General features: G+C 42.9%; 2 protein-coding genes across 3 annotated transcripts in view; both read left to right on the top strand.

Moving 5' to 3' along the window:
- Positions 1-2,138: 2,138 nt before the first annotated feature.
- DDX47 (DEAD-box helicase 47) lies at positions 2,139-17,156 on the top strand. Its single transcript, XM_046662421.1, has 12 exons — positions 2,139-2,484; positions 3,130-3,223; positions 9,243-9,431; positions 9,682-9,753; positions 9,980-10,098; positions 11,155-11,226; positions 11,355-11,471; positions 12,017-12,163; positions 12,720-12,857; positions 14,440-14,510; positions 15,069-15,198; positions 16,590-17,156. Exons 1-12 carry the CDS (start codon positions 2,398-2,400, stop codon positions 16,719-16,721), a joined length of 1,368 nt encoding a protein of 455 aa, XP_046518377.1. The 5' UTR covers positions 2,139-2,397; the 3' UTR covers positions 16,722-17,156.
- Positions 17,157-62,132: 44,976 nt separating this feature from the next.
- GPRC5A (G protein-coupled receptor class C group 5 member A) overlaps positions 62,133-62,806 on the top strand; it is a 17,969-nt gene continuing 17,295 nt past the window's right edge. Inside the window, exon 1 of one of the 2 annotated variants that reach the window (XM_046640757.1) lies at positions 62,133-62,590. The gene's annotated coding sequence lies outside the window, so the exon portion shown is untranslated. The remainder of the gene's footprint in view (positions 62,591-62,806) is intronic. The other variant, XM_046640748.1, reaches the window with a different exon arrangement.

Here is a 62,806-nt window from a genome sequence, read left to right as displayed (position 1 = left end):
CTTTCACCTTCTCTCAGCACTTTTCATTTCCCATTCCACTCTCCAACCTGAAATCAGAGAATGAGTCCGAAGGAAGCAAAATAAATACTTTAGCTGCGTCTCTCTTTGTTTTTACAGAAAAATCTGTGCGGCAGAGGAATTCTGAGCGTGACGGTGCAGGAGAGAGCTGCCGGGGATCGCGTAACACGACGTTCTCTTCAGTAAAAGCGTGGATCTGGGCTTCAAGAGGCTCGGGTTCTAGTTTTGTCCGTTGTTACCTTGTTGTGTGACATGCCTCTTGACTCTCTGGGACTCAAGTCTCTCATTTGTCAAACAAGGAGCACAAATTCCCCAGCAGGTCACAAAGCACAGTCAGGACGAGGGAGAGCCAGTGGTATCTGGGTACCTTTTCTTTGGGATTAGTCAACTTCCCCTTATGTCAAAGCATATTATCACTTTGGACATCATCTAAAGTGGCCTCATTCCCAGACCTGGGAAAATGGAGAGGACAGCCATGAGGGAGAACCAAACAGAGACCAGAGGGCTTTGGACTGCGCTGGCACAAGCATGTACCTGTGACTGCCTGATGGAGGTCACCAATTTCAGAGTGATCTGCTATTTTATACAGCACGTGTCTTCTCTCCTTTCCTTTTAACTTGGAGTAAACTGATGTAAAAAGACCAAAGGCCCCAGCCTATCCTGCTGGGGTGTCACCTCAAAGATGGAATCAACCTCACTCCCGAAAGAAACAACCAGTGCAGTCCTTCCTGGTCTGCCACTGCACCCAATGCCAATGCTTTGCTGAATTGTAATTCATCCAGGCAGGATTATTGGGCATCCATTTTTGTGTCTGGCTGTGTGCTTAGGGCTGGGGGTATGCCTCGTAGATGGTCTCTCTTTTCCATTCTTTCTTCTCTACAGTCTATTTCCATATAGAATTAGAGTGATAGTTTAAATATGTAGATCAAGTTACTTACCTGCTCAAAATCCTCCAGCGGCTTTTTAAAATAGTAGGATAACATCCAAACCCCATCACCTTCTAGTATCGGGTGCTGCAGGGCTGACCTGAGCCTGCTTCTCTGGCCTCACTCTGCCCTTTTTTGTTGTTGCGGACACCACTGTGATTCCTAAATCAGGGCCTTTTTTGGAGTGGTGGTGGGAGGGTCCTCAGGCACGTTGAGCTGAATTGACAATTCTCAGGTCAAGGCACATTATCATCACAAGTGCCCTCCCTTGCTTTGTATATGTATTATCTTTTATCCCCAGTTCCCCAATTTCCCATTTTATCCCAATTCTTCTCCCTCCAGAGGCAACCATTCTAAAATAGCTAAAGTGTGTCTTTCTGTTTGTATGTGTCCCAGCAGAAAGTGATATTTGTGGGCATATATTCTAAATGTACATGACATATTTTATATTTTTCTCACTAAGCACTAGGTTTTTGAGACCTAGCCATATTGTTATGGCATATTTGTTCACACTATGTACACATTTTAATTATGCACTGTCTCAGTGATGGGCACTGGATTGTGTCCAACTCCCCATCTCCAGAATAACGCTGCAGGGAACTCCCTGGCACCATCTGAGAACCTGCGTGCTGGGCCACAGGCTTGTGCTTGCTGGGTAAAGGGCATGAGACAGACTTCATTTGCCTCAGTAGTGGCAGACTGCTTTCCAGAACAGCTTCACTGGCTACACTCCTTCAGGGCCTTTGTACTTGCTGTTCCCTCTGTCTGAAATAATTGTCACCTGGGCTCTTGAAGTGACTTTCTTCTGTTTATCAGTGAGGTCTCAGCTCAAATATCACTGCCTCCGAGAGGCCTTCCTCACTCTCTCTGTTATCCCCACAAGCCACTCAGCGCAGCTTACTCTCCAACATTTTTATTTCCATTCATGACATCATAGCACTTTTCACAATTTGCAATTATCTGTGATCACTTGTTTATTATCTTCTATCTTCTCCACGGGGGCAGGGGACGCTGTCCTCTTCACTAGGCATCCAGCATAGCTCTAGCATATGGTAGGCTCTCAACAAATATTATTGAATAAATGAATGAAATAATAATTATAATAAATAAATAGTACTGTGATATCACCATGTTCAAATCTCTATGGTCAGAAGAGCAAGGAACATAACACATGTGAGAAGTGGGGGAAGCTTTTTAAAAGGGACCTAAGGGGAGATGGGAGGTCCTGCATCTCAGTTTCTTCCGCACTCAGCTCAATTCCACAAGTCCGTACGTTTAACATCCATCCCTAATTTTCCTCTCTGGCTTCCATGAAGCCCCACCTGCCTGGCCGGCTGGTGCAAACCCCGGCAAGCCCGCAGTGGGGCGCCAGAACACGCTGCCAGGGAGAACTAAAACTACATTTCCCAGCATCCCGCGCGCCGCCGACCCACTTCCGGAGCCCGCTGGCGACATGGCGGCGTCCGAGGAACACGATTCCCCGACTGAAGTGCCTCAGCCGGCGGTGGAGGAGGAGGAAACTAAAACATTTAAAGACTTGGTGAGAGTGATGACGCTGGCTTGTAGTTGTACTCCCAGCGCCAGGCGCAGGCAGCGTCTGGTGACCTTAGATCCCGGCCGGTGGTGTGCAGAGCAGCGGGGCCTGGCTTCGACTTCCCCGGCATTTCTGAAGCTCGGTCCAGACGCGCTCCCTCGGCCTCTGAGTTTGGGTCGTCGAGGGGCGCTGGTCCCTGAGAGCCCCATTTGCCCTTTTCTCCAGCGTGGTGTGGCAACGTTTGTATCTGTCTGGGAGGTTGGGCATGTGGCGAATCGGCTTTTTTCAATATCTTGGGCGTTGTCTTCCAATGAACCAGGTCTGGGTTCTGACCCAGGCGCTCCCTCGAGGCACGTTCTCTCTCTGTGCCTCACTTTCCACATCTGTAAATTGGGACAATAATAAGTGCCTCAGAGAATTGTGAGGATTAAATGAAATACGTGTAAAGAACTTGGCTTTGTCCCTGGTGAGTAAAGTGTTCCTTAGGTCTCGAGCCTCATGGTCCTCGTGGGTAAAGAGTAGACAGGATAGACTGAATCAAAATGTAAGGGATGCACGTGTCGCCAGCCAGGTGGCTCTGACAGTCACTTAATTAGGAGGGAGGCGAGTGTCTGTGGTTGTTTGCTAAAGGGTGTTTCTCTGAATTCTAAGGGTGTGACAGATGTGTTGTGTGAAGCTTGTGACCAGTTGGGATGGACAAAGCCCACCAAGATCCAGATCGAAGCTATTCCTTTGGCCTTACAAGGTAGGTTGAAATTCAGTACGTGACCTGCTACAGATTGACTATGAAGTTACATTCACTTAAATACTTCCCACTTTTGAGAGCTGTTGCTTGCATCTTTCAAGTGAAATAAAAATATGATCACTAAGGAAACAAAGTTTGTGGCTTTTTGGCTTTTGAAAAAGTATTTCTCCGCTTTTACTGAGCTTCCTTTCTCTCTAAGGGGATTCGTTGTCTGCAGCAGATGCTGACTTTAAGGAAGCGCTTGATTAAAGTGTGCTAACAAGAAACTTGTTAGAAATTATGAATCAGTAAGTGCAGATTTATGGAAGAGTGCCTGGAACGTGTGTCAGTGCCCAGAGGAGTTGAGACCTCTCACTGTGAGACGTGTTCATCAGATGTGCAGAAGAGTGGGTATAGTGTTGGCTGATGACTAATGGGTCTGAAACCAGCAGGATGAACTTTAATAGGAGCAGAGGTAAAGTCCTGCTCTTAGAGTCCCAAAGCCCAACTTTACCGGATTAGGGTGGGTGGTAAAAGAGACCCAGAAGTGTTAGTTAATTGAAATTCGTTAAGATCCTCAGAGAAAGTGGATGTAATCTTAGCTACATTACTCTAAGAGGAGAGTGCCCTTTGAGAATCAAGTAAAAATAGAAAGATTTTCTCCCCACGGCTGGCTGGTGGTGTAGTGGTTAAGTTCGCGTGCTCTGCTTCAGCGGCCTGGGGTTTGCAGGTTCGGATCTCGGCATAGACCTACATACCACTCATCAAACCATGCTGAGGCAGTGTCCCACATACAAAGTAGAGGAAGATTGGCACAAATGTTAGCTCAGTGACAATTTTCCTCAAGCAAAAAGAGGAAGACGGGCAACAGATGTTAGCTCAGGGCCAATCTTCCTCACCTCCCCCCCCCCAAAAAAAGAGAGAGAGAATCCCAAGATTTTCTCCCTAGAAAAAAATGTGTAAACATATCTATACATAAAATTTATCCTGTGCCATGAAGTCCTCTCCCACAAGTCCCAGGTTAGGAACTCCTGAACTAGCTCTAGAGAGAGAGTAGTGCTTTGTACTGGTTAGAACATTCCTAGAATACTGTGCTTAGGTCTAGGGGCCACAGTTTTCAGGGACCAACTGAGAGGCAGTGAGTGTGCTATAGTGTCAAGAGTAGTCACAAATATTGAAAGGAACTGAGTGCAGTTGTTCTGGAGAAGGATAGAGTTAGGGGGTAGGATGTAATAATTGGCTTTAACGAATGAAGAGCTGTCACGTGGAAAAGGAATTGGACTTATTCTGTGAAATGCCATTTGCTCCTTCAATAAATAGTTCCTGAGTATTTGATATGGGTGTAAAGCACTGGGAGTTAAGATTCTGCCCTTGCCCAAAGTTTAGAGTCTAGTAAGGAGATAATTATAAATTTATTACAAGGCGAACAGGGACGTAAGAAAATTACAGAGTGCTCTGAGGGAGCAGAACAGATTGCTTAATTTTATTTCTTGGCTGGGGAGATTGGAAATACATTTGAGCTGAACCTTTAAGGCTGAATAGGATTTCAACGTTCAGATCTGACAGGAGGCAAGGACTTTCTGGGCATGAGGAACAGCATGAAAAAAGCCAAGGAGGCTGGGAAAAGTGGGCATGTGTGGAGACCTGGAAGTACTCAACAGAGAGTGGTACAAAAGATTAGTAAGGTTATTGGGGCCAGATTATGCAGGACTTGAATGCCAGGCAAAGGAATTTGGTCTTTTTCCACAGGCAGTGGCGTGCCTTTGGGGATTATTTTTTAGCAGGAGAATGAAATCCTGAGGGTTGTCTCCTTGGAAGATTAATCTCATAGCTGTGTAAGATAGTTTAGAGACAAGAGACTGGAGGCTGGAGACCAATTAGGAGGTCATTGCAATAATTTTGGCAATAAGTAATGGGTAGGGTAGCGGTAGTGAGAATGAAAAAGAGAGAATGATAGAAAAAGAATCGTAACTTTACAACCAGTTTGTTCAGTGGAAGGCAAGGGGTGGGGAGAGCTAAGATTATTGCAGTTTCTAGTCTATGTGTTTAGGACATATTATTCGTGTACCACTGATGTAAGAAGGGAACACAGGAGGAAAAATAATTTCAGGAAAGATGAGTTCAGTTGGAAGTAATTGATTTCCGGTATCAAAGAGAGAGAGTTGACTACTGTTCAGTTGGAATATAGGGGTTAGAGCTGGATTCAGAGGCCAGAACCGGATAGAGACTTGAAATCCAAAGGAGTTTAGCTGAAACTGTGAAATGGGGCGAGGTTGCCAGATGAGGTCAGGAATGAGAGAGGAGAAATGGAGGCTCAGGAGGGGATTGAAAATCGTGAGATACAGTTTCACACAAGTGAGGTAGGGGAGAGTGTTTGAAGGAGGGGATGGTAAACGCTATCAGCTTGTTTAGAGAAGCTCCCGGGATGAGGACCGTCTAAGGCTCTTAGTGCGGAGGAAGTCTCAGCAGTCCGCAGTACCAGAGGTGCTTCCAAAGAGTGCAAAGAAGGGTGGGTGCCTTCTGGCTTTTTCTTGCTTACCTTCCGCACAGGTGGCAAGAAGGAATCAAAATGAGGTGGCAGTCATAATTCTAAAACTATTCATAATGTTTTCGGTCAAAGGTTTGCATTTAATGCAGAGGAAAGAGCAGTCGATGAACAAAGCCACTGAGTGACGTGATTGACTTAATCACCATGGGAAATGTCTCTGTTCTTCTTCTTGAGCTTGTCTCACTCTAATGAGCAATTGACAAAGGCTTCATTGGATCTAAAGCTTCTGGTCCTAAGCAAATGATTTAAATATTCTAACAAAATTTTTCTTTCCCCTTCTATTAAATTAACTTAGATTTTAGTTCGAGTACTAATGATGGTGTCAGTTTGTAAAAAATTCCTGAGCCCTGGGTACATCCATTATTCTTAAACCTTATAACCATCCTGAAAGGTAGGAATGATGATTTTCTTGGTGAGATTGAGGCTCAGAGAGTTAAGTACCATGGCTAGAGTCACATAACTAATTATTTCTGGAGCTAGTATTTGAGTATAAAATCTTCCAGCTGAAAAGCCTGTTTTCTCGGCCCTATATCACAGAGTGTTACTGTGGAGAGATCAGAATCTTTTGATGGTTTTTAAGGATGCTTTCCTTCTCTGTTTCATGTATTGAGTTTATTTCTGTTTCAGAGATCACTCAGAATCCTCTAGGAATTTCACAGTTTTTTGAATGGCTGCCATATAACAAAGCACTTATGTTAGGTGCTGGCAGTGTGGCAGGTGAATGTGAATTTATTCTGCTCTCGTGGAGTTTTATGTGTTCTAGTGTATTCTACACAGTTACTACCACTGAAAAGGCTCAGGGGTTGTGAGAGGAAGAAAGGAGATGATAGAGAAAAATCCATCAGTTTCACAAACTGAGTTTTGCTCTGAGGGGATCATAAAAAAACTGAAAGCAATGCAACCCTCCGTTGCTGGCACTGGGTGTTGGTCACAGCCACCTGGATTGAGTGACTTAAGCTCCTTTACGTCCCTAAATCTTTCCTATATACTCCTTTCTTCCAAAACTTTAAGATTTCCTATGACAAAAAAAGAGGACAGGTCCCAGTGGTTTTTTTCTGTTCTTGAAGCCATGTCGTGGTACACAGGCAGGGAGGGCAGAATCCCCAGAGAGTTGAGGAATAAAGCTTTGGAAGTCCTTGGCCCAGAAGCAGGTGGATGCTGTTGGAATTCCTTGTCATCTACCCTATAACCCAACAAGGGGGACATTAAAGTTAGTAGATCACTGAGAAATTTTATCTCCAGATTGTCATTTGTTTCTGTAATGTTTTACAAAATTAGTCCATTGTGTGGTCTGACTTATAATTCACGTCTATGTATATACTTTTGTATGGAAGACACTGAAATTAGTAGGTAGAAGGTTAAAGGGTAAAATTCAGTAGAATATAATGTTGTTTGATCTGGCATGGCAGATCCTAGTTTGAGTGATTAACATCTAAGTGATTGATATTGAAAAGCTCATTCTAGGGCCAGCCTGGTGGCGTAGTGGTTAAGTTTGCGTGCTCTACTTTGGTGGCCCAGGGTTCACGGGTTCGGATCCTGGGCGTGGACCTATGCACCACTCATCAACCATGCTGTGGTGGTGTCCCACATACAAAATAGAGGAAGTTTGGCATAGATGTTAACTCAGTGACAATCTTCCTCAAGCAAAAAGAGGAAGATTCGCAACAAATGTTAGAACGCTCAGGGCCAATCTTCCTCACCAAAAAAAAAAAAAAAACAGAGAGAGAGAGAGAGAAAGAAAAGTCTATTCTACTTGATATCGACTGTTCTGCTTTCTTGAAGCTCTCTTCCTTCTTAATTTCAAGTCAGTATTGTCTTCTCCTGATTTTCCAGCTGTCCTTTCTCAGTTTCTTCTGGCTCCTTTCCCTTTCCCTTGCAGTGTTAATTCTATCTTCATCCTGTTTTTTCTCACTCTGAAACACTACTAAGATTTCTCATCCAATCCTGAAGTTTTAACACTATCTGCATGAATGAGTCTCAGCCAGTGCTCATCTGATTCACCTGTGGAACTTTTGAAACAATGGAGATTTCTGGGCTCCAGCCTAGACCGGCTGAAGCAGAAGTTCTAGGTGTGGGCCCTAGGCATGTAGATGGAAAACCTTACTAGATTACTCTGCGTGTCTGCCCCTGGGCAGCACCACTAGTGGGATGCTCATGCCTCTCCTGTCTGTATTTGTAGCCCACACTTTTCTGCTATACTCCAAACAAGTGTGTCCAACTGGAATTTAGATATTTCTCTGAGCTTACTGTGGGACCTTGAGGTTCCCCGTGTCCAAACCAGAGTCATTATTTTCCTGACCAGAACTAATTTTTCTGTAGCCCCTATCTCAATTTATGGCCTTTGAGTTTCCCAGGGTGGAAACCTGTGTGTCAACCACATTTTCTTTCTTTACTTTCTAAACCTCCCTCGTTCCTATCCTCACTGCCTTGCCTTAGTTCGGGCCACCATCATAACTCCTCTGGTATCCTGATTGAGCTCTCATTTTCTTACATGTTCCTTCTTCTGGTCGTTTAGGTCATTTTAGATCGTGAGGAAGAGAGTCATGTTCAGGTTACCTGCGGGAAAAGGGGTTTGTTGTAGGCTTAGTCTCTAGGTGAGGAAACCTCAGCGGTTATACAATCAAGGAACAATGTAAGCATCAACTGTGGGATCCTTCCTCAACAGGAAGCATTCCCACTGGCTGCTGTTCTGGTGCACAGCTGCCTTGTGGGCTGCAGCCAGCCTGGAGACGGTGGTCTTGGCTTGGGCGTTAATTTCCACATCTTGTTAGTTATGGCTTGGTTGGTAATAGCAAACCGTGGGGCCTATTGTTAAGGAATTACTTAGGGCGTTCTCCCCTCAGGAGGAGCAGTGTAAAGGGCAGTACTGCTAAGCTCTTCGGCTCTTCTTTGTGCCATCAGGCCCAGCGTTTATCTTCCTAAAGAGTGACATTGGTCATGATCTTCCCTTCTTAAAATCCTTCAGTTCCTGTCTCTTATAGGAAGACATCAAAATCCTTAGCACGGCTTACGAGTCTCCTTTCTAGTCTCCTCCTTCTCCCTTTGCTCCTTAAGGCGTCCGTTCCTGCCACACTGTACTTCTCACTCTCCCTGCTTATACTGTGTTTTTTCCCGCCTCATCCTCTTTCTTCATACAGGAATATCCTTCCTTTCTTTCTTTCTTACTTCCAGATTGAATTTACCCCTCACCTGTTAACCCTTCCTGACTCCTCTGGGCAGTGAGTTCCTCCTTCCTTTGTGTTCTCACTGTATTTTGTAGGGGCCTGTGTTAAAGCCCTTCTCACATTATAATGTATTTGTGTATCTCACCCCTGGATTTTGAGCTTGTCTAGGACAGAGACCTTGTCTTCTGTCTTCTCAACCTTCCTCTCCCCCCAGTTCTTCAAAGATTTATTCATTATCTACTTTGTGCCCAACATTGTGTCATTGCAGAAAATGTGGAAATAATCAGAGAGCATTTCTGTGCTGTGAGATGTTTTCTTTCTCTTCTAGGTCGTGATATCATCGGGCTGGCAGAAACTGGCTCTGGAAAAACAGGGGCCTTCGCTTTGCCCATTCTGAATGCACTGCTGGAGACGCCCCAGCGATTGTTCGCCTTAGTTCTCACCCCGACTCGGGAGTTGGCCTTTCAGATCTCGGAGCAATTTGAAGCCCTGGGGTCTTCTATTGGAGTGCAGAGTGGTAAGTGTCTGAGAGGAGAGGAATCTTAGAGTTTCTTCACAGGTTGAGAATGCCTGTGAAAGGAGAATGGAAGGAAATAGTGAGTAAGTTCACTGACCTAAAGAGCTGATTTGGTATTTTAGCTTTGAGGAAATTGTAATTGTAAGGGAAGAAAAATTTAAGTAGAAATCTAGCATTGGCTTTAAAAGATGTTCAGTGAACTATGGAAAAAATTAAGGATCTCCTTTCTATATTCTTTTTATGTCTGTAGCCGTGATTGTAGGTGGAATTGATTCAATGTCCCAATCTCTGGCCCTGGCAAAGAAACCACATATAGTAATAGGTGAGTAACTGACAAAGCTAGAAGACACTGACGATGATGAATTGGAGAATGTCTACTGATGTTGGGTGTAACTTATTTGTGTGGAAAGACTTGGAAGAACGGATTTTTGTAACCCTGTTAATTTTTTAATTTCTGAAATTCTGGCTTGAGGGGCGGAGAGTTGGTGACTTTCCTTCTTGCTGTCCCTGGTGTTGAACATTGCCTTCTCCTCAACCTTTCTTGGTAGCGACTCCTGGTCGACTGATTGACCACTTGGAAAATACAAAAGGTTTCAACTTAAGAGCTCTCAAATACTTGGTCATGGATGAAGCAGACCGAATATTGAATATGGATTTTGAGACAGAGGTGAGCTCTCGATTTCTTTCCTCCTCTTAGAGCATATCAAGTGTCCTGTTTCAAAATTTGGTTCATTGCACAGCTGCTTTATATGGAGCACTGTATCATTATCAGTTAATTTAAGCATCTCTGCTGCCTTTTTGGTGCTCTTCACGTTGTCAGTGCCTCAGCATCCTCTGTAAAATATAGTCTGACTCTGATTTCAGAGATGACAAATATCAAAACCAGATTTTCTTTTCTGTTCCCTTTGATTTAGACCTCTTCCATACACCTTGAAATATCTGTATTTTCATTGATGACCCATTCGTCATAGCTTATTTAGTTGATTAATACTTATTCTTGACTTTTTCTTAGATTAACTGTGCTCTACTAATTTAAACTGTTTTTTTCTCTGAGTAGCATCATTTTTTTGATAGCATCTGGTATGGTATCAAATAATAAATATTCAATAAATTTTAGCTAAATCGAATTGAATTTTTGAGTCCCCAAAGCCCCACAGCGATGCATGATGTGGGCTCGGTGAGCCGAGGAGTCAGAGGAAAGATTTCTTGGACTGTCAAGGTCTGGTAGTAGTGCTCCTTTATTCAGAGAATAGCATGGAGACAGGACCCATGGGCACTGAGGAGCTGCAGGCGTGGAGACAGGACCCATGGGCAGTGAAGGGCTGCAGGCATGGGGACACGACCCATAGGCAGTGAAGGGCTGCAGGCGTGGGGACAGGACCCATGGGTGGTGAAGGGCTGCAGTGTGTTGAGGGTTAGGGCTAAACTTATAAGCCATGGGTACGTGACTCATTTTTACTAGACAAAGGGAAGATGGTGTAAAAAGTCATTAAAATGGTATCAGTGCAGGTGGGGTCTAGTTATTGTCTGGTTGTATAACTTTAGGTATGAATCGGGTCATAGACATTGGCGTGTAGGCCAGGACGCCTTGGGCTTCTCTCCCTGGGGCAGCCCTGATCCACATCAGTGCATTTGGTTTGTTATTTTCTGTCTCCTTCACAAGGAGCATTTGCAGGTGTCCAGGCTAAATGTTATATGGTACCCTTTCCTCTTTGTGCCTTAGGTTGACAAGATCCTCAAAGTGATTCCCCGAGATCGGAAAACATTTCTCTTCTCTGCTACCATGACCAAGAAGGTGAAATTTTCTAGGACTTCTGTTTTCTTCTTTATAAGAATTGATATATAAAGTCAGTAATAACAATAGCAATAATAAAAATAGAGCCTTTAAGAATCAGTGTACTATTCCAGGTTTTCTTTCTTCAGGTGCAAAAACTTCAGCGAGCAGCACTAAAGAATCCTGTGAAATGTGCCGTTTCCTCTAAATACCAGACGGTTGAGAAATTACAGCAATATTATCTTTTTATTCCCTCTAAGTTCAAGGTAAAGTGTTTACTTTGATCATTCCTGCCTCTCCCTCTCCTTTCTCACCAAAACATCTGAAAATGTGTCAACTTTTGATTAGCTAAGAGCTGTGCTACAGGTTGGAGTCCTGTTTGTTTTAGAGTGCACGCTGTGCTTATATTTATCACTGATAAAGTCAAACATTCTGGGAATTCACAGTACACTAAACCACAATCATGAAGTCATGATGTCATTCCTTCCCAACCCCATCCTTGAGGTAGTTTTTCCTTTGTCTGCTTATTATGTGGCTTTTTTGTAGGCAGGGATCCTAGGTTTGCGCTTTAATGTAAGGACTTTTCCTTGTTGCTGAGTACAGATCTCCCTGTGCTTGGCTTCAGGCTGTGTGTGAAATTCTTGGTTCACAGAGATGACAGTACTGATTAAGGAGTGCAAAGCTGGCAGCTGCGGGCCTGAGTGAGTGAGAAGCAGCCATAGGCTTAGTCTTTTACCTAATTTACACGTCCAGGACTCCAACCTTTCCTTCCTGGTTCAGTTACATATGTTGTTTTGGGTTTCTGACTTAGGATACCTACCTGGTTTATATTCTAAATGAATTGGCTGGAAACTCCTTTATGATATTCTGCAGCACCTGTAACAATACCCAGAGAACCGCTTTGCTACTCCGAAATCTTGGATTCACTGCCATCCCCCTCCATGGACAGATGAGTCAGGTAAGGATTTTTCAGTATCATTAGTGGTGAACTGGTGGCATGAGAAAGAGAAACCTTATAGTAGTAGATGTGTGCAATTAACAACATGACATTAATGCATTTTCTCATAATTGTTCCAGTGTTATGGGCTTGACAGTGTTGCTCTGGATCCTTATTTCCTCCTTTCGGGGTGGCAAGAGGCTCAAGTTAGAATATTCCCTAGGTAGTTGTCTGGTGTGGAAGCTGTCGAGTTGATTTGTTCAGCCCTAGGGTAATAGTGGGTCTCTGGTCTCTAAGGACTTTTAATAAATTATTTCTCAATTATCTTTTTATCATATTAAACAATGCTCATTTCATCTTAGTATTTTCTAGCCTTAGTTTTAAATATTTTCTTGTTGCTTCCCTGTTTCCTTTTGACCTGTAGAGCCCAGTCTGAACTTAGGGGAAACCGTCCTTTTAAAAATTTCTCTCTCTTGGTTCTTATATTTAGTTTGTCTAGTTTGTGTGTCTTGGATTCTGTGATTCATTAGTTTTCCATGATTAAAATTATTTTCATCTCTTTTTTTCCTCATCATAGAGCAAGCGCCTAGGATCCCTCAATAAGTTTAAGGCAAAGGCTCGTTCCATTCTTCTGGCAACTGATGTTGCAAGCCGAGGTTTGGACATACCTCACGTGGATGTAGTTGTTAACTTTGACATTCCTACTCATTCCAAGGTGAGTCCTACTGCTGACCTGACTTTCTAGTCCCAAAGAATATTTTTTTTTCTTCTTTTATTGAGATATATAGTTGACATATAACATTATATTAGTTTCAGGTGTACAGTGTAATGATTTGGTATTTGTATATACTTGTGAAATGATTACCACAAGTCAAGTTAACGCCTGTCACCATACATAGTTAGAAATTTTTTTTTCTTGTGATGAGAACTTTTAAGATCTGTTCTATTAGCAACTCTCAAATATGCAATACAGTATTAACTATAGTCACCATGCTATGCATTACATCTCCATGTATTTTATTACTGGAAATTTGTACCTTTTGCTCCCCTTCACCTGTTTTACCCCACCCCGCCCCATCCCTGTCTGTTCTCTGTATCTATGAGCTGAGTGTTTTTTTGGTTCCACATATAAGTAGGATCATATGGTATTTGTCTTTCTCTGTTTAACTTATTTCACTTAACATAATGCCCTCAAGGTCCATCCATGTTGTCATAAATGGCAAGATTTAGTTCTTTTGGCTTTATGGCTAAATAATATTCCTCTGTGTCCAAAGTTTCTTTCTTTCTTTCTTTTTTTTGGTAAGAAAGATTGGCCCTGAGCTAACATTTGTGCCAATCTTCCTCTTTTTGCTTGAGGAAGATTGTCCCTGAGCTAACATCTGTCCCAATCTTCCTCCATTTTGATTTTAGTGGAAGTTTTTCCTTTTAACATCATTTTTTTATTCTTTGATTACTTCAGTATCAAAAACTGGGAAAGCTCTTGATTTCTTCATCCTCATTATCTTGCACATGCCTGTGGATATGAATTAATAAATGTAAATGAAGGTAGCCAAGGACAGGTATACATATGCTGATCTTTGTCAGTCTCAGTTCTTTAGAAGTAACAGCTTTTGGTTCTTAGTATATCTCAGGGTTTCTCAGCCTTGGCACTATTAACATTTTGGGCCAGCAAATTCTTTGTTGTGGGGGTTGTCCTTTGCATTGTAGGATGCTTAGCAGCATTTCCGGCCTCTACCCACAGGTGACCTTGTGACAACCAGATATGTTTCCAGACATTTCCAAATGTCTCCCTGGGGCGGACAAAATTGCCCCTGGTTGAGAACGACTGGTATCTCTTGGCTTTGTATTTAACTTCTGTAGAAAAGGTGCTGTCTCATTTGATTTTCACCATAACCCTGTGAGTTTGGGCATGCATTTCTATCCCTGTTTTATAGCTAGAAACCAAGGTTCAGAGAGGTTGTGTGACTTGCGGACAGTTGTGTAGCTGGTAGGTGGTAAAATCAGAGCTGTGACCCACGTCTGCCTCTAGATCCAGTGCTGTTTTTTTACACTATGTTGTCTCTAAACATGTAGATATGCTTTTAGATTTGTTTTGTTATTAAAAGAAACGAACAAAAACATTGGGTAAATTGTGTGCTAACAGAGGGATAAAAAAGCTGTAGCTTTATCTCAATAAATTGCCTAGTCTATTTTCGCTGTTCCAGCGTGAATCTGTTTTCTTTCACTGCAGTACGCCTTCACGTACGTAGTTTTTTATTTATGCCATATAACTCAAATTTATTTACTCTTTTTTTCAGGATTACATCCATCGAGTAGGTCGAACAGCTCGAGCTGGACGCTCTGGAAAGGCTATTACTTTTGTCACACAGTAAGTAAATCGACTTCAGGGGCAGAGCAATGTAGAGAAAAGAGCAGAACTCGGGAGCAGACTGACTTGGAATCTGACTTTACCATCCACTGTAATAGTCACTTAACCTCCCTCATCCCATTTTCATCATTTGTAAAATGAAAATAATAATGCCCATCTAGCAGGGTTTTAATAAAGATTGGAGATACGTGTATGTAAAAGATCTAGTATGGTATTTGGCGTATAGAAGCACACAAAAAAACCCTGCTATTTCTTTCAGCTGCTAGAGCCAGAGAGCAGTGACCTTTCCACTCAAAGTATTAGAATAACTGTTTCTGGTATTGTTTTTAAAGGAACAAATACCCAAGGCTTTTTTAGGAGTAAAGAATATGTTGGGTGATTATCTAATGGGCTGTGCACAGAAATTGCATTCAATCAGTATTGTGAAAAGGAATAGTAGATTCGATATTGTTTAAAACTGTGGCTCCTATTGCGTCCTGTCATATCATATATGGTTTTGCAATGGACAGACATTTGCACTGTCAGCCAACCAAAACCATGCCAATTTTCCTTCCTCAGATATGATGTGGAACTCTTCCAGCGCATAGAACACTTAATTGGGAAGAAACTGCCTGTCTTTCCAACACAGGATGACGAGGTTATGATGCTGACAGAACGTGTGACTGAAGCCCAAAGATTTGCCCGGATGGTATGCTACTTATTTTCTCACCAGCTGCTATGCAGATGATATTAACTGTGTTAACATTTGCTAGGCACTTCATTGTATTCATCCTCATAATAAACTGCAGGAACTGGGAATTATTTTATTCCAGATTTAAGAGGAGCATACTAAAGCGTAGAGATGGTGGGTAATTTGCTTCAGATCATGCAACTAAATGGTTGAATCAGGGTTTGGACTCAGTCTGACCACAGTGACCACATTCTCAGCCACTGTTCATGTTTCACATGTGGCAGGAAAGCCTTTGGACTTGAGATGAGAAGACCCAGCTGTGAACCGTGAGCTTGGACCGTGTGTCTACCTCTCAGTCACTTCCTCGCCTGTAAATTGGAAATAGTGCTTAATCTTGAATATCTTACAGGGTTTTGTGAGCACCAAATAAGCTGATGTAAACTGCATGGTTATTAAGAGTAGCAGTAGCACTAGTAGTGGAGATAAAAAGATCCCAAAGGAGACTCCTTGCAAGTGCTGTCTGCTCCCTGGAGTTCTGGTCTGAGGGACAAAGAAACTGCCCACGGGCCACTTTCTGAGTAGCTGAGGTGTGTGCTTGTTTTTGTTTTTCTGCCCACATGGAATTCTTTGTTTGGTATTTTTGTTTATAAAAGTGTAACGTGTTGGGGAAAAAAATTCTGGGAATGTAGAAAGGGTTAAAATAGTAAATGAAACATAGAAGCCACCCCCGACAGAGAACCATTGATAACATTTTGCTATTTTTCTTTCTTTAGCCATAGTTAGACTTGATCTAATTGTATATCATTAACGTTTTTCTAGTTCAACAAATATTGATCCATGTGATCACTTCTTAATGACTACAAGGAATTCTGTAATGAATATATAATATGGTTTACACTGATGTGTTTATGCTTTTACCTATTTTTTGTATTTTAACTGGTACTGTGTTGAACATCCTAGTATGTACAGCTTTGCATACTTGTCTTGTTTCCTTAGAATAAATTCCTAAAAGTACAATTAATTGTTAGGCTGAGGAGTATACACAGTTAAAATCTGAATTCATAAAGAATGCCAAATTTTCCCTGTAGAAAAGCTCTATCAGTTTATACTAACGGTGCCAGTATATGTGAATATGTGAATGTCTCCACCCCTTGACCAATACTAGATATTACCATTCTCTTAAATCTTTGCTAGTCTGCCATGTGAAAATAATAGCTTATTGTTTTAATTTTCATGCCTTTGGTTACTAGTAAGGTTAACGTTTTCTTATATTGGGATTTTGGTCTTATTCTTTTGCTAATGTGAGGTGTTAGGGGGTTAGTGTTTGATTTTAAGGGGAGGAGACCAGGATGTGTTACCCTTAGTGACAGTAATTCATTTTCAATCTCATACTTTCTGTTTTCTTGCAGGAGCTAAGGGAGCATGGAGAAAAGAAGAAACGCACACGGGAGGATGTTGGGGACAATGATGACACAGAGGGTGCTCTTGGTGTCAGGAACAAGGTGGCTGGAGGAAAGATGAAGAAACGGAAAGGCCGTTAATCTCTTTTATAAAGACTTGATTTCTGCTTTCTGTTCTGTGAAAGGGGATTGAAGAAGAGAATGAAACCTCGTCCAACAGAGTTCCTCAGACCGAAATCTATCAGAATCCGCTCAGCTAATTTAGCACTCATTCCCCTTTTTTATGTGGTAGAGTATCATTACTGCAGAATATTTGTTATAGTGCTGATGTCAAGACTGTTGTTGTTCTCCAGCTTTGGTTATTGCTCATGACATGGGTGGGATGTGCTCTTCCATCACTTCGCATCGACCATTTGCTTTTTTCAGCTGCAAGTCAAGGACTAGGTTGATGAAGCACTTGACCTGTAATTGGGAAGAAGCTGCTACATCTTTAAAACGGTGACACTTAAGCAATCTCAACTTGTGCTTCATTAGACCAAATATGAAATAATAAATTCAAATATTATTTTTAAAAGATTCAAACTCCTTGATGACCTTTATAGCTTAAAGGATTTTGTAGATTTAAGTAAGATCTTGCTAATAGGTAAGAAACTAACAGTGGCAGTTACATGGCAAATTCATTGGTTGTCCTTAATTTAAGGTAAACATTATTTATGACTTTAAAAAATCAACAGAGGAACAAGATGATAGATGGCTTTGAAAGGGAGATCTGCTTAAAAGGAGGTTCTGTTTTTCTTGAGGATGGAGTAAAGTGCATAAGTCAGACTGCAAAGTCTCTTAGATTCTGAAATAAGTTCACTTCCCTGGCTTGGATTAAGCAGTTGGTTAGGAAGACTGGTTTCTTATGCAGATTCTTGTCCGTAGGTGACCAGAGTAAAATCAGGAAGCATCAGAAATAGAGGGTAATTCCAAGAGACCCAATTTCATCCACTTGTCATTGGTGCTCATTGCCCACTATTTACTTTGTTTTGTCCTCATCTGTTGGGTGATTTAATTCCAGAGATGTAAAGCTGGGTCATCAGCCCTGGGGAGGAAGTAGACATTGGCACTGTGGGGACTGGGTGGGGCAGGGGAGAGTGGATGGATATCAGAAACAGCTTTGAGCTTCGCATTCATGAATAGTCTTGGGCTGTGAGGGCTTTTACACGTGGAAGATGCCTAGTCATTCTTGTTGGATATAACAATTTTATTAGAAGAGAGTGTGCCTGGAGTGGCAGAACCAGGCTAAAGAGATTCCAGTGGTTTAAGGTTGAGAATGAGTTTTGGTAGAAGAGAAACTTTCCATATGCATCTTAATGGAAAGTGTGTGTTTCAAAGATTGTGTTTCTTAGAGTCAAAGTGTCTGGTGAGAAGTGAAAAGTGGATGTCAGGAAAATTCTCTGTGGTAGTCAGGTGTGGATTGTTGATTGCAAGATCTTTGTAAATATAGGTAGTGGGGTACTTTCTGCCACACATGTATCCTAAGAGGGGTGTCAGGGATAAGGCATTTAGAATTAATTGAAATCTAACACATGCCTTATTTTCCTGTTTTGTTTGCTCCAAACTTTATTACTGCTCATTATGGTGCATTTGAGTTAAGGCCAAGTTAGAGGAGTCAGGAAGCAATAAGAAAAAAGGAAAGGAGAAAAAAAGGTAGAAGAAAAGGAGAAGCAAATAGTTGAGTGCAGCCATACTTGTGACTGCTTGTTATGTGCCTACCACTGGGAGCTAATTCTCCATTAATATTGTATTTTCCTCATGGGACTCACCAGGGTGGCTTAGGATGATAGCATCCTAAACTCGCTTTCTCTGAGCCAGTGGGTGAAAGCAAAATGGATGGGTGCTGTTTCAACTCTGGAGGACTTGAGAAGCTGAAATTGAATTGGGGTATGGTTGGTAGGGAGGTAGGAGAGGTTAGAATTACCCTGAAAGAGTCTGAACTTTTTAAATAGGCAGGAGTCTATAACCCAGGGTCTATGGACCCTTAAGGTATATGCATATTTCTGGGGAGACCAAAAAGGTTCAAAGCTACTGCTCTCAAGCTTAGCTGTTGTCTCTAAAGTACATACTTAACTGTGCTTTGCTAGGACAGGAAGATGGGACACTAAGGGAGGAAATGTGGGTGATGTGTTTCCAGGCATATTAGTAGGTCCAGACTGTAAGCTAGAGTTCTAGACAGAACAAGTAAAGATGTTGTTTGAATGGCAAGAGACGCAGAAATAAATGAATGTGATCCATTAGTAAATGAGGACGCAGCTGTGGGTTTGTACCATTAATCGAAACTGTTCTTCATGCTTTCTTTTCCTCTAAGGCAAAGTTGTAAAGTCTTGCTGCTGAAACCCTCATTGAGGTGTGTATTAGTTTCCTAAGGCTGCCTTAAAGTACCACAAACTGGGTAGCTTAAAACAAGAGATATTTATTGGCTTACTGTTCTGAAGGCTAGAAGTCCAAGATTGAGGTGTTGGCAGGGTCATTTTCATCTAAAGCCTCCAGAGAATCCCTCCGTCCCTCCTCCTGGCTTCTCGTGGTTGCCGGCAGGCCTTGCTGTTCCTTGGTTCGTGGCAGTGTAACTCCAGTCTCTGCCTCCATCTTCACACAGACTTCTTGCCCATGTGTCTGTGTCTTCACGTGGCCTTACAAGGACACCAGTCTTTGGATGTAATGCAGCATGGCCTCATCTTAATTATATCTGCAAAGACCCTATTTCCAAATAAGGTTGTTCCGGGTAGACGTAAATGTTGGGGAGACACTATTCAACCCAGTATAAACTTTTTGGACTGCAGTTTTCTTTGGGGTTTAAGATTGCATTGTGGAACAGAAGTGGTAGAAAGAGTTGATTACAAAGAAAGTGGAGAAGAGACAGGAGATAGGTCTGTAGAAGTGGTAGGATGGATGGAAGTATAGAAGTTTAAAATGACATTCTCTTAAGTGAAATGTCAATTGTCTTTGCAGTCAAGGTACCAAAGGCTCTGCTGTTAGGAGTGGGGAAGGAGGTCTCTGGCCTTTTGTCTCCTATTCCCTTCTTGGTATAATTCCTTAGTTCTGCTTTTAAGAAACAGAGAATTTCAAAATAAACAACCAACCTCTCCTCCTCCCCCAATTGCAAACAAAGACACCTAACTTTTATGACTTAATAAAGGGAGAATCTTGCAATAGTCATAGAAGGCTGGCCCAGAGAAAATGTCCCCTACTTCTCATCTGAATCATAAAGCCACTTTATATAGTAGTCGTTGTATGGCTTCATGACTAGCTAGCCTGGTTTTACTTCTGTATAGGCTAAAGTGAGATGAGGAAAATACCCCTGTCCTAGGATGGGGTCCCGGGATCCCAGGTAAAGGTTTCAGTTGGGTAGGCTGTTCCAGAGTTAAAGCAGGCCCAGAATTCCAGGTCCCCTGGAGTTTAGAGGCACTCCGAGGGGATTCTAATAGTTGCCCGGAGGGGTCTAGACTCAGTTACATCATGCTTATTCTTTCTCAGGCCCTCAGAAATATTCTGAAACTTTTCTGACTCTATAAAGACATCTGGCTTACAGCCAGAGTGTTTTCCAAGTAGCTTCCTGCCTGCAGATATATCTGAAAACCTAAATCAGAGATTCTTATCACCCCAGGTCCCTCAAAGGCCTGGGAAATGGCACCAGAAAGAACCACAGGCTGTGGTATTGGTTACAGAGAATGAAGCCATCCAAGTTATCAAAAGCAGGTAACAAAATAACATCAAGAAAGTATGTTCCAAAGACTTGAATAAAAAATTAGAGAATATGCAAGAAGTTTTAGTCCACATAGTTCTTCAGGTGAAACCTAGCCTCAGGGCAGATAGTACATAAGGGCGTGAGTCACCCCTCTTTAATTGGAATGACAAGAGACGCAGACCCTGGCACTAGAGATTGAAGGGTTACCCACACCCACATTCCTTTTCATGCCTCACCTGTCCCAGGTATGCACTAAAACTCCAGCTAAAAATAAATGCAGAAACTTGAACTCTGGGAAATAGCACTGAACAGTCTCAGCTAGAGTACAGAGCTGATTTGTGCCAAGTGGCAGAGAGACAGGAAGAAAATGGGCTCCTATAGAGACCATGTAATCTCTAGGATGTGGCCCTGATGTCTGTTCACATTCTTGAACTTTTTATCGACTCCATAGTCATCCATCTACCTGATACCTTCCAAAAACTATGGCCCTTCTTTAACCTGTGTATGCCATCGAGGGGCTGGAAGAAACCAGAGGGATGGGTGAATGCAACGGAGTGTGGGGAAAATGTTAGTCAAGAGACCTGTTTGCTGTTGCTATGTGGCCTTGTGAGAGTTACTGAACCTCGATTTCTTTCATTTGTTAATGTGGAAATAAGAGCATCTATCCTGTCTGCCTCGCAAAGAATTGAACCTATTTTTTAAAAAAATTCTGTCCCCTCCCTCCCTTCCTTCCGGCGTCTGCTGTATCCTAGCCACTGTGCCAGGTACTAGGAAGACAATACTGAGAAAAAAGTCAGATGCTATGTTTACTGAACTCCGTCTTAGCATTTTATTGTGATTGTGCTTGCCCAGAGGGCAGGAACCATGCTTATTCATTTATGTGACTTTAATATCTTGCAGGCCCAACACACAGTGAATGTTCAATATCTGTCATTTTCTGAAATGTACTGTGTGTTGGCAGCTTTACGTGTGTTGTCTCAGGTTCCTTGAATAATCCTGAAAGGTGGATGTTATTGTCCCCTTATGAGCTATGGAGCTAGACTGTGAACTCTGCTCCTTACTAGCTGTGAGACCTTGGGCAAGTTATTAAACTTTTTCGTGTTTCAATCTCCTTATCTGAAGACATACAGATAGTAATAGTACCTACCTTACAGGGTTGTGAGGTTTGAATGAACTATACTCTGGCTCATCATAATGATGAATACAGGTTAGCCATTATCATCATCATTATTATTACAGATGAAGAGTGCCTAAGTAGCTTGCCTGGGTTATACAGCTGGGAAGGGGCTAAGTCAAAATTTGAAGCCAAATTTGATTTCAAGCCTCTATACTGGATACGCTGTGTGTGCGTATAATAAGTGCGTGCTTATTGAATGAATGATTGAATCACCATTTATAATATGTAGTTTTTCCTTTGGAAAAATATGTTGCACGTAACAAATAAGTATTAGACAAATGAGCTTTCAGACTCCAACATACTGCAAATTGGAAATAGCGAGGTGAAAGAATATGACATTTTCATTTCCACCAGTAGATGGCGGAAGGAACAAAAGATACCCCTGAACGGGAAGGAGTTTTCATTCTGAGCAGAATGATTAATAGTGAGCAGTGACTGAGACACAGTGCCTGATGAAAAGGGCTGTTTGTGTAATATTTGGCCCACAGTCACTAACGGGTGGAGGTCAGGGTGGGTATGGGAACTACCTACAGATATTTGAAGGGTGTCACCATCATGAAGGTCTAGGTTGACTGGGAAAGTGGGAACTGGGAGAACCGAAATAAACTGAAGTTCAGACGTAGTAAGAAGAAAAAGGTGCATTGCGCTGTTGTGTCTGCTTCACAGTCCCAGTCTGCACTCCCTCTTTTTCACCTTACAGGCAGCTGTGTTCTTTTCAGAAGTCTGCCCTTCCCTCCTGGGATTTTGATTAAGTCGTTTGCCCTCTGTTTATGCCCTCTCCAAATGCACCCCGGAATACTGTTATTTCCACCCCATGGCTATGCTAATACATGTTGTTTGTGTTTATGACTGTAAATTCTCTGAGCCCTTAATTCCCTTCCATTCTATCCCTCTGGCTTACTCCATCTAGTAAGCTTTGTCCTTAGCCCTTACTCCTCTGTCAGATAAGGTTGGTGTTGGTTAGCTGGTGAACCACTTGTTTGTTCATTCTGTCCTAAAGATGCATCCTGCAGCTCCAAGCGATGCCCCTGGTTCCGGAGGAGTAGTAGCAGCAGTCAGGCATGGTGGTCAGAAATACCAGGCTCACTGCACTCTCACTGCTTCTGGGCTGGCTCTTCTCTCTGAACATTCCTTTGGGGGAAGAGTCCCCTGCCCAATACCTGGCCTCTTAGAAACGCTCTAACCCAAGATATTAAATACGGTGCCAACTTCAAACCAACATCCTTGTTGTGTTTCTGGGTGGGTCAAGAGAGTGGCAACCAGGAGGAGGTTTCTTATTTGATGTATTTCTATTTGTGATGGTTTGCTTGTGATTCTTTACAGTGAGGCTGTGGAGAGCCTGCTGTGTGCTAGGCGCTCGCCAGGTGCTTAGCATATATTATTGCCTTTATTGGAGGTAGTGAATCATTTCTTGACTCCCGTAGAAAAGTTTGTTGTGATATTTAAAAACCACAACCTGGTCATTGCTTCTTCTGCATCTTCCATGATTTCCTAAATTCATCCAAGGAACCTTGCAGGCTGAGCTTATGCTAACCAAAGGAAGTAGAGGTGTGGTCACATCATAGTCTGTGGCTTCTGTTTCCATTTCATTGAATTTGGTGGAAATCAAAGGGCTGGGGGTGAGAGGAAAGTGGAAAAGATGTCCCTTTCCAATGTAGTTCTCTATTTTCACTAAGTCTCTAGAAAATGAATAAATTTGACATTTGGACTCTGCCGTAATATTCATGAGAAACTGCACATGCAATCAGAATTTTAGGGTTGAAAGGACCTTGGTGATTAGTCAGATTGTTTCTTTTTCTTTTGAGGATAGTAAAGAAAGTATATGTATGTTTATAGGTTTGTGTATATTTTATAATGTGCTCACGTGGTTACAGATGTTTCAAGAAAGACAGTAGGGGGCTGGCCTGGTGGCGCAGTGGTTGGGTGCACACGTTCCACTTCGGCGGCCTGGGCTTTGCCGGTTCGGATCCCGGGTGTGTACATGGCACTGCTTGGCAAGCCATGCTGTGGTAGGCGTCCCACATATAAAGCAGAGGAAGATGGGCATGGATGTTAGCTCAGGGCCAGTCTTCTTCAGCAAAAAGAGGAGGATTGGCAGCAGTTAGCTCAGGGCTAATCTTCCTAAAAAACAAAAAGAAAGACACTAAAGCAGACTCCCCTTCAAAGGAGTTCTACTGGAATTTTGTTCATAATATCTGTCTAAGGAAAGAAAATACTTGCTTTCAGGACTAACATCTTAAGACTGAAGTCTCCTTTTTGAGAAGAGTGATAGAAGATGCTGGGGGACAAAAATGTGTTTTTGATAACCCTGGTTAGCCTAACTAATTTTCCTAATAAATGCCAGTATTGTCCCTAGCCAGGTTCTAGGTGCTATCTCAGGAGGAGTGTGCGAGAGTCGTAGTTCATACCTCACCTCTTCATCGTCTTTGTTCAGGTCAACTCCAATTTATGTGTGATCACCAGGGGCAGCCTGGAAGCAGGTGAAAAGCCCTGCAAAGACAAGGTTCAGGCTGAGAAGTTTACGAGGAAATGAAAGAACAGTACCTCTATGTTGATCGCCCGGGTGGGGTGCAGGGAGAGGAAAGGAAGGAGAGAAGTGTGTCATGTAAAGATTTATAGCCTGTACGTAAACTTCAGAGCTTTATGGTACTCACCAGCAGTAGAGTCATTTCCTGCCCCTTCTCTACTCTCCAGACTCCGTGAGTCATGCGCTAGCCAGTGGCCTGTGGCCACGGCTCATTTTCCTGTGGCCTGGAGAAGTGGTTTCCATGGTGGGGCACATGCATCCAGGGGAGTGCATGACAGTTTGTTGGGGTCTGGGTAGAAGATACTAGAATTTTTATTTATATTTATTTTTAACTCATCCTTTCCTAGTTCCTATTTTTGTATATACTTGATAATGTATGATTAGTGTTTTATAATACGTAAAGTATTATTGTAATAACAATTTATAACAAATATATACAAATATAGGAGTATGTTAAAAATGTTATGTTAAGTAGGGGTGCACTATCAGGAAAATTTGAGACTATAGTCCTAGGGAATTATTCTGACAACAGTCTTTTAAAAGAATTGTTTTATGTTTCATCCTGAAATTCATTTTCAAACAAAACTGATGGGGCCGGCCCCGTGGCTGAGTGGTTAAGTTTGTGCGCTCCACTTCAGAGGCCCAGGGTTTTGCTGGTTCGGATCCTGATCGGGGACATGGCACTGCTCATCAAGCCACGCTGAGGCGGCGTGCCACATGCCACAACTAGAAGGACCCATAACTAAAAAATATACAACTATGTACCAGGGGGCTTTGGGGAGAGAAAGGGGAAAAAAACCCAAACTGATGTAGACTTATGGGTTTTTTAAAAAGATTTAATTTTTTCAGAGCGGTTTTAGGTTCATAGCAAAATTGAGGGGAAGGTACAGAGATTTCCCATATACCCTTGCCCCAACACATGCATAGCCTCCCCCATTGTCAACATCCCCCATTAGAGTGGTACATTTGTTACAGTTTATGAACCTATGTTGACACGTCATAGTCACCAAAAGTCCATAGTTTACCTTAGGGTTCACTCTTGGTATTGTTCTTTCTATGAGTTTGGACAAATGTATAATGACGAGTATCCATTCTTATAGTATCATACAGAGCATTCATTGCCCTATAAATCCTTTGTGCTCTGCCTGTTTGTTCCTCCCTGTGCCATGAAACCCTGGCAACCACTGATGTTTTTACTGTCTCCATGGTTTTGCCTTTTCCAGAATGTCATATAGTTGGAATCACACAGTGTGTAGCCTTTTTAGATTGGCTTCTTTCACTTAGTAATATGCATTTAAGTTTCCCCCATGGCTTGAAGCTCATTTCTTTTTAGTGCTGAATAATATTCCATTGTCTGGATGTACCATAGTTTATTAATCCATTGACCTACTGAAGGATGTCTTGTCTTGGTTTCTTCCAAGTTTTGGCAATTATGAATGAAGCTGCTATAAAGATTTGCATGCAGATTCCCCCCCCCCCACTTTTTTTTATTGTGATAAAATACACATAACGGAGAATTTACCGTCTTAACCATTTTTAAGAATACAGTTTAGTGCTATTAAATACATTCACATTACTGTGCAACCTTCACCACCCTCCATCCCGTATCTCTTTTCATCTTGTAGAACTGAAACTCTGTACCCATTAAACAATAACTCCACATTACCCCTCCCCCCAGCCCCTGGCAACCACCATTATACTTTGTCTTTATGATTTTGACTCAGTATGTAATATAGGAGGAATCATACAGTATTTTGTGTGTGTGTGTGTGACTGGCTTATTTCACTTAGCATATTGTGCTCAAAGTTCACTCGTGTTATAGCATATTACGTAATTTCCTTCCTTTTAAGGGCTGCATAATATTTCATTGTATGTATGTACCACAGTTGGCTTATCCATTTGTCTGTTGATGGACTCTTGAGTTGCTTTCATATTTTAGCTATTGTGGCTAATGCTGCTATGAACATGGGTGTACAAATATCTCTTTGAGATCCTGCTTTCAACTTTTGGGTATATACCCAGAAGTGGAATTGCTGGGTTATTTGGTAATTCTATTTTTAAAACTTTTTTGAGGAAGCACCAAACTGTTTTCCACAGTGGCTGTACCATTTTACATTTCTACCAATAGTGCACAAGAGTTCCAATTTCTCTACATACTTGCCAACACTTGTTTTGTTTTTTGATAGTAGCTATTCTTATGGGTGTAAGGTGGTATCTCACTGTAGTTTTAATTTGCATTTCCCTAATGGTTAGTGATGCTGAGCATCTTTTAATGTGCTATTTATGCATCTTCTTTGGGGAAATGTCTATTTAAGTCTTTTGCCCATTTTTGAATCTGATTTTTTGTTGTTGAGTTTTAGGAGTTCTCTATATATTCTGAATTTTAATCCCTTATCAAATATGTGATATGCAAACATTTTATCTCATTCTATGGGTTGCCTTTTTACTCTGTTGACAGTGTCTTTTGATGCACAAAATTTTTAATTTTCATGAAGTCTATTTTATCTTTTTTCTTCTTTTGTTATCTGTGCCTTTGGTGTCTTATCTAAGAAATCGTTACAATATCTGTTTGAAGTTTTTGTCCTCTGTTTTCCTCTAAGAGTTTTGTTATTTTACTTCTTATGTTTAGGTCCTTGATCCATTTTGAGTTAATTTTTGTATATGGAATTAGGTAAGGATCCAACGTTATTCTTTTGCATGTGGATATCCAGTTTTCTGAGCAGCATTTGTTATAAAGACTGTTCTTTACCCATTGGATGGTCTTGATACCCTTGTCAAAAATCATTTGACAATATATGTGAAGATTTATTTCTGGGCTGTCTATTCTATTTCATTGGTCTGTATGTCTGTCTTTATGTCAGTACCACACTGTTTTGATTACTGTAGCTTTGTAGTAAGATTTGAAATCAGGAAGTGTTAGTCCTCCAGTTATGTTCTTTTCAAGTTTATTTTCACTATTCAGGGTCCCTTGAGATTCCATATGAATTTTAGGATGGGTTTTTCTATTTCTGCAAAAAGCATCATTGGGGTTTTGATAGGGATTGCATTGAATCTGTAGATCACTTTGGATAGTATTGACATTTTAAAAATACTGTCTTCCAATTCATGACCATGTGATGTTTTTCCATTTATTTATGTCTTTTGTTTCTTCAGCAATGTTTTGTAGTTTTCATTGTGCAAGTCTTTTACTTCCTTGGTTAAATTAATTCCTAAGTATTTTATTCCTTTCAATGCTATTATACATGGAATTACTTTTGTAATTTCCTTTTTGGTTTGTTCATTGTTAGTATATAGAAATGCAACTTTTTTGTGTGTGTGTTGACTTGATATCCTGCTGCTTTGCTGAATTCACTTATTAGTTCTGATAGTTTTTGTGTGTGTGGAATCTTTAGGGCTTTGTACATCTAAGATCATGTAATCTGCAAACAGAGATCATTTTATTTCTTCCTTTCCAATTTGGATGCCTTTTATTTCTTTTTCTTGCCTAAGTGCTCTGGCTAGAACTGCCAGTACTATGTTGAATATAAGTGGTGAAAGTGGGCGTCCTTGCCTTGTTCTTGATCTTAGAGGAAAAGCTTTCAGTCTTTTACCATTGAGTGTGATGTTTGCTGTAGGTTTTTCACATATGGCTTTCATTATGTTGAGGTAGTTTCCTTCTTTTCCTAGTTTATTGAGTGTTTTATTATCATGAAAGGGCGTTGAATTTTGTGAAATGCTTTTTTTGCCTCAATTGAGATGATCATGTGGCTTTTATCTTTATCCTGTTGATGTAGCATATTACACTGATTGATTTTAGTATGTCGAACCATTCTTGTATTCTAGGAATAAATCCCACTTGGTTATGGTGTATAATCCCTTTAACATGCTGCTGAATTCCGTTTGCCAATATTTTGTTGACGATTTTTGCATCAATGTTCATAAGGGGTATTGGTCTGTAGTTTTCCTTTCTTGTAGTGCCTTTGTCTGCCTTTGGTATCAGCATAATGCTGGGCTTATAAAAAGAGTTAGGAAGGGTTCCCTCCTCTTCAACTTTTTGGAAAAGTTTTAGAAAGATTGGTATTAGTTCTACCTTAAATGTTTGGTAGAATTCACCAGTGAAACCATCAGGTCTGATGCTTTTCTTTGTTGGGAGATTTTTGGGTTACTGATTCAGTCTCCTTACTAGTTATAGGTCTATTCAGATTTTCTATTTCTTCATCATTTAATCTTGATAGGTTTTGTGTTTCTAGGAATTTGTCCATTTTATCTAGGTTTTCCAATTGTTGATGTACAGTTGTTCATAATACCCTCTTATAATCCTTTGTGTTTTTGTAGAATCAGTAGTAATGTCCCCACTTTCATTTCTGATTTTAGTAATTTGAGTCTTCTCTCTTTTCTTCTTAGTCCGTCTAGTTAAAGGTTTGTCAATTTTCTTGATCTTTTTGAGAACCAACTTTTGGCCTCATTGATTTTCTCTATTGATTTCTGGTTTTCATTTATCTCTATTCTAATCTTCATTATTTTCTTCCTTCTGCAAGCTTTGAGTTTAGTTCTTTTTCTTTCTTTTTTTTTTTTTAAAGATTTTATTTTTCCTTTTTCTCCCCAAAGCCCCTCAGTACATAGTTGTATATTTTTAGCTGCGGGTCCTTCCAGCTGTGGCATGTGGGATGCTGCCCCAGCACAGCCTGATGAGCAGTTCGAACCGGTGTTCCAGCACAGCCTGATGAGGATTTGAACTGGTGAAACCCTGGGCCGCCAAAGCAGAGCACGGGAACTCAACCCATCGGCCACGGGGCCAGTGCCTGTTCTTTTTCTATTTCCTTAATGTTGTAAAGTTAAGCTGTTGATTTGAGATATTTCTTGTTTTTTAATGTAAGGGTTTATAGCTGTAAGTTTCTTCCATAGCACTGCTTTCACTGTGTTGCATAAATTTTGCTAAATTCTGTTTTTGTTTTCATTCATCTCTAAGTATTTTCTAACTTCTGTTGTGATTTCTTCTTTGATCCATTGGGTGTTTAAAAGTGTGTTATTTAATTTCTACAATTTTGTGAATTTTCCAGTTTTCCTTATCTTATTGGTTTCTAGCTTCATCCTGTTGTGGTCAGAGAAGACACTTGTATGATCTGTCTTTTAAAATCTGTTGAGACTTAATTTGTGGCCTAACAGACGGTCTATTCTGGAAAATGTCCCATGTGCACTTGAGAAGAATGTTGTTGTTAGGTAGCGTGTTCTGTGTATATCTGTTAGATCTAGTTGGTTTATTGTGTTGAGTCCTCTATTTCCTTACTTATTTTCCCTGTGGTTATTCTGTGCGTTATTGTGAGTGGACTATTGAAGTCTCCAACTATTATTGTAGAACTATCTATTTCTCCCTTCAATTCTGGCAGTTTTTGCTTCATATATTTTGATGGTCTGTCATTAGATGTGTAAATTGTTACATCTTCTTGCTGTATTGAATCTTTTATTAATATATAATGTTCTTCTTTGTCTCTTCTAACCTTATTTGATTTAAAGTCTATTTTGTCTGATGTTAGTATAGTTGCCACTGCTCTCTTTTGGTTACTATTTGCATGGAATATCTTTTTCCATCCTTGCTCTTTCAGCCTGTTTGTGTCCTTGGATTTCAAGTGAGTCTCTTGTAGGCAGCGTATAGTTGAATTGTGTGCTTTTATCCATACTGCCAATCTCTGTCTTTTGATTGGAGAGTTTAATCCATTTACATTTAAAGTAATTTCTGATAAGAAGGGACTTACTTCTGTCATTGTATCACTGTACTATTTGTTTTCTATATGCCATAAGGATTTTTTTGTCCTTCATTTTCTGCATTACTGTCTTCCTTTGTGTTTAGTTGATTTTTTTTTTTGTGATAAAATGTTTAAATTCCTCTCTCATTTTCTTTTGTATATGTTCTATAGCTATTTTCTTTGTGATTACTATAAGGATTACCTTTAACATCCTGAAATTATAACACTCTAATTTGAATTTATACCAGCTTAACTTCAGTAATACACAAAAGCTCTGCTGCTTTACTGCTCTGACTTCACATTTGTTTGGTTGTTGATGTCACAGAATTACATCTTTACACATTGTCTGCCCCCAAACATAAACTGAGAATTTTTTTAAATGCATTAGTCTCAAATTATGTAGAAAACAAGGTTTGGAGTTACAAACCAAGGTTATAGTAATACTAGCTTTTATACTACTAATTTTTTCCTTTCGTTGTATTCGTCTCAAATCATGCAGAAAACAAAAAGTTCAGTTACTGAGATCTTTACTTCTCCATAGAGCTTCATGTTTCTGTCTAGTGTCCTTTTATTTTTTTTTAACATTGGCAACTGACCTAATATCTGTTGCCAATCTCTTTTTTTTCCTTCTTCTTTTCCCCAAAGCCCCCCAGTACATAGTTGGATATTCTAGTTGTAGGTCCTTCTGGTTGTGCTTATGTGGGACGCCACCACAGCATGGCCTGATGAGTGGTTCCACATCCACGCCCAGGATCCGAACTGGTGAAACCCTGGGCTGCTGAAGTGGAGTGCACAAACTTAACCACTCAGCCAGGGGGCTGGCCCCTCTAGTGTCCTTTTATTTCACCTTGCAGGACTCCCTTGAGCATTTCTTTCAGGACGAGTCTAGTGGCCACAAAGTCCCTCTACTTTTGTTTATCTCGGAATATCTTAGTTTCTCCCTCCCTTTTGAAGGACAGTTTTGCCATATATAGGATTTGTGGTTGACAGTTGTTTTCTTTTAGCACTTTGAAAATATCAGCCCACTGTCTTTTGGCCTTCAAAGTTTCTGTTGACACATCTGCTGATAACTTTATTGAGGATCCTGTATGTTTGATGATTCACTTCTCTTTTGCTGCTTTCAAGAGTCTTTCTTTGTCTTTTGAAAGTTTGATTATATTGTATCTAAGTGTGGAGTTTATTGAGCTTCATGGATGTTTATATTCATGTCTTTCACCAAATTTGGGAAGTTTTCAGCCATTACTTCTTCAGATATTCTCTGCCCCTTTTACTTTCTCTTCACCTTCTGGGATTCCCATGATGTGTATATTGGTTCACTTGATGGTGTCCTACAGGTCCCTTAGGCGCTGTTCACTTTTCTTCAGTCTTTTATCTTTTTGCTCTTAAGACTTGATAATTTCCCTTGTCTTATCTTCAAGTTTGCTGATTCTCTCTTCTGCCTGCTCAATCTGCCTTTGAATCCCTCTAGTGAATTTTCCATTCTGTGATTATACTTTTCAACTCCAGAATTTCTTTTTGGTTTCTTTTTAGGTTTTCTGTGTCCTTATTGATATTTCCATTTTGTTCACACATCATTTTCTTCACATATTTTAATTCTCTGAGCATCTTAAGACAGTTACTTTAAAGTCTTTATCTAGTAGATCTGCCATCAGGACTTTTCAGGGACTGTTTCTGTTGACTTACTTTTTTCCTTTGAATGGGCCATACTTTCCTGTTTCTTTGTATTTCTTCTGATTTCTTTTTGTTGAACACTGGACATTTGAATCTAATAATATGGTAACTCGAAATCAGATCCTTCCCCTTCCTCAGGGCTTCCTGTTTTTGTTATTTTTTTTTATTTTTTTGATCGTTGCAGGCTGTCTTTGTGCTGAGGATCAGCCTGAGGTGTAAGTTTAAGGTCTTCTCAGGTCTTTTCTGATCCTTTCTCTGGGTATGCACAATTAATTTCTAACTTTTCCCTAATATGTAGTTTGTTTTTGAGTGTCCTAGTCTTTAATGTTTGACTGTCATCCAAGTCTTCCCCTGGAAGTTGCAAGCCTTCCAAAGACTCAGAGTTTCAAATAGTTACCTCAGACAGATTCTGCCAGTCAGCTGTTTTCTAGGTGGGAAGACACATTCTGGGTGCTTACTACTCTACCATCTTCCCAGAATCCTCTCCTATCTGCAGCTTTTTGTGTGGACATAAGTTTTCATCTCTTTTGTGTACATACCAAGGAGCATGATTGCTGGATTGTTTGGTAAGAATATATTTGGTTTTGTATGAAACTGCCAAAATGTCTTTCAAAGTGACTGTATCATTTTGCATTCCCGCCAGCAATGAATGTAAGTTCCTGTTGCTCTACATGCTTACCAGCATTTATTGTTGTCAGTGTTCTGGATTTTGGCCATTCAAATAGTGTGCAGTATATCTCATTATTTTAATTTGCATTTCCCTGATGACATATATGGAGTGTCTTTTCATATGATTATTTGCCATCTGTATATCTTCTTTAATTAGGTGTCTATTAAGGTCTTTGGCTCATTTTTTAATTGAGTTATTTGTTCTCCTATTGTTGAATTTTAAGAGTTCTTTGTATATTTTGAATAACAGTCATTTATCAGATGTGTCTTTAGAAAATATTTGCTCCCAATCTGTAGCTTGTCTTCCAATTTTCCTGACATTGCCTTTGCTCCTCTGTTAAAGATCACTTGACTTTATTTATGGAGGTCTATTTCTAGATGCTCTGTTCTGTCCCATTGATCTATGTGTCTCTTCTTTTTCCCAGTTTTTAGGGGGCAGGGGAGATAAGCAAAGTTCTCCTTTTATTAATGTGTTAAGAAACTCAAAGTTCATAAAATTGAAAGTTATATACATACTCCCTAATGCTCTGTTGTTAGGCACATTCATATTAAAGACTGTTTTATCTTCTTCAAGGATTGATCCCTTTATCATTATGTAGTGCTCCTCTTTATCCCTGATAACTCTCCTTGCTTTGAAGTCTGCTCTGTCTGAAATTAATATAGCTACTCCTCCTTTCTTTTGGTTAGTGTTAACATAATATATTTTTCTCCATCTATTTGCTCTTAATCTATATGTATCTTTATATTTAAAGTGAATATCTTGTAGACAACATAAAGTTGTATCTTGTTTCATGACTCTGGCAATCTCTGTCTTTTAATTGGTGCATTTAGACTGTTGACATTAAAGTGATTATTGATATAGTTGGATTAATATCTAACATATTCATCATTTCCTATTTGTTGCCATTATTCTTTGTTCCCATTTTTGTCTTCCACTCTTTTAATGCATTTTTTTGGTTTTAACTGAGCATTTTATGATTCCATTTTCTCACCTTTCTTAGCCTATTGGTTATCTTCCTTCCTTCCTTACCTATTTTTTTTAGTAGTTGCCCTAGTGTTTGCAATATACATTTACAACTAACCCAAGTCCACTTTCTTTTTTTTTTAAAGGTTGGCACCTGAGCTAACATCTGTTGCCAATCTTCTGTTTTTCTTCTTCTCCTCCCCCTCCTCCTCCCCCTCCTCCTCTCCCCCCCCCTCCCCTCCCCCCCATTAGCACCCCCCCCCCCAGTACATAGTTGTATACTCTAGCTATAGGTCCTTCTGGTTGTGCTATGTGGGACACTCCCTCAGCATGGCCCGATGAGCAGTGCCATGTCCATGCCCAGGATCTGATCTGATGAAACCCTGGCCACCAAAGCGGAGTGCGCAAACTTAATCCATCAGCCATGGGGCCAGCCCCACAAGTCCACTTTCAAATACCAGTATGTGACTTCAGGAGTATTGTGAGTACCTCATAATAACAAGTAATCCTAATTCCTTGCTCTCACCCCTTGTATCACTGTTGTCATTCATTTCACTTTATATATAAGCATACATGGGCATATGTATGCACATAAGATGTGTACATAAGCATGCATAATTGAATACATTTTTGCTATTGTTATTTTAAGCAAAGTATTATCTGCCAGATCAGTTAAGAATAAGAAAAACAAAGATTTTTATTCTACTTTCACTTATTCCTTCTTCAGTGGTCTTACTTTCTTTATGTAGATCTCTGAATTTCTGACCTATATTATTTTCCTTCTCTCTAAAAAACTTCTTTTAACATATTCTGCAAGACAGATCTACTGGCAACAAATTCCCTCAGTGTTTGCCTCCAGCAAATCATCAATTACAGTTCAGTCTTCCTCCCCTGAGACTGGTTCCTGCAGTGGTTTCCACCTGAATCTCTGCTCTGGGAAGCTGTGACTACCTGTATTCGCCTGTCAGTCTCTCCAGTGTTGGGGGCAGCAGTTTGCACTGTGACATCACCTCTATTACAAATCCTAGAAGAGCTGTTGATTTTTTGAGTGTGTTCAGCTCTTTCACTTCTTGTTAGGATGTACTGCTGATTTCCAAGCTGTGAAACTGGAAACCAGAAAACATAAGCCCAGTGTTATGTTTTTAGTATCATAAATTGTTAGAACTGAGTGGGGTCTCCAAGTTCTGGTTTCAAACCAGAGACTTTTCCCTAGTTCCCTGAGTTCACAGAAAGTGTGTGAGCTATTTTCACTATTTCCAGCACCTGATAGAGATCTTAGATTTACCCAAAATAAGACTGCACAGACTAACTTAAATGTTGAGTGCTTTGTGTTGGTTAGAAACATTAAGAAGTTGGAGTGGTCCTCTCATGCTGATAAGAACATGTAGATAGTAGTTATGGTATGGAGTTGACATTTGCTGCTTCGTTGACTGCCTAACATCCCAACCCCACTTCTATATTGAGGGAGTTCCTCAGGAGGATGCAGCAGGGGATATGGTCCCCACATTATAATTCCTGGACAGCCCTGAGTTTAGAACTAGGCAAGCAAGGCCCTTCCCTGGGACCTTCTTCTCAGGAGTCCCCATGCTTTGGAGTGTGTTTCTTAAAATGTCCTAAGTCCCCCTTCCATGCTTGGGACATGCCAGGGCCAGCATGTATGAAAGTTCCAGTTGCTCCCAACCTTGTCAACATTTGGTATTGTCAGGCTTTTCGATTTTAGCCATTCTTCATTAGTTTGATTTAGATCTCCATGGGCTTCAAATGTTTTGAGAGCAGGATCAGGACCTTCCCTTCAGCAGAACTGAGGATCTCACAAGAGCAAGACCGCTGAGCTCTCGTTCTGCTTTATATTCAGTCCCCAGGTTCACAAACCATGGAAATCCCTCTCTGCTTTCCAGCTCAGCTGCTAGATATTGTTTCTGGGAAGTTCTCTTTCTTTCCAGTCATGTCACTGGCTTTCTGGACCTTAGGAAATTTCTCTCTATTTTGCTACCCTGCTCCTAGTCCTTGAAGCACCACTGTAGTACACTCACTGAAGGCCCAGAGCGCCTCAGAGTGATTCCTCTCAGCTCTCTTCTCATGCCTGCAGCTTTGCACTTGGAGAAGACCTGAAGACCAGAGGGGTCTCTCTCGGCTCTCTTGCCCTGTCTGTAGCATTTGGGTTGCTACTCCTGTGCATTTGGTGAAGGCCATTGGAAAACATGGATGAGTGGGTGCAGACTTGCTCTGTAGCTGGTGTTCCATGCCCACACACAGCCATTACAGGTTCATTGAAAGTTCAGCTGCTCTTCTTACCCCATCTCTTACAGATTCTTCATCCTTTCACCACTCTGTCAGAAATGAAAGTTTCCACGGGTCTCTTATTTCCTGGGAAGGCCTTATAACACTCTGAAATTTAGTTTATTTGGGTTTCTTTGTGTCCTCATATCTCTGATGGATTTTTTAAAAAACTACAATTTGTAGATTAACCACCTTATTTTCATTGTTAGGGTATGAATGAGTCTCTTGTGACTCTCTGCAACGTAATTGGAAGGAGAAGTCCCTGTTGTGTTCTTTCAACATGATCCCACTCATGTTTTTTAAAATAATTTTTATTTTGGAACAAACCCAAATTTATGGAAAAGTGGGAAGTCTAGCAAGGAACTTTTTTCTCCTAAACCACTTGAGAGAGAGTTGTCAATACAATGCTTTATCATCCCTGAATACTTTAGTTTGTATTTCCTACAAACCAGTACATTTGCCTATATAATAATCTAAATGCAACCACAAAACCAGGAAATTAACATCAACACATTACTACCATCTAATCCTCAGACCCCACTCAAAACTGCAGGCCAGGTATTTTGTAGAATATTACTCAATTTGGGTTTCTCTGACGTGTCATGATTAGATTTGGGTTACAGATTTTTGACTGAATATCAGAGAAGTGATGCTGTGTTCTTCTTGTAAAAGTCTATTAGGTGGCTTTTGATTTTGATTTGTCTCATTACTGATGATGTTCACTTTGATGATTTGATTAAAGGGGTGTTTGTGAGGCTTCTTCACTATAAAGTTACTGTTTTTTCCCTTTGTAATGAATAACTGTTTTGTGGAGAGGTAGTTTGAGAGCATATAAATACCTTCTTCTTCATCAAACTTTCAATTTATTCCTTCATATTAGTATGGATTCATGGCTTCCTGTTTTATTTATTTTTTATTTTGATGCTCAAATTATCCCACATTTGGCTGGAGAGAGGCCCCTCTTTAAGCTGCCTTCTGTGTCCTTTTGATATATTCCCATCATTCTTTGAGCACTTTTTTATTTCTGGCACCATAAGATGTTCCGGGCAGATCTTGTACTTTCCCTCCCCAATTTGGGATTATCTGTTTCTTTAGGGATTCTGGTTCCTTTTAGCATATACTGGCATTTAGAAACCAACATCTGGGCTCTACGTGTGGTCATTGCTATTGGGATGTTACTGCTCCTCGGGTCCTCTCAGTGGACGGTTAGGGAATAAATGTATGTATTTGTGTACATATAAATATACGTAATACATACAGACACGCATTTATGTTTATCTCTATCGCTATATTTATCTATTTGTAAAACATGAGTTCGTACCAATATTTCCAATTCCAATCTAATAGTGCAGGATTTATTCTAATTTTCTCCCTATCTGCTTTTCTAACTCCCTTCTCCAACAGTGATGACTTTTATTGTCTTCATATTAATTCCTTATTTGATCACTCCTCCTGCATATAACCAGTCTCCCATAGCTGCTACTAACCCCATGCCTGTGTAGATAACCTCCTCACTGCACTTGGGTTCTCACACACCATGCCAGTTTGCTCCCCCTGCTTGGACATCTTATTTACCCTACTCGGTCTCTGATTTCTCACCCAAGGCTTCTCTCAGGTGTGGATGCCCTCCTTACCTTGCTCAGGCTCCAATACACCACTCCAGGCTACCTCTCTATGGAGACATATTTACCACACTGCTTAGACCCTGACACCTTGTGCCATGCTGTCCGATAGCATAGATATCCTTCTCACCTGCTTGGGCCCCAACATCCCATCTTAGTCCACCCTCACACATAGACCCTCCTCACCTTGCTCTGGCTCAGATGCCTCACACTGTGTCACCCCTCTGTGGGGATACCCTCTTCATGTCCTTGGGCTCCAACTCTTCACGATGGACCCTCTCTCCCTTCACCGCCCCCCCCCCCCCACTTCCCTGTGGGTGCTTTCCTCACCTTTCAGGCTCCAACTTTGGGCTGCCATCATGCAGGGACTTTCTTCTAATCCTGCTTGAGCTTTAATACCCAATATCTGGGCTCTTCTATGGGGATACCCTCCTCATACCACATGAGCTTCAAAACCAACGCCATGCCAATGCCGGGTCACCCCCACATTTATATATGTATATATATAAATGGTTATGTATATGTGTGTGTATATATATATAAAACAATATTATAATATTAGAGATCAAAGGGAATAATTATATCATTACATGAGTTCCAGTTGAGATGAGTTGAGGACAGTTCTTCATGCAATAATGAATTAATTAATTCTAGTACCTACTGTGTGCCAGACACTGTGCTAATCATTGAGATTATAATCTCTTGGCTGCTAAATACTGGATTAGTTGGGGTTAGTTGCAATGCTGGTTTAGCCTTGTCCATGCTACCCCTCCTCTATCCATAACACCAAGATTTAAGGGAAATCACACAGTTCCATATTTCTGGTAAGGTTATCCCTCCCAACCCCAAGACATAATTTTGCCTGCCTCACCATCTTCAACCTCCCCAGAGACCTATCCCGGCAAGGAGATAAATTAGAACTCATCAACCATTTCTCCTAAGGGACCATAGGGTTCATCCCATCATTCCTTATAGGCTTGTTTACTTCAATCACTACCTAAAATCCGACAAAGGTACAGAACAGAGTGTATAGTATGCTGCCATTGTTTATATATATATATATAATCTCCTCTTCTTTTATAGATGTAATACATATGTTAATATACATATTCAACAAATATCTCTCAAAGAATACAGAAGAAATAGGTAACATTGGTATCTCCAGGGAGGGAAAACAGGTATTTGGGGGGTGCTGGGGAAGGGAAATTCTTCATTATATATACTCTTAAGTAACTCTTGAGTTTTGATCAATGTGAATATCCTTACCTATCAAAAACAAATAAAAATAAATAACATGTAAATATAACTTATGGAATGAATATCCTCAGCCTCGCACCGTGGAGTATATGAACAGATGGTTAATCACAGTGTCTGCCATTATGGGGGTTACAACCTAGTGGGAGTAAAAGGTAAGTAAGCAAATTACTATAATGTAATTGATGCAATGATAATTGCTTATATCAGAGAGGTGAAAAACTAGAGAAGCCAATGTCTCACAAATGGGTTATTGTTTAGTTATGGCACCCATTTCCTAATAGTTTGGGACATTTAATTTTTGTTGATTAGCAGATTCAGGATCCTATGCCGACTTTGGCTCTATTCTAGAACCTACCCTCCAGCCACCCAGTCCATCTACCTCACCCTTACCCTTTCTGGTCTGGGGACCATTCAGAGGGTTTTTTTAAAAATTAAGATAATGTTTAACAACTTATGGAGGTATCATTTATGTAGCAAAAAATCCACCCATTTTAATTTTACAGTTTGATGAGTTTTAACACATTTATGCAACTATCACCATAATCCAGTTTTAGAATAATTCTGTCACCCCAAAATGTTTTCTAATGCCCATTTGCTTTCTGTCCCTATTGTTTTGCCTTTTATTACATTTTTTATTTAGAGGAAAAAATTATGAATTCATACTGTTGTTTTCAACTCAGGTCGTCCTGTAAGCAGCATCTTCTTTTGCCACACCTTGTAAGTCAGAGACAGGTTTGCCTGGCGTTGAATCTGAACCTGGATTGCCACCCTGTTAAATGGTGCGTGACCCTCTCACTTTCCTTTGGAGGAGTTACCTGAGTCGATGCTAACAATACTCATTTCTCTCTTCCTCCAGCTCTCTGTCAGTTCAACCTGGAGAGGCTTGGCTCACTTTCCTTTTCATCCCCTGACTTTGGAAAAATACTAAGGCATAAAATGAAGATCTCTTCTGCAAGTTAGAAGCCAAAATAAATGGAGTGATGCCACATTGAGGTTTTCTAATTTATCTTTTATCAGATGCCAAAATGCATAAAGTACTGTACAAAGCACAGCATTAAACTGAATCACCACCCACAGGGAGCGCAGTGGAAATACGGAGGCCAGGAAAACCCAGGAAATGTATGGCAGAGAGCCTGTCTGACCTCATCTGTATGGTTGAGAGGAGGTCACTGTGGAGAACAGCTGCAGCCGTTTCTACACTATGGAGGTGTAGCTTTCTGATGAGGGTCCCTTCTTTTCATCCCTCATTTCTCAAATTAGGAAACAGCAAATGGAGAATTCAGGTCGTTTGCCTTAAACCTCTGGCTAAGTGGAGCAGCACACAGCCTTGCTTGCCCTGGGCAGCACACTGCTGCCTGTGGTGCAGGCCCGACATAGGGGAGACTACGAAGGAATAAGGAAGGCTAAGGGACATCCTGCTCAGACCCAAGGGCAGTGGCAGAGGCCACAAGTTGTCTACATGACTTCAATGACATGACTGTGCTACATGTGGGCTGTGTCACAGTGGGGTGTTTAAGCTCTCTGCACTGCTGTACCTTTCCTTATGTAAAATGGGGCTAATGATGGTAATACCACCCTCACAGAGTTATTGTGAGGAGTAAAAGGTAATTCATGTACTAATAGTAGACACTCAGTAGATGTTAACTCTGATGATGGTGATGATGATGATGATGGTGATGATTTCTGTTTCTGGGCGCTGAGAAGTTTCTAAGCACACCCTGGCATTGGCCCTTTGGCCCACTCAACCTTGAAGATTGATGTTTGTAATCAGAATCAAATTCTCTGCTCCTACCTCTTCTCACCAGCCCACATCATTCTTCCACTTTCGTATGCTGCTTCCATCATTCAGAATAAATGGGAGTAGATGCAGATCAAACTGTGAAGAACTGTTCAATCAACAAATATTTAGAACAGCAGCGTGTTAGATGAGAGAGCCAACAGTTTTTGCCCTTCAGGAGCTTTCAGTTTTAATTGGAGGGTTAAAATTAAGAAGTGCACAATTAAAGGATGATTCAAGAAAATTAAAGTGCAGTGCTGATTATATGGCATGAGTAATTAAAGAATAAATCAATAATATAATGCTTAAGATGTGATAATAAAATAACATTCGCTAATATTTCTGAGCCCGTGCTATGTAGCAGATGCTTTTTTAAGTGCTTTATGTGCATGATTTAATTTAATTTAATTTGGGCACAAGTTCCCTAAGGTAATTACTTTTGGCATCTTCCTTTTCAGAAGAGGAAGCTAAAGCTCAAACAAGTAGCTTGCTCAAGATTACACAGCTGATAAACCAAGGAAGCGGGGACACGAACAGTACTGAGTAAATGAGTTCAGAAGAGGCAGACAATGTCAGTCCAAGCAGATGGTTGTCACTAATTCTGGTCTTTTTCCAGAGTTCCCCACTAGGTGAAACAACCCCTGTTAACCCTCAAAAAGACAAACCAACAACTAAGCTGCCTACCAACCCATCTACCTTTCACTGTCTTCTCGTTGCTCTTTGGAGAAAAGATAAAGACAAAGCCACTTAGCATGGCCTACAAGGCTCTGCATAGCTCCACCCACTAACCTCTCCGGCAGCTCTTTCACTTGTCCTCCCTTCCCTACTGGCCTTTTTTCAGTCCCTAAGCACCTGCCTGCCACCAGGGCCTTTGCACATACTGTTTTCTCTACCTTCTGCCCTCTTCACCCATGCAACTTCCACTTATCCTTCAGATCCTCAAGCATACCCTTCAGGGAAGACTTGCCTGACATCACTGATTAGGTCAAATCCTCCTATTAGAAGCAATCATTGCCTGCTGTATTTCTACTTTATAACATTTGTCACAATATTATACTTGTCTGACTATTTGATTGGTATCTATTTCTTTCACTAGATTATAAGCACAATGAGAAGTGAGACTGAATCTGTTTTTACCTATTAGTGTTTTTTCAGCACCAAGCAACATGCCTAGCACATAAGAGGCACTCAATGAATATTTGTGGAATGAATTGAGACGTAAGGAGGACTCCACAGAGGATCTAGGACATGGAGGGCCCTAAAGACAGAAAGAGTTGGAGAGGTGAGGTGAAGCATTCGAGATAGAGGAAGTAGTGGGGCAGCTTGTAAGTGATCTTTCAATGTAAATGAGCTGAAAACGAGCAAACGGAACCCCAAAGTGGCAATCCATAGACCCATAAAAATGGTGTCAGTGCCCGTTGGGTTCGATTAGCCTCTCCCATACTTTTGGATTATAGGCATCTCTAAAAGCATCTCCACATATAGAAAACCACTCATTAAGTTATGCCTTTGCTCAGGATCGCACCCATTCTCCCTCTGCCTCTTCTGAAACGTATAGACAACTCCTCAATCAAGATATAGAGGCTGGTTTTAGGATCCAGAACGTCCTAGTTATCCAGTTTACCCACTTCTCAGCCAGTCCCTGGTAGTTGCTGGCTATGTGGTGAAGTAGTTTCTACACATGGCATATTTATGTGTAGAGGCAGCAGAAGGATAAGTGGTGCTCTCTATTGGGTAGAACTACGTCCCCCAAAAAGATATTTTCAAGTTCTAACCCTTGGTACCTGTGATTGTGACCTTATTGGGAAATAGGGTCTTTGCAGATTTAGTCAAGTTGATGAGGTCATAGTGGATTAGGGTGGGCCTTAACCCAATGACTGGTAATTTGGGCACAGATACAGAGGAGAAGGCCATGTGGTGATGGAGGCAGAGATTGGAGTGCTGCCGCTATGAGAAAATGAACACCAAGGATTGCTGGCAACCACCAGAAGGTAGGAAGAAACAAGGAAAGACCCTCCCTTAGAGGCTTCAGAGAGAGCGTGGCCCTGTTGACACCTTGATTTAGGCCTTCCAGCCTCCAGAACTGTGAGAGAATAAGTTTTGTTTGTTTTAAGCCATCCAGGTATGTGGTACTTTGTTATGGCAGCCCTGGGAAGCGAAACCAATCCTCTCTGGAGGCAAATCAGCCCTCAAAGCTCAAAAACGTAATTTAGGATACAAATAAGGAAACCCCGACTCTGTTCACCAAGTTTCTGTAGACTAGGGCAAGCAAAAGTTCAGTGCAGTGGCAAAGTGGAACTCTAGAAATGGCAGACACTCTTGACACTGGAGTCTATATCTCTTGTCAGAAGGATCACTATGTATAGACACGTAGATACTTAGATTAAATAATAAATATTCAAGGAGGTAGGAGGTGGTTTAGGCTGTAATTGTATCTAGCTTGATAAAGCATGGAGGTAGAACAGTAGTGACAAAGACATATGAAATCACTGAGAATAACTAGAACATTCCGGGATCTGTCTTCAAACTCTCTCTTTCTCTCTATTTTTTTGTTTTGCTTGAGGAAGATTAGCCCTGAGCTAACATTGGTGCCAATCTTTCTCTATTTTGTATGGTGGGTCGCTGCCAAAGCATGGCCACTGATGAGTGGTGTAGGTCTGCACCCAGGAACTGAACCTGGGCCGCCAAAGCAGAGCACGCTGAGGCGGAGCATGCCGAGCATAACCACTATGCCATGGTGCTGGCCCTGCCTTCAAACTGTAAGATTGCTGTCAGGCAGAGTAAATTTGGGCACCTAAATCCGTGCCCACTTCTTTGTGCCACTGTCAGAGACAGAGCCCTGGTACAAAGGCCTTACCAAGAATAATCCTCATTGTGTTTTTTTCTAGTAGGAGGGAAAGAGTACCTGCTTACTTTTTTTCCATTTAGAGTATTAATTTGTTTTCTTTTCATACGTAGGTAGTGTCAGTTATTGCTTTATGGCCTCTCAGCTCCAAATTCACCCTTCAGTACTCGCTCTGTGGTGATGGACTGGACTCTAAGTATTTCTCCTATATGGAGAGAATGGTGTTGAGTTGTGTCAATAGAGGGCAAAGGAGGGAATTGTAGGCTTCTTTTCCTACTTCTGGTGCATTGTGTTTTTCCTTTATTGCTCTTGCTGCATGGGTGGTCAGTGGTGCACATCTGTGGGCACAATGGTGCTCTGCCCCAGCTGTGTGCCCCAAATGTGTAGTCTCTTGGAGACCACACAGGCCCAGGGACCATACTATAGCCCTCCCTATGTGGTTCTGCATACTCCAGGCCTGCAGCAATGCCCCAACTCCCTCTGCACACCTGCCCACCTGATAGTTGTTTCCTGCCTGCCCAGTGGTTGTGGACCAGCTCTGGCCTGGGCAGCCCAGTGGACTTCTCTACCATCCAGTAGGCTGCAGGCACATCTTCTTCAATGAGATCTGAAGCCCAGCCTTCGGGAGGGGGCCTGTCCTCCAGGTTTGTCTTTCCTTGAGTGTTCTCCCCCAGCCCTAAAGTACCCTTTAGAGTTCTCTTCACATCTTCTAGTTACTCTCCTGTCATAGCTTCATAATTCTTTACATTCAACTTTCCCTGTTTAAATTACTGTGTGGTTTCTGCCTCCTGAATGGACCCAGACTGATATAGGGTCATTCCCCCTTTGATAGGAAGCTAAAAAGCAGAGCCTTCTCTTTTACTAGAGAGGTTTATTTGTCTCCAGACATCTAGTTTGATCTCCTGGATTGGGATTCCTGTCACCCATGAGTTTCAAATATTCAGTTATGCCCTAGCCCTCATTCTGCTCCAGTTACTAGACAGTTATCTCGGCTATAGTGCCTTCACCAGCTTATCTTACATTTCAAAGGTTATTCACATATTTGTGTAATGATCAGAAGATAAACTCTGTGTGACAGTGAAAGCCTTCTCTCTAGCCGGTTAAGGCAAGGCACACTTTTCCTTTCTGAAGAAGATCGTTCCTGAGTCTGTGGTACAGGTAATATTAAACAAGGTGTTGAATGCTGGAGAGTGGTGTCGCTCAGAAGTAGTGATATTGCCTGTATCATAGGACGGTTATGAGAAGTTAATGAGATATTCAGGTAATGTGCTCAGCCTAGTTCTGGCACTTTGTAAGTACTCAGCTATTGTGAGTTCTCCTTTTTATTCATTCATTTATTCAACTCATACTTAGTAAGCAGCTACCATGTACCAGGTGATATTATCAGCATGGGGATACGAAGATGAACAAGGTTCATTTCCTGCCTTCAGAGTGGCCAGTCCAGTCTCCTGTTTACACCAAAGTATAAGAAATAATCCCCCTCTTCATTTTCTCCCAAAGATATAGGATTTCAAGTAATGATTTAGTCATAAAATATACAACATGGAGATAAGTTCACACGTCTAGAGGAAATTTTCTGCTGTGTTGGTTTGATGTGAGCTTTGACAAGCTCAAGTTATTGTTGGGCAGTATTCTTTTTCTGCAATAACTATATTTAGTCACATGTGATATATACGTTAGAATGTTACCATATAGTAGGCTGTCTGATAAACATTATAAACAATGATTAATTTAATCCTTAAAATTTTCTTCTAAGCTTTATTATCTGCGTTTTATAGATGATGAGGGTGATGCTCAGAGAGTTTGAGAAGTTTTCCTTAAGTCACTCAAAAAGCAAGTACAGGGCCAGGGTTCGAATAGTGCCATCTGACTCAAAAGCCCATGCTTTTATCAAGCATACCATAGCGCTTTCTTTTGTTGATCTCCTCCCCCACCCCCTCCCAAATTCATCACTCCATGTTGTGCTCGCCTGTTTGCTTGACCATCTTTGCCATTAGACTAAGACTTCCTTGAGGGTACACACAATCTATTGTTCACCACTGTCTCCCCATTGTTCTGATAATCTATTACTGCTTAACAAAACCACCCTAAAGATTAGTGGCTTGAAATAACAAATCACAGTTTAGTGGGTTGACTGGGTTAGCTACTGGTTCCCTTTTGGGGTCCCTCTTCCAGTTGCAGTCAGGTGGTGACTGAGGCTGGTGTTATCTGAAGGCTCAACCAAGCTGGACATCCAACACAGTTTCTGTATCACACACATATCTGGTGCATGGCCTTGGATGGCTGGAACAGCTGAGGATTGGCTGGGCATCTCTCTGTCTCCACGTAGTTTTCCATGTGGACTTTGGCTTCCTCACAGCATGAGGTCCTTCTTACATAGTGTCTGATTTGCCCCAGAGGGAGTGTTCCAAGAGATTTGGGTGGAAGCTGCCAGGCTTTTTATGACCTAGGCCTAGAAGTTACTCAATATCACATCTACCGTATTCTGTTGTGAGTCACAGGCCAGCTCAGATTCAATATGTGAGGCAATTATGCTGAGGCATGAGTATCGAGAGGCATCATTCGTTGCGGGCCGTCTTTGGAGACTAACTGCTGTGGAGGGGAGAGGGCAGTCTGGGGAGGGAAAACTCAGAGGAAGAGATATATAGATGGGAACTCTCAGACAAAGAGTAAGAGGTAGCCAAGTGAAGAAAAGGTGGGGAAGAGAAAGGAGGAGGGAAGGAATGGTCTTCTATGCAGAGGGAACCCCTTGTACGAAGACTTGGAGATATGACGAGGGGGTGAGGGGATGATAAGCATGGTGCATTCAGCTTCTATACCATTTACTTTCCTGTGACGCTGGATGATTATTTAACATTTCTGCTTCTTGGTTTCCTCATCTGTGAAATGGATATAATCAGATTTATTATTTAGCAGTGTTGTAAAGATTAAATTAATTAATGCATGAAGAGTTCTTTAGAACAATATCTGGTACATGGAAAAGTGTTGGTTATTGTTAGTATTATAATGGGGAAACATGGGTAGTTAAATATGGCTGGAACATAGGACCCAGATGGGGAAGGGTGAGATATGAGTCTGGAATGGTAATCAGGGACCAAAGCATGACTTTGTAAGTTACACAAAGGTGTTTGAATTTTAACCTAGAGTAAATGAAGAGATGTTGCAGAGTTTAAGGAGGGGAGAGTTGGCCAGCTTCGGGATTTTAGGAAGATCTCTACAGTAAAGTTCTCCGGAGTGGGGAACACTTTGGGGAGGAGAAAAACTAGAGACAGGGATGGTTAGAAGCAGTTGTGGTCCAGGAGAGGGATGTAGTGGGCTGGCCTAAGGTTGTGGTAATGGGGATGGAGAGAGGTGGACCTGCTAAAGGTCACAGTGCTGGTTAGTGACAGAGCAGGAACTGGAGCTGCTGACTAATTACATAGAAATTTCCTGCCAGGAAATTAACCTTTTTTACTTGTTTATTTAGGCACGAGTTTAATATGTGCTATTTGAAGGAAACAGATAAGTAGCTACAAGTAACTGGACAGGGATGGTTTAGCTGGGAGGTACAGTTCCCATTTCCATTGCTTATGCCGGCAATTGCTAATAGCAAATAGATGTGCCCCCCGAGAATCACTGCACCCAAGGGAAACTGAGCAAGGTGAGCGATTTTCTTTGAAGGAGAGTTTTTTTCCAGATCTACCGGAAAGATCACACCCGATCTTCTCATAACTGTCTCATTTGTTTCTCCTTTGGGTCAGACTGGGAGTGTTTATTTGCCTTTTCTGGTTTATTTGGCCTTTAAAACACTAGTAACATCTGACTGGCTACCCTTTTGGGACATCCTTGGCCTTTCAGGCTGTGTTTCTCAAACATTCTTTGTGGATACAGGTTGGTCATGGAGCCCACGGTTCTTAGCAGGTCTAGGAACAGCTGGGACCAGGTGACTCCAGTGGCTGCTACTTGGAGGAGTGGTCTCCTGAGAAGAGACATCTGAGGCAGCAAGGGGGGCTGCTGGGACCATGGGCAAAGAATGAGCCTGGAAAGGTTCTCATCCACTGAATTCGGGGACCTTGAAGGTCTAAGATTACATTCTAAATGACCCCTAATAGGATCCACTCTAATCTCTTCTCTTGTCCATGAACACTCTATGCTTGTTCCTGATTCCAGATGAGGCCTTGATTGGTGGAGTCCTACATATGCTTCATGGCACAGCTCAGGTCCATGTCTCTGGGAGCCTTTCCTTGCTATTCCAGCCCTTGGGGGTCACCCCCACACCCCTGCTCCTCTTGGAAGACCCACAGAGGAAGAGTAGGCACCATATAACTCAGCACTTCCTCACATGCTGTGTGTATTGTTCTCCCAACAGGATGCTACTCTTAGCATCTCCCAGCTTCACTGGAAGCCCTCTGAGGGTTGAAGGTCTTCTTTCCTTTTTCCCCTCAACACTTCTCAGAGTTTTCAGGCAACGTCTGTTGATTGACAGATCTAGCAATCTGGAAGCTGTGTTAGCCCTAATTTACAGATGGGGGAGCTGAGGAGGAAAGGGTTAAGTTGCCTGCCCAAGGTGGTGAAGGTTGGCGTTTATTCAGGAGCTAATCAGGAACAGTCCCCAGTTAGATATATCACATACATTTGTTGTTTAATCTTTCCAACAACTCTAACAGGTAGGTCCTTTATCCACATTTCCTTGCTGAGGAAACTGAAGCTTACAGCTTCGCAATAACTCCACAGCATCATGCGCCAAACCCACGCGGAACTAAAACCCAGACTGTCTTGCTCCTAGCTGCTTCTCCTTTTCAGCACTTCCAGCTGTAGCACCTGTTTGCCTACCTCTCTCCTCTACAGATTAGACTATTACCTTTTGTAAGCGCACAGGCTATACTTTTGTTTTTATTTCAATCTTGGTAACCCCAGGGCCTAGCACAGAACCTGCCTAGTTGAGTTCAGTAAATGGTTGTTAAATCAATGTTAAACGAATATAGAGCCAATGACAGAGCTTACTTTCAGTTCGAGTCAGCACTGCCTCCCTGCAAAGACCAGAGTGGCCTGCCCCTTTCAGAGTAGGACCTTACTGGAGCCTTTACTCCTCTGTACACAGCTCGCGTGGGGAGAAATCTCCCTCCCTGGTTTCATTTGAAAGCACTGTGGGAGGAGATTGGGGAGGACAGGGCACCTTCAGACCTGTTGAGCTGGGCCTCCCTCTGCCTTTCCTCTCTGGCACAGAGATCTAGTTTCAATCTGCAGAAACCCTCGGAGAGAGTGATCATCAGCTTCAACCTACAGTGATGATGAAAAGCCCAGTCTCTGCCAGAGAGACATGGGGTTGGTCCTGGCTCTCCCCCCACCCCAGGTTTGTGGTCTTGGGCCAGTTATTCAACTTTATTAAGCCTCAGCTTCCTCTCTGTAAAGCGGGGATACAGATAATGCCCTCCTCATGGGGTAGTTGTGAGGATTAAATGAGAAAAGTGTGCACAGTCCTCATCACAGCGCGCAGTGGATGGCAGACATGCTTATTGGCTGTCTAAAGGCCTGAAATGGGAAGAGGGGAGAGTCACAGTAATAACAGCCTTGGAGCCTGTAGCATGCTTTGCCAATCACTCTTCACAACCGTGTCTCAGGCCTCTGTGTTCCCTCCTCAAAGGGCCTTCCCAATTCATCACTGCCAAACAGTGGGAATTCATTTTCCAGGCCTTTCCATGTTCCCTCTCCAGCTTCCTGGTGCAGCACCTCCTCTGTTTGTACCTGTAAGTCAGGCTCTCTAAGTCAGTGCTCCCAGGGGGAGGTCAGTGAAACAGCTGGATAAGGCAAAGGAAGAAGCCAAGTAAGGAATAAGGTGTGATCTCAGGTGAAGTCCCACAGAGGGCAGCCTCCACCGGCTCTGCCTGGAAGTGGGGAGTGGGAGTAAGGAGACTTGACCCGACCTGAGACAAGGGATTAGAGCTTTCACACGCCGCCTCCAGGACCCACTGCAGTCTGTGGTCAGCTAGGCTTTGGGTCAGGGCAATGGAGAGGCATCAATTCCCAGATGCTGCTGGCTTTTCAGCCGCAGGCAAAGTGGGCTCCAAAGGGGGAAGATATCTAGCAACTATTAGGAGAGAATTGGATTATAATTTACATACAAGGTATGAATAATAACCTAATGATCAGATTAATATACTAGCATCTCGTGGCATATTAGCATTTCAAAGTAAGACTCTTATTAATGCTCATGGCCCACCCTCAGGCAGATGACAGGGTCCTGGCAGGAGATTTGAGGGTTAGATGGGCCTTCCTGACACAGCTCATGTCAAAGGCTGGCTTTCATTTAGCCAGAGTTCAATTTATAAGACTTGAGCTTGTCTTATAAAGTGCCTGAGCTCATGAACCCTTGCTCCTAAAGTGCCCTCCACCCCAGCTGGGATGTTTGCAATGCAAATTATCTTTCTCACTCTGCAGAAAGGGGCAGGGGGCACACCCCGTGGGTGCTTTGACTATGCATTATTGCCATCACAGTGTTGAAGGCTGGGAAGTTAGTGTTTAACACGCTTAGGTGTTGGATTTATATTTGTTGAGCGAATACATGCAGGAATGAAAGAAATCTTCTAGATGGACAGCAGGTATTAAGTGTCTTCTTTGTTATATGTGGTCTTAACTTATTCTTTAGTTCACAAGTCATTTCTACTGTGAAATATTTCCTCTTTCTTTATCCCTCCAGCAGCAATTGCCCTTTTTCTTTTTGATTCCTGGTTTATCTGCTTCTTTGCATTTAACTCACTGTATTGTTATATGTCTGTTCCTCCTAGTAGGTTGTGAGGGCCTTAAGGACAGGACCTACTGTACTTATGTCCTTACCTTCAGAGCCTGGTTCCAGGTAGGATAAGAAATGTTGATTGAATGCATGAATGAATGAACCAGATGACTAAGCCAGATGTCTGTTGTCGTAAGTTACAATATGAATATATGTATATGTGTATGCGTGTATACTTAAAATTGTTTATCTTGATGATTCCCTTCATTCAATGCATATCTAGCCAAGGAAATAAACTAAATAGTTGACTTATAAGAGTAACAGTAAGTGAACACCAAATGGACAAGGCTGAATAAGAGATTGGTCCGTTCCTGGGCCTTCCAACTTAGTCAAGTGTCTAAGGTAGAGTTGCTTGGACAACCACTGCTTTTGTTTGAGTCCCGATTGATGCTACATGAGCAGAGGAGTGAGGGAAGGTGAGTAGAGGGGGCTTCTGATCTGCACGGTCATGGCATGCCTCCATCTCAGATGGTGACTGAGAGAGGACTTGATTTTTATATCTATTTATGTATTTGCTCTGTCCATTCTTTTTGCAAAGTCTCAACATCTGGGGGCTTATCTCATAACTTAAATCTGTGAAGCAGTCAGTCTTAACCTCTAGTGAGTTGATGAACCTTGAAAATCTCAGAAAGATAGGAAACTTCTCCCCTGAAAAACGTGAAGAGCCATTCATGAGCTTTCTGTGGTTTCAGGAGTTCAGGGGCCTCCTTTGTGTAGAGACCTTTGTGTTGCAAGATCAGTACAAGGCCCTCACACAGTAAGTGCTTACCATGTGCCATTGCGTCAAACTGAACTGAGTAATGATGCTTGCCAACGGAAACAGTCTTGCGAAAGAGGAACCTGTGAGCGAACACCTGAGGACATGCTTCAAGGTCTTATAGGAAGACACCTCCAGTCTAAAAATGAAATCAGAGCATGTATTTCCTTCCTTACCTGGCTTACTAATACTTTTACATTTGCTACGACAGACTCATGCTTTGGCATAGGCCCAATGTCCACTAGAGTGCCCCAGGGTCAACCCATTAAACCTTATCTGTCCCACGTTCTTTGCCACAAACGTGTTTATCAGCTTCTTCCTGGGAAGGGGGAGTGATTGAGATAATGGATATAAAGCAAGTAATGCAGCGCCTGGAATAAGAAGGTGCTCGACAGCTGTTAGCTTAAAACAGAAAAAGACAAAAGAGCAGAGTGGAAGTGGGAAGGTGTTCAGCCGACAGAGGAGGGATGGGAAAGGATATGGAATTAGTAGGAGTGGGCAGGGGGCAGGAAGCCAGGACTGAGAGCGTCCGCTTCCCAGCTCCTTCTAGACTAGGGCGGCCCTGCCTGCTAGAAGCCCTTAAGATTACAGGTGAGCTGGAACCCAAGAAATGAGATAAAGTCCCTGACTAATAGCAAGTAAAGACAGAGCCATTTGATAGTTTTGTTATGCATCTTAGAATGTGCAGAAATGCAATTATAGCACCAAATGCGAATCATGGAAAACAAGCCGTGAATGGAGACATTTGCTAAGAGATGCCAGCCTGCTCTGGCAAAGTTAATTTGTCAGCTCTTTTCACTTGGGTAACAGAAATTAAGGGAGGAGCCGCAGCTCCTGTCAAACCTAACTGTCTGAAAAGCAGACTGTTTAAGGCTGCAGGGCAACACCAGCTGCAAATGAGCTCAGCCAGGGCGAGGCCGCAGGGAGGCCGTGGCAGAGCTCTCCGGGGAAAACGTGGCAGAGAGCGCAGCCTCCACCGCCCCTGCAGAGGCAACAACGTGCTGGGCCAAGAGGCCAAGGGCAGAGGGATGTGGTGGAAGAATGGCCTGACTCCGGAGTTAGGGGCTGAGCTGTGTGGGCGCTGCACCGCTTCCTGAAGGTTGAATGATGCGCAGGCCACTTACCTCTCTGAGCCTCAGTTTCCCCATCTGTAAAATGAGGATAATAACATCTGCTTTGAAGAGTTTCTGTAAAGATAAAAAATGAGACAAAGAAAACACAAATGCTGTAGAAACTGTAAACACCCTGGATGCCAGTTGCTGTTATTATGAAAAAGAAACTAAACTGGTTGTATTAGTCAGCTCAGGCTGCCCTAACAAAATACCACAGACTGGGTGGCTTAAACCACAGAAAGTTATTTTCTCACAGTTTTGGAGGCTGGAAGTCCTAGATCAAGGTGCCAGCAAGGTAGTTTCATTCTGAGGCCTCTTCTCTTGGCTCGGAGGTGACCACCATCTCACTGTGTGCTTAGCCTCTTTTTTGTGCACAGAGAGAGAGAGCAAGCTCTCTGGCATCTCTTCTTAAAAGGGCACTAATCCTGTCATGAGGACCTCATCCTCATGACCCATCTAACCCTAATCACATCTCAGAGGCCCCATCTCCAAATGCCATCACACTTGAGAGTTAGGGCTTCAGCATAGGAATTTTGGGGGGACATCAACATCCAATCTATAACACTGGTTTGAAAGACATTGTTTGGGGCCAGCCCCTTGGCCGAGTGGTTAAGTTTGAGTGCTCTGCCAGGGTTTCACTGGTTCCGATCCTGGGTGTGGACATGGCATTGTTCATCAAGCCATGCTGAGGTAGCATCCCACATGCCACAACTGGAAGGACCCACAGCTAAAAATACACAACTATGTACCAGGGGACTTTAGGGAGGAAAAAGGAAAAAAATAAAATCTTTAAAAAAAAAAAAAAGGAAACTATTCCTTTTTATGAATAGTCCATGATGTGTTTTAGTGTTTTAATGGGAGAAGAAATCCTTGGTAGTAAGCAAATAGGCCTTAAATAAAATGCCAAAGTAGGGAAATGCCTCTCCCCTGGGCTGATCCTGCATTTCTCAGCCAGGCCGTTGTTGGTATATCACTACAGACTCTTTACGTCCTTGTAGAGGCATCTGTTTAAACCTGAGAGCCAGGGGAAACCTGCTCTCCACAGGCAAGCACAATGGGAAGGGATATAGCTTAATAGTGGCTCTAACCTTTTATCCCTCTGTGGACAGCTTCGAGAATGTGATAAAAGATATGGACATTTTCTCAAGGAAAATGCACATACAGTTCTGACAATGGAGAGGAGTTCTCAACTTGAAATCCATCTTTGGATCCCTGGTGTGTGTGTGGTTTACGGACTTTGGGCCATGACCCCTGCACTAGAGAAAATAGGGAACATTGGTGGTCCTTGATAATATCAAGGAAGTTTCTTCCATTTTTTGTGCGTGGGAGTAAAACTGCAGAATTAAAAAACACAAAGCAGGCTATAAAAGAGTTTGCTATCTAAGTTGTTATCCTGAAATAAGTCATGAAGTGGGAATTAGGGTGATGGAACAGCTGGGTGCCTGGAACAGGAGTCTGGAGACGCAAATTCTAGTCCTGACTTCCCAATTAACTAGATTTGGGACCTAAGACAGTCCCTTGGACTCGCTGAACTTCAGTCCACTCACTGGTCAAGCTTATTCCCACCTAGAGCTACTATTTACTGATGCTCTGTCATGAGCCAGACACCCTACGCTGTGTTCCCCTCACCGCAGATATTGTTGACTTACAGCTCAACATTGCAAAGCACACACACACGCGACACATGTGCACACACACACACAGGCAGTATTGTTATTATTTTGTGGGAAGAGAGACATACTTCTTTACAATGGGAAAATAACATTTCCATGGTTCTCAATTTAGAAGTTCTTTCTCAGGGGATCTAGGAAGAGCTTTGGTTATGGGAAACTGAGTAGTCGTACCTGGAAATATCTGGGGCCTCCATCTTTAGCAAGATGAAGGCAACTTGGTCTTCTCCCACTTTCCCTTAAAATCATCTTCTTTTCTAATACTCACCTTTGTCAGTGCCTATTTACACTGTTCTCTCCCAAGGTCACACCCAGCCGTTTCTTGGAAAGATGTTTCAAGCAGTTGTGGTTTAGGGTGGTTCAAGAGAAATAAGGAAATGATGGCAGGCAAGTGGCAAGCCCAATAGCACCCTTGTTCTGCTCCCCACCTGCTGCAGCCTAGGGTGGCTTAGGAGCTGCCATGGCAGTGTGTCCTGCTGGGGAGGCCTCAGAGTGTTTCCCGAGTGCCAGCCCAGAGCTTTTCCACAAGAGTTTCACTCTGGTTTGGCTCCGTGTTGTCCTTGGAATTAGCCAGCTAATTAATCTCCTGTGTCTACTGGTTCCATTGGCCCATCTCTGGGATAAGGCCAGAAGCAGACTCAGAATCAGATATGGCCTGGGGGCTGGAAAGTAGATTGGGGGCCCCTCTCCTTCTACCCACTGTAGATCACTAACCCTTTGGGCCACGTTTCTTGGGGTACCCCATGAACACGTTGAATAAGCTTAGCAATCAAAGGACAGGCAACCCAAGGTGACAATTTGCTGATTTTCCAATCCAAGAGAGGAGACTAAGGACATTTTGATGAAAGGGTGATTTATTGATTTGGATGAAGCCCTCTTATTCATTGATTCAGTTTCATCTGAAACGCTGCACATACCTGGCACACAGGGTGTTTTGAACAAGCTCATTGAAAGAATACATGGGTAGTTCTTTTTAGTTCTTTTGTGCTAAAAAGGGGAGCTGGTTCACACCTCTTCCTTCCCTCAGGTCTTCATTCTTACTTCTCCTGATAACTCAGGAAGTCATGATAGAGGCTATGTTAAAGAATATATATATTTTAAAAACCTCACGCCAGTCTGTACTGGAAAGCCAAACATTTCCTCTGCACTCAGGGGAGAACTGACTTCATTTACTGACCTTCTTATCTTGGTAGGGATATTTTTCTAGGTTCTACTGTCTCATCAAGTAAATTTCAGATAAGTCACTTTTCTATGAGTCTTAGCCAGACCTACCATTTTAGGATCATAGGGAGATCTGGGCATTTTGGAAGTTAGTTTATTTGAAAACAGTTCTCGAAGTGAAGGTCTTCCATGTTTTCCTAAATTCAAACTCCGGAGTGCTTCAATCAACATGAGTTTAAATGTTTTCATTCCTTTTGTTTTATTTTATTTGCTGGGAGATCAATGTTGTGGATGGAAGACAGAGGAAGGAATTTGTAGTTCTCTACTGGGAATCTAAATGAGTCATCACTTGTGAACAACTGTGAAAAAAAAAACCTATGACTTTAAACTTGTGGAAGATGGTACCGTAGATGATAAAAACAAGATGGAAAAAGTTATTATTTATGCTCCTGTGGTATTTTTCCCCTTTGACTAAATGATGACTGACTTATTCTAAACCGCTCTAGGGACTGACAAACTTCATGTCAATTTCTGAGTCTTAATATCTGGTTGTGTCACCAAGCCCCTGCTTCACCGTGAAAGTACCGCATCCATCCAACTCAGCCGTGTTGGCGTAAGTGACTTGACCGTAAAATGATTTCTAACTAATTTCACGATTCTTTTGAGAATCAGCTAGAAAGCATTTCTAAAATTCTTTTGGGAAAAGTTGATGGTTATGACATTTTATGGGATCCTTCCAGTTTCAAAGATTCACCCCTCAACCAATCCCATAACCCTTTAAAATGTCTCAGGAATTTTACTATCGAGGTCTCTATGTTTTTGAAACTGCCTCTTGTGCTTCACATGTGGCATCAAAACTGTTTGGTCATCCACATTGTTTCCCTTATTATTTTGAAAATATGGTCATTTAATTTAAAGAAGTTAGGACTAAGGGCCCTAATTATTTCTTCATAACACATATAACAAAAGGATTTTCTTTTCAGTTATACCAAAGCTGCAACCCTTGGAATCATCCTTGACTCCTTTTCTTTCTTTCATATCCCACGTTCAATTCAGTAACAAGCTCTGTTGGCTTTGTCTCAGAACGTGTTCAGAATCCGGTCGCTTCTTACCACCCCCACTGCTACAGCTGCTCCAACCACCTTCTTCTCCAGCAGTGGCCTCCCACTGGCCACCCCCTTTGAGACTCTGCTGCCTCAAATGTCACTCCTCACCCACAATGGCTTCCCATCTCACCCAGAGTGGAAGCCAAAGATCTCACAGGGACTCACAAGGCCCACCTGATGGGCACCCGCTTCCTTCCCCGCTTCCTCTCTGACTTCAGCTCCTTCCACCCTCTCCCTGGCACCTTCCTCCTCCATCTGTCACTCAGGCCTCCTTGCTGTTCTGCGAACACCCCAAGCAGGGGCCCTGCACTCCTGTTCCCTCTGCCTGGGATGCCTTTCCTGGATGTCTGCAGGGCTCCCTCTCACTTCCCCAGGTCTCTGCCTAACTGTCACCCTCTCACAGAGGGCTTCCCTGGCCCCCCCATGGAAATAGCATCTGTTCCCTCCAACCCTGCCTCCCAACTCTCCTTAACGTGACGTATTTACTTGGTGATTGTTTTCTTCCCGCCACTGGAATATGAGCTCCATGAGGACGGAAACTTTGTCTTGTTCACTGTGGAATCCTTAGCTTCTGGAAGGCTGCCTGGCATGTAGAGATATGCAGTACGTATTTGTTGCCTGATTAAATATCCTAGTCTCAACCGAGGCTTGAAAAACAGATAGGAGTGCGGGTAATCACAGAGTCCTAAATATTCAGGTGTCTGAACCACATTTCTAAAATAGTTTCTTATGCCTGGAAAGCACACCAAATAATTTTGTCAGACCAGGATGTTCTCCTGAAATGCCCTCCACAGCCTGGCTGTCATCCTTCAGTTTCCTTCAAATTCTACTCTTAGTGACTAAGTTTTTAGTGTTAAGCATCAACCTCTTTAACAGGCCCTTGTTTTCTTTTAAAATCATCTTTACAGATGTATAATTTACATATGATAGAATACACCCATTTTTAAGGGTACAGTTTGTTGAGTTTTGACAAATGTATACAGCTGCGTAATAACCACCTCAATGAAGATACAGAACAATTCCGTCACCCCAAACAAGTTCCCTTGTGCCCCTCTGCAGGAAATCGTCAGTCCCCACCCCTGGCCCTGGACGATCCCTCATCTGCTTTCTGTCATCATAGAATTTTACATAACTGGACGCATACAGTACGTACTCTTTTATTCTCTTGCTTCGGCATAATGTTTTTGAGATTCATCCATGTTGTTGTATCAGTGGTTCCTTCCTTTTTATTGCTGAGTGGAATTAGTAGTGCTTTCTTTTAACTGAAAACACTCCCAGGAGGGGCCATAGGCAATCCTTCAGGTCCTTTAACACTGTAGTCCAAATGAAGTTTTTTGGTTGAGCAACATGTGGAAAATATAAGGGCCTTTGGGTACCTGGAAGTGAAGGAGAGGCCCGACAAGGGTAAGATGCTGAGAGGCAGTTTTGCCAGCATCACCGTTTTGCTTTGTCTTTCATATGCAAACTCAAGAAGCTGCCCTCCTGCCTTCGGTGCCAGGGTGCCAGAAATCCATGAGGGAGTGGATGAATATTACTGCATATTCCCCGCGTGCTAGATGTAATTCTGCTCGATGCTCATGACAACACTGTGAATTAAATGTTATGAGCTCCCTTCTTTCAGATGAGGAAATGGACTCTGGAGCTTTTAGTAGGATTCAGGCCAGGTCTTCCTAACTCCAAGGTTCAATTTGTTCAAGTTCATTCCAGTAGGACACCCCCTGGCCCCAGACTCCCTGCCCTGGGCTGAGCACAGCCCCAAGGAAAGAGAGAGGGGGAGAGAGAGAGATGTCAGGACAGATCTGCTGGGCACGAGCGAGTGGGGAGAGGAGACTTCAGCTGCATTGGGTTTCCCGTCACAGAACCAGTCTGGGCAGTTAATGGGATTCTCTAACCCAGCCTTGGGGCTACTGGCAGTGCCTCTCTGGTTTCAGCATGGTGGCTTCGGCTCATAACTTCCCTCGGAGTTAAAACCCTGAGTACGAGCACAATCTTAAAGTCAATCCCCGAAAAGGTGGGGAGGCTGTAACCACAGCATGTTTTAATAGCCTGATAACAAGAGGAATGAGACAGGCAGGGTCGCTGGTTGGCCAGTGTGCTGACCGCAAGCGCCGGTTCCGTGCAGACTGCATTCCGGGGCTTCAAGTGTCACCTCTCTGGGGCCACACGTGTTTACCCTTTGCAAACTCCACTTCTCTCTCTTCCACCTGGTGGGAGTGGGAAGATGAAACCAACGCCACTTCAAGATGAAGCCCTGGAGACTCCTGCTGGCCTAGGCAGGCTCTTTGCAGCATTTCACATAACCCGCTGGCCTATGCGAAATAGTCTACCTTTCAGAGGTGTATTAGTTTCTTGTGGCTGCCTTAACAAAGTACCAAAAACTGGGTGGCTTAAAACAGCAGAAGTTCCTTCTTTCACAGTTCTGGAGGCTAGAAGTCCAAGATCAAGGTATCGGCGGTGCTTCATCTGAAACCTCTCGAGGAGAATTCCTCCCTGCCTCTCTCCTAGCTTCCGGTGGTGCCCATTGATCCTTGGTGTTCCTTGGCTTGTGGCAACAAACTCCAGTCTCTGCTCTGTCTTCCCATGGCTCTCTTCTCTGTGTGCCTGCCTCCTCTGTGTGTGTATGTCTCTCCACGTTCTCTTCTTACAAAGACGCCAGTCATTGGATTTTTTTTTAAAGATCGGCACCTGAACTAACAGGTGTTGCCAATCTTCTTTTTTTTTTCTTTTCTTCTTCCTCTCCCCAAAGTCCCCCAGTACATAGTTGTACATTCTAGTTATGAGTGCCTCTGGTTGTGCTGTGTGGGACGCCACCTCAGCATGGCCTGATGAGTGTGCCATGTCTGTGCCCAGGATCTGAACTGGTGAAACCCTGGGCCAGTGAAGCGGAGGCGTGAACTTAACCACTAGATCACAGGGCCGGTGCCCCAGTCATTGGATTTAAGGCTACTGAAGGGGGCCAGCTCCATGGCCAAGTGGTTAAGTTCAGCATGTTCTGCTTCGGTGGCCCAGGTTTGGTTCCAGGTCATTGGTGGGCATGCTGTGGTAGCAACCCACATATAAAACAGAGGAAGATAGGCACAGATGTTAGCTCAGGGCAGCTCTTCCTCAAGCAAAAACAGGAAGATTGGCAACAGATGTTAGCTCATGAAGAATCTTCCTCAGCAAAAAAAAAAAAAAACCCAAAACAAAACAAACAGCTACTGGAGCGGCTGTCCATTTAACACATCTCCTCATGTTGGGCCCCTGCTTCATTCTTCAGTGCCTTTCTGCTTCCAAGTCTGGGACTCCACACTCACACTGTCTACTTGTGCAGTTTCATCTCCCACTGCCCACACTTTGTGTTCACACTGAATTCATGGTCGGGCTGTTACACACCTCCTTGCCTTTGCAGATTCTGTCCTCTCTGTCTGGAATGCCCTCCCCGTTCCTCACCCCTCTTGCCTCTCCATCTGAAACACTCTTACTCATGCTGTAAGCCTCCACCCTTGGCGAGGGCTGCCCTGAATGCTGTGGGGAATGTTCACTGTGGCCTTTGGCTCCCAGCTGGGATCCTTGTGTGTTCTTGTGGCATAGCATCTAACACATGGATTGCCTTTGTTCCGTTACTGTGCATCTCTCCACGAGACTAAGCTCCTTCAAGGCAGTTTTCTTTTGAATCCCCAGCACAGTTATAAGTCTATACAGAAGACCATCCATAGCTGCTGAATGGCTGAGTAAATATGGAAATTCCCTGCAGGGGATAATGCATCTTTCTTATCCTTGTATTATGTTCCCTACAGTGCCTAGTGCATAGTTGGCCCTCAAATGCTTCCTGTACAGTTTAGCAATCGAATGGAAAAGCCACTATTGGCAGGAATGTGGTGGGAGCTGTGGTTCACTGTTACCAGCAGTTCCATTAGCGTAACCACCTGAGGAAGTAAAATTCTCCTGTGCTGTTTGCCTCCTGGCTCAGGTGCTTCTTCAGTGGGATTCAGTTGTGGTCAGGGATGGGGAGAGGAGGCACCTTCCATCTTGCTGGTGAAGAAGTGAAGGGAGAGAATGGGGAGCCCGTGGCCTGAGGTTCCACAGCCCCGAGTTCTGAGGTAGTGTTGGTAAAGGGTCAGGCCCAGGACATTGGTAGAACCAGCCAGTTCCTGGTTCCTGCCTGCAATCAAGAATGGAGGTCATGGTGGTGTTGGTCGGTGGGGGCCGGGAGGGGAGATGGTGCAGGGACTGGGTTCTGGGACTCCCAGACTGAGGCTGACCAGGCCCATGCTCATGGAAAATGACCCCCTTGCTGGCCTTGCAGCAGACTGAAGGTCCTCTCCAGCATCAGACCAGCCTCTCTCTGGGGGGAACAAGGCACTCTTATTGTGCGGCTCTCTCTTCTCATCTCCTCATTTTCAGTCATGTGAGCTTCCCTCTGTGTCCCTCAACAATGCTACTTGTCACTTGAAGCCAGCTAACACTCACAGGAGGATAACTAGAGTTGGAGTCATACCTGGCTCCAGACTCCCTTTATGCTATTTCTTCCATCGATTTCCAAGGCCTTCAATCTTGTTCTCCAGACCATTTTAGCAGGACAAGAGACCCAGCAAACGAAATATTTCAACTACTGGCCCCCTGCCTGTCCCCCTCAGGGGTGTCTCTAAAGCACATCAGCTATTCCAGCCTCCCCGCCTCTCCTCCCCCTGCCCCAGCCAGCCAGACCCCCACAGGGATGCTGGGGCAGGGCTGGGACTAGGAGAGGCAGTGAAGCGCCCAGGGCTCCCCATTTAAGGAGGCGCTCCTTCTTAGAGCTGGGTAAGTGCCTCCTTCAATTTTGTGCTCTGGGTGCCTCACTCCAGTCCTGGCTTGGTGCTGGGCTGGTGTATTGATAAAGGGATGGGAGGAGAAAAAGAAGTTCAAAGGAGAGTAGAAGAGAAAGTGCAAGAGGACAAGGTGGGAGATCTGAATGAAGTCAGTGACAAAGTGAAGAAGAGGGGGCACAGGTGACCAAGGACAGCATCCCTGTGAAGTTCTCTCACACTCAGCCCTGGACCCGCCAGACACATGTCACCCAGGGGACAAGGAACAAGAGGAAAAACACAATACACCCACTCCTTTCTCATCACGTTTCTGGAGTTTCTTTGGGGAGGGGCTGGGGGGATGGGAAAGAAATCCCCAAAGTCCCCTCCCTCTGCTTTGACTCCCTCCTCCAACTTGACATCTTTTTCTTGATACCACGAACTTCACCTTAGGCGTGGTGACTCGGATTCCTAAAATGCTGGTGCTGAAGGAGCTGTTAGAGATGGCTAGTCCTGTGCAGTAGCCACTAGCCACACGGGACTTGTGAGCACCTGACATTCTACCAGTCCAAACTGACAAGTGCTGTAGGTATAAAATACACACTGGATTTTTGAGGACACAGTTGGAAACAAAAGAATGTTTGTTTAATATTTTAAAAAAGATTACATGTTGAAATGACAATGTTCGGGATCTCTTGGCTTAAATAAAATATATTGTTAAAATTAATTCCCCTGTTTCTTTTTATTTCTTTTAATGCGGCTACTAGAAAATTTAACATTACATATGTGGCTTGCACTTGTGGCTTGAATTATAGATCTGATGGACAAGGCTGGTCTAGTTCGACTTCCTTCTTTACCAGATGAGAAAACTGATGTTCAGAGAGGAGACCTGACTTTAGCAGATGGCGCACACTAAAAAGCACTGTCATTTGCAGTTCCCACCAATAGCTCAGTTTCGCCCCTGCACACACACACACACCCCTGGGAGCCTGGGAGAGGAGCAGGTAGACTTACAGACCCCTGGGCTGTAGACAAGGGAAGTGTTCCAAGACTCAAGACGTTGGCTATGGTTTCTTGGGAGTGAAACAAAAACCTAACAAAGGTGGAGGCATTGTTTCCAAAAAGTCAAGCACATAAACTTGGGGTGTGCAGAGAAGTGAGGATCCCGATGGGGAACGCTAGGCCTCCCCCCATTAATTCATTTGCATAGTGACGCAGGTAGTTACCAGGTGTGCTAATCATCACCTTAAAAGCACAGAGTCTCCCTCCCCCAGCTCAGTGGGGCGGAGCCTGGCCGGCCCTGACACCGAGGGGGCAGCCACTCAAGGATTGTTTGACAAGTAAACAAAGACAAGTTTCAGTAGGATTGGCTTGATAATGGAAGAGGAGTGGGCAGTGGAGGGAGGGGGAACCAGACACCAAAGGCAAATTCCTTTATTTCATAACTTTATCTGGCGTCCCCATTCTCATGAGCCTGCATTGTCAAGGCTTTAAGAGCCCTAGTTAAGGTAGTGGAGAGAGAGGCTCTCTCAGCCCTGGGGCAGCACTAATGATGCTCCTGGGAGCACGGCTCTGACAAGCGGAGTTGGGAGCTAACTCTGGACTCCGCAAGAAAGTTCTCCTTGGCTGTTACCCCACTTTGGCTGGGAAGCCCCCAGAGGGTGGCCGCCACCTCCTTTCCTGAGCCTGGCTTCCCATCCAGCACTGGTCAGGTGAGAGTGATGGAGAGAGAGGCTAAGCTAAGGGGACAAGTGGAGAAAAGTTGGCTTTTCCTGCTGCAGGGAGGAGGGGCCACTTGGGGTCAGCTCTTCCTCCTATTTACACACACACACACACACACACACCCCCACACATCCACACCCACACCCACACGCGCGCGCTGTGGAATTAACAGAGGAGCTTCAACCTGGCTAGCCCTTGTCCTTGCCGGACAGGAGTGCCCGGCGGGGAAGGCGGGTGTGGCTCCTCGCTGGAGGTGACAGCCTCCAGGACTGATAAGGAGCGGTCCCCTCTGGCCCCAATACTCATTGCCCTGGGACCAGCACACGCATATGCGTCTAGGAGGAGTCCGATGCGCTGGGCGGGGCCGAGGTGGGTCCCCCATCACCTATTTTAGAGGTGACTGTGCCGCTGACGTCAGGCGGCTTTTTGGTTCATTCCCTGGCACGGGGACTTTATTTTCATAACAGCATGCAGTGCCGTGGAACTGGAATAGGCGTGTCCTCTCCCCCTGACCCTCTCCCGCCCCTTGTCCCTCTGCCCACCCCCTCGCTCGCTCCCTCCCTCCGACGACAGCCGCCTTTATAACTGCTCCACGAGGCGAAGGCGGCATCCCTGCCCGCAGGCGTCCCCAGCACCGAGGGGCTCCGTGCTGCCTCTTACGCGCGCGGGAAGCAGCGCAAATCCACGGACTGAAGAGAAGGCACCAGGGTAAGTGAGGCGCACCGAGCCCGGAGCGCGCCCGGCCTCCGGATTTAAATCCGGGGGGGAGTATGACGTTGGAAGGAGTAGGATCCAAGAGGAGAGGAATCCTGGGAATGGACTACAGCTAGCTATGAGAAGAAAAGGGTTCCAAGAAAAAAAATTCCTCTAGTTTAACCCAACTCAGAAGTTTTTTTTTTCTGAGCTTCCCAGGCTAAGGTAGAG

Source organism: Equus quagga, chromosome 1 (assembly GCF_021613505.1).
Source record: "Equus quagga isolate Etosha38 chromosome 1, UCLA_HA_Equagga_1.0, whole genome shotgun sequence".
Lineage (NCBI taxonomy): Eukaryota > Metazoa > Chordata > Mammalia > Perissodactyla > Equidae > Equus > Equus quagga.
This window is presented reverse-complemented; position numbering and strand designations above follow the sequence as displayed.

Bases quoted from the DNA above. Each gene is read 5' to 3' on its own strand.
- DDX47 (XM_046662421.1), top strand. From the start codon at position 2,398: ATGGCGGCGTCCGAGGAACACGATTCCCCGACTGAAGTGCCTCAGCCG. The intron at 3,224-9,242 runs GTAGGTTGAAAT...TTTCTCTTCTAG, and splicing joins TATTCCTTTGGCCTTACAAG to GTCGTGATATCATCGGGCTG. The intron at 11,227-11,354 runs GTGAAATTTTCT...TTCTTTCTTCAG, and splicing joins CTGCTACCATGACCAAGAAG to GTGCAAAAACTTCAGCGAGC.